Source organism: Camarhynchus parvulus, chromosome 1 (assembly GCF_901933205.1).
Source record: "Camarhynchus parvulus chromosome 1, STF_HiC, whole genome shotgun sequence".
NCBI classification, from domain to species: Eukaryota; Metazoa; Chordata; class Aves; order Passeriformes; family Thraupidae; genus Camarhynchus; species Camarhynchus parvulus.
This window is the reverse complement of record NC_044571.1, coordinates 14,761,772-14,831,734: the sequence shown is the minus strand read 5'-3', so window position 1 is coordinate 14,831,734 and position 69,963 is coordinate 14,761,772. Positions and strand designations below refer to the sequence as shown.

The 69,963-nt window shown below is 41.6% G+C and overlaps 2 protein-coding genes across 5 annotated transcripts; both read right to left on the bottom strand.

Annotated features, from left to right (window-relative positions):
• Positions 1-241: 241 nt before the first annotated feature.
• Positions 242-2,029, bottom strand: KLHL34 (kelch like family member 34). The gene has a single exon (XM_030957738.1). It carries the CDS (start codon positions 2,027-2,029, stop codon positions 242-244), a length of 1,788 nt encoding a protein of 595 aa, XP_030813598.1.
• Positions 2,030-22,213: 20,184 nt separating this feature from the next.
• SMPX (small muscle protein X-linked) lies at positions 22,214-64,419 on the bottom strand. Of its 4 annotated transcripts, none has more exons than XM_030955273.1 (5): positions 64,300-64,419; positions 60,693-60,752; positions 55,715-55,804; positions 51,963-52,116; positions 22,214-22,433 (listed from the first exon to the last, which is right to left on the bottom strand). In XM_030955273.1, exons 2-4 carry the CDS (start codon positions 60,729-60,731, stop codon positions 51,976-51,978), a joined length of 270 nt encoding a protein of 89 aa, XP_030811133.1. In that variant the 5' UTR covers positions 60,732-60,752; positions 64,300-64,419; the 3' UTR covers positions 22,214-22,433; positions 51,963-51,975. The 4 variants fall into 4 exon arrangements, with proteins under 4 accessions (XP_030811133.1, XP_030811152.1, XP_030811160.1 ...); XM_030955292.1 differs by having other exon boundaries at positions 64,280-64,416; XM_030955300.1 differs by lacking the exon at positions 64,300-64,419 and adding an exon at positions 63,259-63,354.
• Positions 64,420-69,963: the final 5,544 nt, after the last annotated feature.

The following is a 69,963-nucleotide window of genomic DNA, read 5'->3' as shown; positions in this document are numbered from 1 at the left end:
ACTCATCACCTCTAAGCAAGCTACTCGCTACAACCTTGCTCAGTGAGATCAGCTTCCAGCTTTATAATTCCTAGATGTGTTTCCTGTGCTGGAGCCAGATTTTCTTGCCTGTTTCCACCAAGCATTTGGCTTATCCAAGCAAAACTGGCACTCTCACATTCAGAGCCACTGCAATTTTCTTCTTCTCCAGGACCGCCCTGCTCGCTCATCTCCTGGGGTGGACATTCCTCAGTATGGGAGCTCAGCAGCTGGGCACCTTCTTCTGGTGGCCGTCACTGTCCTGCTCCTCGGCCACCTCGGAGAGCTGGAGCACAGCACACTGCAGCCCACACCAGGGCAGAGGGGCCTTGCAGATCTCTTCCCAGCCATCGTTGTCAATGTCATAGCCAACCACGTCTTGTGTGGAGACCTCCAGGGAGTTTTGCCATTTCTTTCCCCCAATGAGAAGAGCTGTTTCCTCTACCACTGCCAGGCCGTAGGAGAATCGATCGTAGACCAGGGGTTTCAACCGAGTCCATTGGTTTTGATCTGGGTCATACCTTTCTATTTCAGAGAAAGGTTCATATAATCCCAGAAAGGTGAATATGGATCCCCTGATTGTTGCCATCTGATGCCCAAACCGAGCAATGCTCATTGGGGCACATTTCACCCACTGCCCTTCAAGTGAGCTCAGAGAATAAACGTCATTGCTTGTGCTGGCTGGGGCCGAGTACTTGCCCCCAGAGATGTATATGGTGTTCTTGCAAATAGCACTGGCATGACCATGGATCCTGCATGGCAATTCCCTGGCCTTGGTCCATCTATCCCTGCTGATGTCATAGACTTCCACAGATGAATGCAGCGACCCGTCCTCACCCCTTCCACCAATGGCAAAGATATTCTTGCCTAGGACACAGCAGGAAAACTGGCATCTCTTTTCCAGCATGCCCGTGATTTGGGTCCATGTGTTGAATCTTGGATCATACCGATGGACCTTGTTTGTAACCAATAAAGTCTTTCCAATTTCAGCATCACCCAGGGTACCAGTTTGTATTTCCCCACCCAGGACATAGAGGAAGTTCCCCACCACGCACACGCTGTGGTTCTGCACCCTGTCCTGCAGCTGTGTGAGGGTTCTCCACTTGTGGTTGTAAACATCAAAGGCCACCACATCGGTGACGAGCCCCTCGCTTGCTGTGCCTCCCCCCAGCAGAATGATCCGAGTTTTCTGGTTCCTCAGCGTGGTGGACTTATCCTGCAGGACAGGCTGTTTGTATACAGATGTGTGATAATTTATTGCTTTTATGATCATGCACTTAATACCTGCTGAGAGGGACACTTCTGGCTGTGTGTAGGTTTTTCTCAGCTCTTCCACTGGGATGAGACCATATCTTATGTGCTCTAAAAGGCTGCTTGCATGATCCAGCCTGGATTTATCCTGCTTCAACCACAGCAGGACAAGATTCAACAGACGGCATTCTTCCACCATGGGGAGATCTGCCGATTGAATCACTGCTAGCAAAGACTTGAAGTTCAGCTCAAGAAGTCCTGACAAATCCAAATCCAGCAGCTTCCAGACATTTTTGATAATGTATTTTTCTGCAGCTGCTAGGGCATCTGGCAGGTAGAACTTCCTGGCCACGTTGGCAGAGTAGCAGCAGTTTTCCAGGGCAAGATTATTCACTAAGTACTGATTGCACAAACCGATAGCATCAGTCACTTGCAAGTAGCTTGCAGCTTCCAAGGTATCCTCCAGGCTTTCAAAGGAAAGGGGCAGCAAGGATGTGTAAATGAAATCCAGGATGTGCTGGAGCCCAGTAGGTGAGACAACTTGGAGGTGAATGACACTGGCTTTAGACTCTTGGGTATAACCTTTGAACATGGCTCGGAAGTAGTCGCTGGAGCATGCCAACAAAGACTTGTGTGCAGGAAACTCATTTTCTTTCACTTTCAGCAAAATGTCACAGAGAAAGCCCTCTGATCTCAGGCTCTGGTATTGGGCGAGCACGGCGGTGCAGTGTGCTTTGCAGTAGGACAGGAAGTAGCTCATGGCAGACAATGCAATGCTTTTCCCTTGAGCTATTAGAGCTAAAATGCAATTAGATATTGAAACAGCTGCCTCACTCAACAGCCATTGCTTGAATGCCCAGCAGACCTCCAGCTGTTAGAGAAAGGCACAGCCCAACCCAAAAAAAACCAAGTCAGTCTCTTGCCTGGCATAGGTGCATAGTTAGTAAATTTGCAGTGAATTCAATTCATTCCTTTATAGAGAAAATAGCTGAATGTGTATCAGCTGTAGGATGCTTACTTTTCTTGCCTCCACACGTTGCACAAGGATGAAGGGTCCACAGCTGTGCTGAGCACTTGCTTGGCTGGCCATCAGGTGACAGATGAGGGAGCTCAATGACGGTCCCAATCAATGGCCCTCCGTGTCTGCTCGGCCGTCACCCCCAACCCTTCCTGCTCCACGGGCAGATCCCAGGGATCCTCTCTGGCTGCCAGCGCGTGGCTCTGAGCACACACAGATGAGAAGAGAGCGCCGACTTTGCTCCTCTTGTTTGTATTTTGAACTCCGATCGGTTTAGACGTCACCAGCCTGGGACAGCAGCCCCCTTTCTGTCCCCTTTCCGTCCCCTTTCCGCATGGCCCTGGGAAGCCTCGGCCGAAGATCAAATCAGCACTCAGGGATTATTACGGGAACATTTTCTGAGTCCATAAATCTTTCCCCGGCAGCCACTAAGACAACCAAAATACCGTGATTAGTCACTGGTTCGATTTGACATGCATTTCTGGCTCTTTGCTTCACGTGACACCTCCGTGGCTCACAGCTACCAGAATAGCCACAGGCTCATCCACTCGTCCCCCTCGCCTGGGAGCCACCCCGGGCGGGTGAGAAATGGGGCCAGAGGAGCTTCCAGTGACAGCCACGGCCAAAGCAGCTGACTTGGAATGACCTGGCTGGAAATCACAAGGGTAACACATTCACACAGAGTGGGGACAAAAATAGATTCCCCCAGTTCGGCCATAATAAACCAAATTCTGTTTATAGAGGAGGATTTGCATAATTGTGCTCTCAGTTACCAGCTGGGAACAAACCCAGAGCCCCCAGGGCTGGGCCAGCGCTGTCTCACTCAACTTTCTCACTCTCAGCTTGTCCCAATTAGAAGCACTTATACAGGGATTATCCCTGATTTTCACCTGGGCACTTCAGGGTCTAATTTCTACCAGGAATAGCAGCTCTGGGCAGGCTACACATTCTGACCTCTTAGAGCTTGCTTTTATTTCTTCTTTTTTTCCCTTGTGTAACTCTGGGTGAAGATGTTCAGGAATTTCCTCCAGACACCTTTCTTTCCAAATCAAACACCCTCAGGACTTGCAGACCTTGCCAGGGTTGATAAATGCCTGATCATTTTGCTGCACTGTGAGCCAGCAGACTTGAGAGCAGAGAAGGATCCCACAGGACTGGAAAATTTCACTTTTTGCTTAAGCCCAAGGTAAAGCCTTTTGACTGTATTTATTTATATTTATTTATGTGATGTCATTAAATTCTGGCTTACCCCTGTAGCTGAGCAGTGTTTGGAGCTGACTGGATCCTAATATGGACTGTGCATGCTGTGTGACTGTTCCAGTGAGCTTAAACTGTCTTGCTAAACAGACTGATACCTACACATGCTCTGCTCAGTTTGTGGGGAAGGACTACGAAATATTTTTTTGTTGTTGCTGTATAGCTCTGAAAATTGATTTCCTGCTTGAATCCACTTCCCATTGTGACATTATAGACCACAAATCAGGATCTTGCTAAAAGATCTTACCCTTTGCTAGCAACACAACATGTGTGGGCAGTAAGGATGAATGAGAAAAGGGATGCTTGTTTCTTTTTCCCAGCAGTTTTGCCAATGTCCAAGTTGGGACAACTCTAAGGTATTTCAGGTGTTAGTGAAACTGTGCAGTCAATTCCAAGCTTCAGTTTTGATACTTCTCCTGTTTTGGAAGCAGAGACCAAAGGCCAGGTACCTCTGTCACCCCTCGGCAGTCACGAGTCCTGGTGATGAGGGACCAGGCCTTAAATGCTCCCACTGCTGGAGGTGCTGCTTTCCCCAGTTAAACCCCAGCAGGTACCAGATTTCTCTAACATGAGGTGCAGATAAACCTCCCCTGTTTTGAAATAGCAGGTGGGCACTGCACATCACAATTTCCCTGGGAGCCTGAGGCGAGAAGCAACAGTTCTTGTCCTCCACCAGCCTGTGCTGCCATAACTGCTCTGACACAGCCAGAAGTGATGCACAGGGAGAAATGGGAAAAACCCAAAAACAGAACAGCAGAGAGGCCTCTCTGGCTGAGGGCAGGCTGTCAGCCTCCCTCACTGTGTGACCTCCCAAGCAGATGTGGCCCAGCAGACCTGAGCATGGCTGGCTGGGTGCCTGGGGTGCAGCACCAGGAGGGATCCTGTGCACAGAGCAGGGCTGCTCTGCTGTGGGACCAGGGCCAGCAGCCCCAGGGCACTGCTGAAGGGCCACACATGCTGGTACCACGGAGTACCTGGGGACTGAGGACACATAAATCAATCCACTTACCCTAGATCCAGATTTACCAGAAAGAGGTTAAATGTATGGCTTGGCCAACTGAGGGTATTGCCAGCAGCAGCCAAGGAATGTTTCTGACCCCCATGTGACACTCCTGCCTCCCAGGTGATGCACTCCAGTCAGAGCAATGTGCCTTTTCCTCACCCCCAGCAAGGCACTGCCTGGTCTGGCACCAGTTTGGCTGGAATGTGTAAAGTACCAGCACAGCTCCAGCCACAAGCTCCATAATTTCAGAGGCCAAACGAGGCTCAGTCTGAACATCCCTGCCTGTGCCCAGAGTGACTCCATGTTAACCCAACCAGGGTACCTCACTTGCTTTCCAAATGAATTCCATCCATGGGAGGCTGTTTGTACAGGTCAGCTGCTGGCACTGATTTAACTGAGCTGATTTAACACCAGTGCCAGGTAAGCAGGCCCCATAATTGTATGCAGACTTGCTGTGCTATTCTCTCTCAGACCTACTTCATCTTCATGGCAAGCCAGCTAATGGAAGTAGTAACAATCATGGTCCTTATAAAGCTGTTTATTTGCCTGGAGATTTTTTTTCTTTGGTTTATAATTGAAATAAAACCACATCCTTTCCAGTTCCTTGCTCTGGAGTGATAAAAAAAATAATCATTATCAAAATGAGGTTTTTCCCTGCTTCACTTCCAGGCAGTTAGCCTTGTCTAACTAGGGAGCCTGCTCAGCCAAGACCCTCCTTTGTCAACAAACAAATTACCTTCATGCAGAAGCTCAGGTCTGCAGCAACTTTGGAAGAATATTTAATGTCCATTAGTAAGAGAACAGATGGTGACTAAACAGCTGACTTACAAATCTCAGCACCAGACCTAGCACCAAGTGGGATGCAGTGAAACCAGGATCTTATTTTCCTTGGGCATAATTTGGAAGATCAGCTCCAATGTCTGACTCACTAGATGGTGCTTAAAATTAGGGAAATATTAGTGTTTCAATGATGCTGATTTGTTGGGAGTAGATAATATATTTTTAATCATGTGCATCATTTAGACTTTAAATTAGATTTAGATTTCAGGCTTTCAGCATATTTTCTGTTGAAGTGATTGCTCTATTACAGTAGGCAGCCTGAAACAAAAAAAAAACATTCAGATGTGTGCTGTGAAAAATGCTGGTTTCCACACCTGCAGAGGTTTTTTGCTATACAAAATTGAAAAATAGCCCAAGTTGCAATGCCATGTTCAGTTTAATATTGTAAATAGGCCATCGGTTAATAAACAATTGAATTATTATTTTAAATGTTGCCAATTATTTTTTAAGGGTTAAGATTATAAAAGGAGTTGTACAAGTGATGCGAGGCTCATTACTAACACGTGGCTTACTGTAAAATATTTGTTATAAAATTCCACAGCAGAGGATTACCAGGCTACATTTTGTTCCAAAAGAAATCAATGCAGTCCAGAGGACAACAGAATAAACATCTCAGATGCTTGATAATGTACTGCATGAACAAATAACAGCAAAATGAGCCAAGTAATGAGTATAGCCATACAAGTTTCCTAGAAGTGCTAATCAGAAAGATCATATTGATTTAAGTTGTCTTGCAAAAATCTTTGGACTACAGTCTGTTCTTCATCCTTGAATAATCATTCACAGTAGTATTTGGGTCAGCACATCTATTTAAAGCAAAGGATGTTTAGCCCAGGAAAGCAATCCTTAAGAGCAAAACAGAAAGAGGGAGGAATTTTCTTGCAGCTAAAAGCAAAGTCTGGTGAGATCATGTCTGGTATAAAAGCAAAAGAGAATGTTCCCAGCTTGCATGAGGTGGGCTTAGGCTGTGAGGTTTCCACTGGGGCAGGGGGAGGCTGGGGCTGCCTGTGGCTTTAAGCACTGTCCCAGCGGTGCCCACAGGACACTGTCCCTGGGAGCTGGGGAGCAGTGCCAGGCAGTGCCTCCCCCAGCCTGGCAGAGAAGTTCTGCAAGCCCCCAGCACCCTGTGTCCATGCCTGTGCCACCCCAGAGGGGTCTGTGTCTGGGGACAGCAAAAGCTTTGAGCGCGAGGTTCTGTCTGCCCGTGGGGAGAAGAGAGGTTTGGTAGGGTCAGCAGCCAGAGCAGGGATCCCACCAGAGCTGCTGAGCCATGGCTGTGTGGCACTCGTCTGTGCTCTGTGGAAAAGAGCAGGAAAGGAGGAGATACCCCTGGCACACATGGGCTGGGAGTGGCCATGTCCCAGCTGGGTCACTCCAGCGTAGCTACACCTGTGCAAGAAAGCATCCTGTGTCAAATTGTGAAAGGCAACATGAAATACCAGACTTTCAATCAGACAGTGCCTCATTTATTTCCTCTCCCTGCTTTTTTCAGGTTTTGTTTGCCTCCCATGAAGACAGAAGCTGTTCCAGTTTCCACTGCCATCTCAGTGGGTTAGACATGAGCTTCCCTGGTGAATAAAAAACAAGTTGGAAAATTTTAAACTTGGGTTCCCATTCCAGAGCAACTGCAGTGGGATGAGTCAGGCACTGCAGACACAGGATAATGAAGGAGAATGTGTATTTTAATGAGCCCATTTCAGAGCAGATGCACTAATAGCTTTCACAGCATCTCACAGCTGAGGGTGGAGGGCTGCTTGGGGTTCATCTGTTCCTGTGATGGCCAAGTGGCACCAGGCATGCTCTGCCTTGAGCCCTGGTTTTACCCCTGGGCAAGCAGTGCTGCCTGGGCTGTTGCAGGGGCAGAGAGGGACCTGCAACCCCTGCCCAGGGGCATCTTCCCTCAGCATGCAGCTCAGGGGTGCTCACAGACACCCCTGGCTGCTTACCTTGCACAGCATGGGTATGCACAGCCCTAGCTGAAGCTGTTCTGCTCATGGGTCCCTTCTGCACATATGGAGTTCCTCCTGCTATAAAAGGAGCATTTTTGACCCCCATGTGGCATTCCTGCCTCCCAAAGACCTTGGGGCTGGTTGAACTGTGTTCCCAGCCCTTATCTGCTTGGGTACATGTAGTGGCAGCAGCTGCAGCTCAGGCTGTGTGAGCACTCCTGGCAGGAGAGCTGGGCTCTCCCCTTGCCCTGGCTGGACAGAGCCAGCAGCTCCCTGCACACTGCCCAGCCCACCCTGGCCTGATCTCCAAGGTGATAAACGCATCCAGCACAAAACCCCTACAACTGGGATACACACCTCAGGTCTAAGAAAAGCATAAGGACATGGGGACTGGCCTCCCACAGTTCAATCATCTTTGAATGCATTTACCTGTAATTAGAAGAAGGATGAGTTTTTGTAGGAATAGAGATGTAAGGCACAACCAGTGCTCTGAGACCACAGAGGAGAAAACTGACATTTTCCTGTTTTGGGACACCACAAAGATGAAGTAAAGCTGCAGTGTTGAAGAAAAGCTGCATGTCTCTGAAATCAAGGTGCCTTTCACATAAGCTATTAGGATTCAGCTCTACCATCCTCTTTGATTTCCTAATTCACATGCATGCAAATGTTCTCCAAGACATGGACTGTTGGTGAGCAAAGTAAAGGTGCAATCAGCTGCTGCTACTGCATGGGACAATGAGATCCTGATGTCTACACTCAGCTGATGACTGGAAGTGTTCCTGGAGCTGTACAGTGTTGTCATCACTGCTGTGATCACTGTCAGCAACACCACATCACTCACTGAGCTGGACTTGGTCCCTCCATGTTGTGTAAGTCTCAGGCTTATCCTTGGGACTGAAAGGATTGCACCTGCACATGCTGATCCTTTTTCATTTATTCACAAGGTTTGAGAGTGGGAGAGCACCCATGGGTGAAGTGAAGCTGGAATAAACTGCACATGCCAAAGGATGAAGGATGGGTGACAAACCCCCAGGTGTCTAGAGAGCTTTTTTTCCTCAATGACTCTGACTGAATAAAGCCATCCTGGAGTGTGACAAAGGCAGTGATGGAATGTGTGTCATTTACCCCCTGATCTTCAGGAGTTACTGACTGGTGTGTGACTAGCAAGCCTCTCTGATCACTTGTCAGGCTGATCTCAGAGCCAATCCATAGTGCCACCAAGTACTGGTGGCCCTGCTCATCAAAAAGGGAGAGACAACTCCCTCCACACCAGACCTAGTGTCTAAATTCCACTCCTGAAAGAAATTTCTAGGGTAGCTACAGAAATTGCATATACCAAATTTTCTTCCCCAGGCCAGCGTCCCTGCAGACCATGCAGGATTTCAGTCATCTCCCCTCTTTCCCTGGTATGATCTGGATGCCAGCTGGGCAGGCACATAAACTGTGGATAGCAGTGAGCAAAAAACCCCATCTCCAAGGCACTCTCCAAGAACTAATGTGTTATGAGCTCACTTTTATTAATTTTAATTTGGAGTTCTTATGACAGGAACAATGCAAATATTGACTCCGTCATGGAAGTGCTAAAAAACCCCCACATAGTATGTCTTGCCTGCACAGAAAAAAACCCACAGTATGTCCAAAACAGCTTGAAAGGCTGTTCTATATTCAGCAAGTTTATTTTGGTCTCATCTGTCTAGGATAAGGATTGACATAAGTGACTCTTGAAGGGAGAGACCACTCCTGCCCTGAGCCCCAGCAGTGTGCACCAGCGCAGCAGCATCTCCCTGGTACAAGAGCAGAGTTCCCAGGGGACCTTTGCATTTTGCCTGAAGTGGGAAAATCATTGCTCTGTGTTAGTTCTTCTGTCACACCCAAGAAAGGAAACCATAGACAAGTGAAGAAAAAACAGGTGAAGAGGACAGATGGACCTGAAACTCTTCAGGGGGAAACAAGCTTTGAAATGTCTGAGAGCAAAACTCCTTCTCAATACTGCAAAGACTCACCTGCCCATTGGACATGCAGGTGGCCCATCTCTTCGGGGCAGGAGGTATCTCTCAGCAGAACCACGGGGGTTTCTCTCTGCAGAATCTCAGCAGAATGTCTGACATTGTAAATCAGGACTGCAGCAGTGCCCCCGGGGAAAGCACACACCCTCCCCAGGAATGTGGGGTGGGCTGGCAAAACCCCTCCCAGTGGCCTTGGGGGTGAGGGCGGGGAACACAGTTCAGCAGGATGCCAGAAAATTCTTAGTCCTCACACACAAAAAACCAGTACAAGTTGCACCTTCCTCCTTCATTCAAGAAAGCAGCACTGGTGCCAAGCAACCTCCTGTGATCCCAACAGAGCCATGTCCAAGGGGAGGATGCTAATGAGAGCTGAGGTTCAGTGAGAAATGTGGTTAAATGGAACTACCACAAAATCGTGTCAATTCCATATCCTAGCATTGAAAGGAGGAAGAGAATAAAAGTAAATGTATATGCCTCAATTCTTTTAAAATTACAAGTAATGACATAATTGATATTTTCTGGAGGTCATTCAAGGACAGCGATACAGTGATTTAGGCCAGCTTGACCACATTGAAAGGGTGTAACTATGGCTTCCCTACCTTCATCCTCTGCCAGTCTTCCTCTTTGCTGAACCAAGGTCCAACAAGCAAGTTACCACAAAGAAAATCTCCTGAATTTGCACTGTGAAAATGACAAATGTGGTCCAAAGAAAACTGATTTCAAAAGGTGATTAGGTTTATATATGTAGAGCAGTAGATAATCTCTCTGCCTGCACCTTCATTTAGCTCACAGTAACATATGAATATGCCTACTGCCCTGGCAAAAAAAAAAAAAAAACCAACAAAAAAACCGAAACCAAAACAAAACAAAAAAAAACCCAAAAGAAAAGTCAAAATATTATCTTCACAAATTAGACTGGAGGCAGACTCTCAGCCCATCATTATGCAGGCAGATACTGTGCACTGCTGGTATAGCACTTCATTACAGCAGCTAAGTCAAAACTTCTAAAAAAATGGATTGTATTAGGTAAATTCTCCCATACTTCCCAGCATCAGCACCATAACATAATTTCCAGGGTTTGAAGATTGCACTTTCTGGGAAGAAAACACTCAAATTCAGGACATACCTTAAAATAGCCATATCCACTCACTTTTGACACACACCAGCTGTACATGTAAAATAAACAGTCTGTGCACACAAACTGCACACCCTGATATTTCTACTACTCCTGACTGTGTTTTGGAGGCTGTAAGTTCAAAGTAGAAACAGAATATGAAAGCCATACAAGTCACCTGTCTCTTTTTCCCCAAGCAGGTTATTTGCCTCTGATGATATAAAATTACTCTTACAAATCTAACAGATCTTCTGCTGGGAGCTATATTTTGCAATTTTCTTCAAATGAACCTTGTGGTTGAATAAGTGCTTTTCAGTCCAAAGTTTACAGAGTTATATGGAAATAGAGACTGGTTTTGGTTCCTTCAAAGCCAATAGAAATTTTGCCATCAACTCTGGAACAAGCAGAAACATAACTTTCTTAGCACAGAGAAGGTTGGGAGGTTGTCTCATCTTAATTTTTCAATTATTATTTCAATTATATGCTGTCTTTCTCACCTGATATGCAGGGTATAATCAACTCCCAATGGTCCTGCTAGAATAAAGGTAATTTTAAAGATCGGACCCTTCACAGCTGAGCCCCTTATCTCCTAAGGAAGAGAGTCTGGTGAGTTTCTACCTACAGCACTTTATTTTTAATGGGTTAATTCTTGCTGTGTAGAGATTGCCAGTGGCTTGTGTGGAGTGAGTAAGGATGGGGAAGGGCAGCAATAATCTCTGCTAGGATGTTCCCATTCTGCAGCCTGCACTGATGCTTTAGGGAGCAGAGGCCTCAGGCACCAGTGTTATGGGGGTGTCCTTGCTGATCTCACCTGGGTTACTCCAGAAGCAATATTGTTTCCTACTGCTTCAACTTCTGGAAACGTTTAATTAAATGATTAATAAAAATAATTCATAAAAAAGGTTGCTTTTTTTTTCCCCTGCTAGTCAGATCAGGCATTCTCCTGATCTTCCTCTTGTTTTCAGAAAAGAGTTACTGGAGAAAATACTGCATTTCTACAGCTTCTAGAATTGCAACACATTGCCATAAATCCAGAGAAAAAAAAGCATTGCAGAGAACCTCAGTTCCTATAGGCTGTTTGTGGTTTCCCATGTACTGAAATTCTCAACTGAAAAGACAAGAGGATAAATAGGCATAGCTAAGCATCAGAAACAAAAGTGTTCAGGTCACTTTCAAAGGCAGAAAGAGCAGTTAGAACCCAAGGTCCCATCAGGCAGCTAAACAATCCTAATGGCCACTTATCCTCATGGCAGTGTCCTTCCTACTTACTAAAATGCTGTGATTCTGTTATCAAGGTGACACCAAACTGTTGGATTTGCTCAGGACAGTGCAAGGGGCACTTCTGAAACGCTCAGAAGGTGCTGGAAACTGCCCTCCCATGAGGCCTCTACTGTAAGGCACTGCAGTCAATAAATCCTTTTGCTCTTAATTCTTTGGGTTTCTCTTAGAAACAAATATTTACCAGCTTCTGGTTTGGACAGTCTTCTAAAGGTCACAAATGCTAGCTCCAAGGGGAGCCAGGCTATTCAACCTTCAACTATTTCACCTTGGCTTCCTGTGGCAGCCTGCACTGCCATAAAAGCAGGCATCACTATGGGATGAATGTGCAGGGATAGGGGGTAAGTTCTTCTCCCCTTGGCCCACCTCAGCATGTTATTTTTAAAAGCTTATGTGTTCAGTGATGAAAATAGACATCTTCATTCTGCTTATGCTTTTGGGTGGGTTTGATGTGTTGGGTGCTAATGGTATGCCAGGAAATTAGAATTACTTTCTCATTTAAAAAATATGGATGGAGGGAAGAGAAAAGGATTTTCTTGTGTGTTATTAGTGGTGAAAATTTGTATTAGGAATAAAAAAGGGTTCAGGTTTCCCAAAACACCTTTAGTCCTTCTACATCCCCTACACAACTATAGGTGGGAAGCTGTAGCTCCAGCAAAGCTTCAACTCAGCTATTGATCTCAACTTCCTAAGACTATTCAGACATGAAATGATCTCTATCAGTATTTCTTATACCTACCTTTCATTTCACCATGACCAAAAATTCCAACCAGGAGAATCACTGGGGAAGGTATAATCCAACTTTGGTGCCTTGACTCTTTTCAGCATAATTTCTAATTACACCAATCACTGCACACTCATTTGGGCTCCTTGCTTGGGAAGATAAAAAAATGTGTTCTGAGCTACACCTTCTGCATGGTGAAGTGGTTTGGGGTTTGACTTTTAAACTTGAGTCATCTATCCTTTTCCTTTTTTTCCTTGTTTTGGTTTAGGTCTGTTCTCTAGTGGCATTAGAGAAGGTGGAGCCTCCCAGGACTGGGAACCACTAGCTCTTCTGAGTGTGAGCCTTCTTGCTTGGGTTCAGCAAGAACCAGCTCACTTTCCTTTAAGACTCATTATTTTTGCCATCTGACCTAGAAAAATCACAAGACACCAAGGTTCCCCCTTGCATGTAGGTCAATCATGTATTGGGAAATACAGGGTTTGCTCTCTCACCTCTGGGAGGGAAATTGATATGGTTGTCATAATTTTCCAATTTGCTTGCTGTACTGAGTGTTGTGTGTTTCCTGTAGAGGCATAACATGTAATATCACAGATATATATTATATATATATATATATATGCAGGCCAATCTATGCAGGCCAATAATAACAGCTTTAAATTAGGTAAGAGTTTCTAACAGTAAAGATAACAAAAGGCTAGGACAATATGCCTAGAGAGGTTGTGAGGTTGCCATCGTGCATGGCATAATCTCTAAAGTGTGCTGTAAAAAATATATTCCTTACAAATCTGCCTGGAGGCAAGGAGATGGATTAGATGGCATTTTGAACCCCTCTGAGGGCTGCACTTAAGGATCTTATGCTTCTAATAAGTGTTCAGTCACAAAGTCCTCAGGCTTTGGTGATTCACACAAACGATTTTCTAAATAGAGGCGCTTTACTGAAAAACAAAAGCTTTAAATAGGAGAAAGCCTGGGATGCATGCTGGTGTGTGATGCTTGGGAGGCATCACAATTGCTGTTTGCCAAATTTACTAAGCATGTCAGCAAGCTGAAAATGTACAGGACAGAGGGCATGCAAAGTGTCTGCCTGAAAGCGCCGCCCCTCTTCACAGGAAGAGCCACTGGAAGGCCAGTGCCCAACATCACTGCTCCTTACAAAGCTGCTTCCCAGAGATGTCATGACTTGAGAACTTCTGCTGAGATAGATCCATAAAAATGCATTTTTGACAACTGAATGCAGTAGTGTGGAAATGAACTCCACCATCACTGATGTCAGAGCTAGTTTTTTCTTGTTATTTCTCCTACATGTCATAAAGATGAATAAAACAGGTAATTTTCTTTTTTAGATTGGTAGAGGAGAAATATTTCTTGTTCTGGATATTAGTAATTTGCATTTCTGGATGTCACTTTCTTCTCTCTTTTCTTGAGAAGGAACAAGGTGTGCAAAATATCACTAAGCCAAAAAAAACACAACAAGCAAGACTAACAACAGCCATATGCTCCTGATTCATGCTGTACCACACCAAGCTGAAAGAGGTGCAGCACAGAGACCCCCTTGAAGAACTGGAAGCTGCTCTTGGTAAAGGTTTGCCAGACAATGCAACACCAGTGAGACTGCGGGGATACACCGAGACAGATTCTGGAGGAATTGTGTCTCCACATTGACATACATTGTGTTTCCTGAAATCCTGCAATGCAAATCACTTCCCCATGCGCTGGTTCACTTCTGCTCCAGCAGGACAGAATGACCTCACAGAGGAAATCACAGCCACACTAAAGAAGCTCATGGAGGGATGAGATAGCCCCAGTTTGTGGGAAAGGACTAGAAATCCTGGCACTGGGCTTTTCCCCCACAGGTGTGAGGAGCTCCCTGAGGGACAGCAGGGCAGGAAGCCTCAACCCAGCAGGCCAGATGGGTGCAATCCCAGGAGGGACTAGCAGAGCCTGGGTCTTGCTGAAGGGAAGAGGAGAGAAGGAGAGGAGCCTTCCTGGCCTGCTTCCACCCCAGCAGGAAGGGGTTTTGGTGGCTGTGGTCCCTCCCACCTCATGTCCTTCTGAATCAGGGTCCCCCAGAACTCCTGATCTGCTGGGGCTCTTTTCCAGGTGGAGGCTGGTGGTAAATTCATGGTGCACAGCAGCAGAGCTTCACCTACCCCTGCAGCTGACCTGGCCTTTGGGTTTAGGTCGGAACAACTGATTTCAGCTGCCTGGCTGGATGTGTGGCATAGGCAGAGCATGTTCCTCTCCCCTCAAAGGCAAGGGAAGAACCCACACGTCCCATTTGAGTCATGGCTATATGAATTTGATGTCAAATGAATTTTCTCAACTATGTGGTGCCGTCCAGTGTCATTTTCCTTATCTCCACAGAGCTCTTACCCCTCACACTGCCCCACCTGTTTGCTCTTAGTGTGAAGATGCTCAGTAACATTTTATTGGAGAAACAGCCATAGCAGGGAATTAAGGGGTGGCCTCATTCAGAGGTGTTAGTGGCTGAGTCACTGGGATGTCATTCAGGCATGAGGACAGACTGTGAAGGCCTTCAGATCACATGCGTGCATGACATTTAGAAGAGGTGGGTGACCTCACAGGAGATTATCTGTGAGCTCTAAAATGGCCATAGAAAGTGGCATTGGAGGCCTTCATTTGCCCTCGATAACCTTCAGCAATAAAAACAGAGGATGAGCATATGGATGTGCATGCAGGGAGCGTGCAACGAGTACCGAGAACGCTGTGAAGGCCAGAGGGCTGGTAAACCATACCCCAGCCCCAGGGACACATGTCTGTCATGGAAAGAGGGAGAAGGAGGACACTCTGTGCTTCACAGGGCAGAGGACTTTGTTTGTTTTATTTGATTTTGCGTTTGTGTGCATTGCTACCTGTCTGTGCAATAAGACATTTAGGAATTTGTGGTTTTACCCACTTTCTGAGGAAAGCACAAATCTGGATATTGCCCCGACCCTTGTAATTCTAGGGGTCATTGTAATTCATCAGGTCAGGGTCAGGCTTGTCAGCAACCAGCAGCACTGAGAAGCAGAGCCCTATTCATTCAAACCTTGCCGTTTCCTCCATTGCTCACCAGCATCTCCAAATCAGCACCTCAGCACACACAAGCACTGTTGGGGGGAAGCAAGGAGAAAGATGGTTTTCCTAAGTTCAGTAACAATAATGATCCAAAGGGCCTTAAGATTTGTCCTCAAGTCTTTGGCCTCCTCTAAGTGTTCCTCTCTCGTGGTTCAGTCCAGCACATGGTTCTGTCACCAACCTGCTGGACCTGCTCAGGTGAACCTGCTGCACTATCTGTTCAAAAATTTGGGAAGAAAGAAGTGGTATGGCAGCAGGGATTTCAGAATCACAGAATCATAGAATTGTTTAATTTGGAAAAGACAGGATCACTAAGTCCAATCTTTAACCCAGCACTGCTAAGTTCACCACCAAACAGTGTACATTGCCCTTCCTGGACTCACTTCAGCCCCTCAATGTCCTTCCTGTAGTGAGGGGCCCAAAACTCAACACAGGATTTGAGGTGTGGCCTCACCAGTGCTGAGTACAGGGGGCAATCCCTGCCCTGGTCCTGCTGCCACACTGTTGCTGATCCAGGCCAGGTGCCATTGCCTTTCCTGGCCCCCTGGATGCCTGCTGGTTCATTTTCAGCCACTGTTGACCAACACCCCCAGGCTGACCCTGTTACACTGAACAGCTTTTTTCACTGAACATCCATTTTTCTCCAAGTCTGGAGTGTTGCTTTGGGTTGTTGTGACCCAGGTGAAGGACCTGGCAGTTCCCCTTACTGAACCTCATACAGCTGGCCTCAGCCCATCAATCCAACCTGTCCACATCCCTCTGCAGAGCCTTTTTACCGTCCCACAGATCAACACTCCCACCCAGCTTGACGTCGTCAGCAAATTCTGCTGAACAGGACTGGCTCCATAACTGAGCCCTAGGGAATACCAGTTGTGACCAGCTGTCCTCTCAAAGTCAAAGGTGGCAGTTCTGCTGACCCCCCTCCTTATGTCTCCAAGAGTCAAAAAGTTTTAATGTTTCATGATGGCTTTGCCCAAGACACCCTCCAACCATCACATCACCCACGAGTCCTCTGTCCACAAACAGCAGGTCCATCAGGGCACCTCCCCTGGCAGCTCACTCACCAGCTGTGTCAGGCAATCTTCCACACACTCCAGGAACCTCCTGGACTCTTTCCTCTCTGCTGGAGTGTATTTCCAGGAGACAACTGGAAAGCTGAAGGCCCCCATGAGAAAAAAGGCCAGTGATCATGAGACTTCTCCCAGCTGCTTATAAGAATATTTCATCTGCCTTATAAGGATATTTAATCTGCCTTACCTGAAATAAATCTTCTCCCTGACCTGTTTCTCAAAGCAGAAACGTAACTTAGGCTGTCTTCTGCCTCTCAGCCCCACCTTCCACATCTCGTTTTCTATGAGTTCATCCCACTTGCACTATCCTCCTGCACTTCATGAGTTGATCTACTGTATTGGGTTTGCATTAGCCTGGCTTACCTGGTAGCAGGAAGGCCACAGAAATGGCTGTGAGAAGCTGCTGGAGGCTTCCACTCTGTCTAGCAGAGCCAATCCCTGCTGGGTCCAAAGATGGACGGGCTGCTGGCCAAGGCTGGGCCAATTAGAGATGGTGGGAACATCTCTGTGATAACATATTTAAGAAATCAAAACAAAAGTTGTGGCGCAGTTGTAATTTTTGGCCAGAGAAGAGCAGGGTGAGAGCATGTGAGAGTAGCAACTCTGCAGACACAAGGTCAGTGAAGGAGGGGCAGGAGGGGCTCTGAGTGCTGAGCAGAGATTCCCCTGCAGCCCCTGGTGCAGCCCATGGTGCAGCAGCTGTGCCCCTGCAGCCCATGGAGGATCACAGGGATGCAGAGATCCACCCAGAGCCCGTGGGGGAGCCCCACACCAGAGCAGGAGATGCCTGAGAGGAGGCTGTGACCCTGTGGGAGACCTGTGGAGAGAAGGACCCTGCTCCCATGCTGGAGCAGCCATGTCCTTGGAGGGCTGCACCCCGTGGAAGAGTGGCCCACACCAGAGCAGTTTGAGGGGGGTTGGTGTCCATGAGAGGGATTCATGCTGGAGAAGTTCATGGACAGCTGTCTGTCATGGGAGGGACCCCAGGGTGGAGCAGGGGAATGACTCCTCTCCCTGAGCAGAGGGAGAAGCCACAGGAGATGAACAGATCACAATCCCCATTCCCTGTCGCCCTGCACTGCTGGAGTAGGAGTGGAGCTGAAAGGAAGGAGGGGTGGGGGAAAGGTGTTTTTAAGGGTTTGCTTTACTTCTCATTAACCCACTCTGATTTTGTTAGCAATAAATTATCTTCATATCTCTAAGTTGAGCCTGTTGAGTCCTAGATGATATTTGATGAGTGATCTCTCCTGGTCCTTACCTCAGCTCATGAACCCTTTGTTCTATTTTCTCTCCTCTGTCCAGCTGCAGAGCAGAGTGAGTGAGCTGCTTTGGTGGGTGCCTGGCAGCTGGCCAGTGTCAACCCATGACATCTACTCATATGGATCCTCCTCATGCCCAAAAATGTGTGAATCCTGCCCCTTGTGCCCAGACTTGCCTCGCAGGGTTGATAGCTATGTGCTGAGCATAGAAGATCCAGGGCTTGGATTGTCAGTCTCCTGTTGGAAGGGAGATGTGCTATGCACCACTAAAACCCTGCAATTGCTCAGCTAGGAAAGCATTAGATGGAAGTGAAGTACCACTGTACCAGATGAAGATCATTCTCAACAGAAACTATTGCAGTACCTGTAAAAAACATTCACTGTGGATGCAGCATCTGTAAGAAAGACAAAATTAATTCCAGTTTCCCTAAAGATGCAGTGAAGGATTAAACCCCTTTTCACAGTATGACATCCAGATGGAATCAAATTTAATTAGTAACCAGACAAGATTTACCATCCACCAGTGTTTAAGAAACCCCCAACTCTCACTTCACTTGCACTTGCAGTCAGTCACCAGTCTTCTGCAGGATGCCTTTGAAAGCATCCACATCATGGATTACTGCAAAGTAATGTAGTGGGAAGTACATAGAACATATGGATAGGTGTGCTTATTTTATAAATGGCTTTTAACTTCTTCCAAAGACACAGGAAAACTGGATTTTACCAGGTTTAACTGATCTTATATCCAACCCTCAGATTTTTTGTCTCTACAGAATATTTTACCTTGGGGCTGCAGTATTTTTTGAGGACTAAAAAACTGGCTTTAGGGGAAGTTTTCTTTGTAATTATTTATGCATCAGTAGTACTAGGAAGCCCATATACCAAAATTAGGATCTTTTTTCCAAGTGCGTTATTTAATCTGCAAAAACTCATTCAAATTAAATATGCATACATTAGAGAAACTGGGACTTAGTCACAAGGGCAGGCAAAAGAAAATTGTTTTAATATTTTGCCCCTAAAGCTAAAGAAAAGATACAACAATTTTTCTTGGATCCTCTTCCGTGATTCTCTTCTCTCAACATCAATTTTTTATAATAAAAAATGGTCATACTGACGGATTTTTTAATGCCTTCACATAAATAATTTACAGACTACATAAAATGAGATAAATAAAAGGACCTTCTTTACCACCCTTGTGAGTACACTGAGCACAGTCCTGGTGAGATGCCATTGAACTCAGTGAACTGTGCCTCCAGACTGATTTGGGCAACTCACATCCATAAACACAGCTGCATGTAACTACAGATGTTTTACTGATACAATATGTAAAGCAGTACAGCGGGGAAGTACTGGTTTGTTTGGTTTTTTTAACTGCTTGCTTTTACTACTAGCTTACACCACCACAGAAAAGATAAAACCACCAGTTTAGTTCTATAATTCAAATTAATGCATAAATCTAAGCCTCCAGAGTTTTAAGACAAATAACACTATTTTCCTCAGAAATGCAGAAGCAATATAATCTTTTAACTGAAAGTGATTAAACCAGAGTAACCAACAGAGATACATTCAAACTCCCCAAAATTTTCAAGTAACAGTCATTATTATTTTACCTCTAGCTTTACCTCTAAGCTAAACGTGTTTGAATTTTTCTGTGCAGATAACCAGAAAATCATTAAAGTGTGGTTTTATTCACTAGCCAGTGATTAAAACTCTCTTCCCAGATGTGTTGGGGTCTTGCTGTCTCATTAGACTAAACCCTTTGCTGTGGGCACTGCATGACACCTATTTCTGTTTTTTTCTAACAGAACATGTTGCCACAACATCGTTGAGCAGTTTCTATTAGATTAACAAAATCTCTTTTTTGGCATTAGGAGAAAAAAGAAAATTCAATGCAGAGCTCTGGGTAGGGAGTTAACAAAGGAAACTCTCCCCCACCTTTCACGCCCAGTGCTTGGTGACACAGGGGCAGAACTGTCCTTTGATTTACTCTCACACCAGCACCGCAAGGAGACCAGGGCACAGAGATGACACTGAAATCCAGGTCATCATTTTGCTTTGTGTCATGGGTCCCCTGCTGGAAGGGTCGGGGACAGGGGTGGAGGGGAGCTTGGTAAGTGTTTGCTTTGGTGCAGCCATTCCTCTGGCTCCGCTCTCTAGGGGTGGTCATTAGGGAGGTGTTCACACACTGACCCTGCCAGTGAGTTTGGCTCACACCCAAAAAGACTCCCTTGTGAGCACAGGAAAGGGCATGATTTTAGCATGATCTGTTATTATGTGTGCTCATTCTTCACTGTAAGACCTCAATCCTTCCCTAAACTTGTGCCAGACTCTACCATCTGGGGTATGGAATGTCCCATGCCAGAAGCACTAGGCTGCAGAGCTGTCTGGGACATCTTTCACTGGCCTGTGCACACCCTACAGTCAGACCCTTTAATAAAGCCTAGATGAAAAATAACCTCACTAGCACAAGATGGTTCAGGCCAGCTGTAAACTCTTTTGCTAGCTGAGACAGAGAATTTTCACAGCCACCTTTTTTCCTAGTGCTTGGTTGCTAATGTTCTATTAAGGATTGCTTGTAGTCCTTAGACTTAACTCAGGGTTCTAACTGATCCCTACTCCTCATTAGCTGTCAGTCTCCAGGGAGTGTAAAAAATTTTCGTTTAAAATAAAGACAAAGCTCAGAAAAAGTATTCTTTGCCTCTGACTGGTCCCTTGCCAATCTGAAGATGTTTCAGTGGCCCCTGGTGGTACCCCTCTATTTGGAAGCAAGGATTTTAAATCTGGCAAAAGAACCACACTCCTCTGTCAGGGATGGGTTTTCTTTCTTTCACCTACACATTCAGGTGTGACGACTGGGATGTGGCCACAACTCCCTCCATACTCTGGAATTCCACTGTGAAGTTTCCTAACTATAAAAGGAGGAGGGAAATGGGGCTTTACCTTTCCCCAGTTCTCTGAAATTAGTATTTTTTAAGTGAGTAAAGAAAACAAAAGCCAAGGCCCTGATTCATCTCACCTTCAGCATGCTTTTGGATCAATGTGTTTTCTCCTTTTTATCATTTCCAGACTGGTAAGAACAATGCAGTCCAATATCAGTGACTGATAATGCAGTGTTGGGGAAAACTGTTCATTTTCGATTGAACAGACATGTTAATCTCATTGTGATGTAAATGAAAGCTGCTCCTGATACATTCCATCTCTTGACATTTCCATTTCAACCTTCAGGGATATTCACCTCCAAGAAATGCATTAAGGGAAATCAGAGCATATAAGGATGAACAGGACAGTAAGCAATGTTGATATTGCATATTCAAAGCAAAAAGTACAATAATGTCATTTTAATTGAGCTGCAGAGAGTACAGCTCCTTTCTAATTTCCTGTACAAAGTAATGCAAATATATGGAAACTTAAAATTCAAAAATCATTTCAGTTAGCTCTGGTATTATCTGATGGAGCAAACAAGAATTAGATGGATGCCATTGTAAGTAATATTCAACTTGAAATCTGTTTTCTAACCAGAATAATTATCTTTATTTTATTTGAATAAACAAGAGCCAGGCAGAGAGTTTCAAAGTAGAATAGTTTCAATCAGCATTAGAAGAATATTATTAAAAACAGCTCCTCATATCCCTTTACAGTGAGTAACATAAAAGAGACCATGGAGACAGAGTGTATTAAATTTCTCTTATAATAAGATCTCAGTTCCAAAAATGGAATATGCATCAGTGTTCTTTTATGTACAGTCCATATAATGCAAGCATCAAGGATTAATCACTCTATGTAAGAGGTGCTGTGATCATACATTACTTTAGCCCAGCATCCATATTCCAGTGTCCCCTTTTGATTTGAGCTTTTGAAGATAATGATCCTTCAAGCTGTATTCACAAACATGTTCCATCAAGGCTGCATGACTCTTTATTTGAATAAAGGTTGCAGGTTTTCTGTCAGCTACCTCACATCTTGTATATTCATTGTATAAAGGTGATGCATAAGTATCAGAACAGCAGTGTATTTTAGATTCTGGAGGAAAAGAAATACTTTGTCTCTACAACAAAAGAAGAATTTAGCTCAACTCACCATAAAGACCATTGCTTTTAATATTTTAATTTCCTTTATTACACGATACATGATTCCTCTCCTATAACTAGGAACTCACAGCAGAACATAAGATGTTATATCCCTCATTGATTCTGCACTTTGTGAATTAATTTAAAAACTCTTTTGTATGCATTGACATTTTTCAAAAAGAAATAAACCAAATTAATTGAAAATAATGATGTAATTATTGTAAGTTTTTTTCTATTTTTGCTCAAACTTGAAATTACACTACTTCCCATTCCCAGGTCAAAATCATTCCTGTACATACACATATTCATTGCCTTGTTCTATTTCAGCACTACTTTCCTATGTTAAACAAAATGGATGAGAAAGCATTGATATAAATGTACAAAGAAGATGCTTCTTATGGGGTATTGAAGAGTTGGGAAGTTCATAGTCTTCATACAAATATATAAAATATTTGAAATTTTCTCCATTCTTTGGAATCCATTCGGTTTCACTTGTCAGACCTGTGCAACAAATACAAGACCAGAAATTAATCATTATCAGTGCACTCACAGGTATTTTCAGATCATGCAGAAAAGCTGTGAGAGGGAGGACTCTCCCCACACCTGCAATTTTTCCTTCTCTCACAGCACTTGTTTACAGCCAGGCTTAGGGAATATGAATCTTTGTGATCCAGTAGCTTTTCCCACCTGCTCTTCAGATGTCTGTCTGATAAAATTTCATGATTCTGTCAAGACTTCAGGCCTCTGAAACCTTGAGTTTTGCCCTTGGTACAGGGCGCTGGGTCTCTGCCCCATCCCATCCCATCCCACCCCATCCCATCCCACCCCATCCAGCAGAGCCTGGGGCACGCAGGTGCAGCCCTGCACAGACCCTGAGTGGGGCTCAGCCCCAGGAAAGCCCTGCCACTGCTCCAGCAGGCACAGGAGGCAAATCCTGCCATGTGGCTCAGCAGTGTGGCTGTGCTGCAGGGAGTAGGGATGCATCAATTCATAAAAATCAAAATGGTATTTAATTTTACCATTAAATGCTACTTAATGATATGTACATATATATGTCAGTGCATTTTTAATTTTTTTAACTGCTTTGATTATCCTCTTCTCTTGCCTTTTCTGTTCTGCCCGTTAGAGTCTTCACTGGTGCAGTGAAACTGAATAGTCCTGAGGAAATTTTAGCCTCTCTTCTTTTGGCAGTGTATATCTTCCTGTAACTACTTTTGTCACAGCTCCACTTCTCCCTATTTCTGCTTTAATTCTCATGACTGACCAGCACTAAGGACAGTATTCTAGAAATAGTGGCAAAATATCTTCTGTGTTCTTTCCATAAATCCCACTTATTTATTTATTTAGCTAAAGCAAGGTTCAGGGGGTACTTAGCTTCTGTCTAGGGAGTGATGAGCAATTTCCTTTGACCCATCTACAGACTTTTTCCTGCACAGTCACAGCTAATTTGAATCCCAGCATAGGGTCAATTTCTGTTCTCTTTGAAGTTCAGAAATACCATGGTTGCAATTGATATCAGTGGTTCTAGACAGCTCAATATTGAAAACCTGAAAATGGGTTTTGCAATTAACTCTCAACAGGTGAAGACACTAACTTTCTCAGCACACATGTTTAATCAGCTAAGATATAAGTATTTGAGGTGGAGGAATGTGTCTACCTTTGGTAAATTTTATTGAACTCATGAATGTTTAATAAATGCTTAGAAAAGAGAGAAAAAGTCACAGGAGAGAATAAAAAATGACAACCTTCTATATCTCATGATGAGTTACATGAAGGGAGTTTTTGCTGTGCTCCTGAGCACATGCAGGCTGTGTGCATTTGAGCAAACACTGGAGGGACATTCAGCAGGCTGGGATTGCTTTGCTTTCAGAAAAAACTCCTCCCTGGAGAAGAGAGGTGCTATTAGGAGAAACCCTGCATGGCTTACACAGACTGCTTGAAAGTGATGGCAACCTTTAAACAAAGAAATGAAATGTTAATTAACTTGTCTTGAAAGAGAGTGAGAGGGAGTCATTGCCCAGGTGAAGTGGCCATAACACCACAAGTAGTGCTACCAACACTCTGTGGCCCTTAGCAATCAAACAGCGTGGCCATCTCATAGCTGGGCTCAGTAAGGCAATGCACTGCTCTGTTTCAGCTGAAATTTCCTTCCAGTCAGGTAATTTAAGGTATTTCTCTTTCTGCTCTCAAAAACAAAACCCAGCTTTAGGGCTGTATTTGATGGCTCCCTGGGATACACACGCACAAATAATCCTGTCCTATATAATTACCTCCTGCCTACACACACTCTCCATGGGCTTCAGCATTCAGGATTATACTCCTCTCTCTTTCAAACTCTTCTGTGCCTGCTCCTGAGTATCACAGGGTGGCTGTTTTCAAGTGGTATGTGAATGAAACATTGCTGGCTATGACTGAACTCAAGGGCTCAAGCCTGGGATCAGGAGAAAGAGTGTGCAGGGCACAGCAGGCAAATCTGAGCACAGTGTGGTCCTCAGCATCACAAGTGTTTTCTGATCCTTCTGCTGAAAGAGGCCAGTGACAGATTCTGCCTCCAAACACATTGTGGGCAGATTGTGGCATGATGGACAGCTGTAATTTAGCATTCTGGATTTTAGGATTGCATTATATTTTTTGTACCTTTCTAGCAGACTCAGCATTTTAGATTAAAGGCTGTGTTTTCTGCAGGTATCACTCTGGAGGACACATCTGCCTTGCATGGGAGCTACATGCTGATCTTCCTTAAGTAGTTTAATCTGTCCTTGCTTCCTGAGTTCCTAATGACAGCCATCCTGTGCTGGGCACATCAAGCCCCCAAGGATTGTGGTAATACAAAGAAGGTGGGTACAAAGCCTTTGGGTATAAAAAGGATGGAGACAGACTTTCCTCTGTCTGGCGACAGGAAAGGAGACAACAGGCACAAATCGAAATACAGGGAAATTCATCTAGATAGGAAATAAAACTTTTACCATCAGGGTGGTCAAACACTAGTCCAGGTTGCCCAGGAGGGTTGTGGAATCTCCATTCTTGGAGATACCCAAACCCTGACCCTGAGCAATGACCTGAGCAGGACGTTGGACTGGATGTTTTCCTGAGGTGGTCTTGGGGGTCAGGCAGTCTGTAAGTCTGGCAGAGGCTTTGCTTGTCGCAGGGGAAGCTGTCCTCTGCTCATGAGGGCCAAGGTGGATTCATGGGCCATGTGCAAGGTCCCTTGTGCCCCTGCTGGCTGTGGAGCCATCAGTGAGTTTACAAACTAACACAGCAAGGTACTATAAACTGTATTACTGTGTTGCTAATAAGACAATAATCTGGTTGATGGGATTACTTTTGCTCACATGCTCCATTTTTTCAAATACTTCTTTGTCCTTTCTTTGTTTCCTCATAGTTACCGCACCTTCGACCTTCAGCTCCCACTGAAATCAATATCCCTTAACACCTTCATTACCTCAGGGCTGAAAGGTCCAAACTGGCACTGTATCCCATCCAGCCAACCAATCACCTCTCTGCCTCCCTCCTTCCATGACACAGGTCTCTCACTAGGCAATGGTCCACCCAAAGACCTGCTGTGCCCAGTTCTTCCAGTCCCAGCTGGGACACAGCAGCTCCAAGGAAAGGAAACCCAGCCTTCCATGAGACCACGTGCCTACAAGAGTAGCTAGTTAGCAGGAGGAGCAATAAAAACCAAAAACTAGAGATGCCAGGAATGCTGCCACTTGCCATCTAAAAGAAGGAAAACCCAAATTGCCATGATGATAAATATTTCCATGGGGTTCAGGTGCTGAGGAAAATCAAGCCCACTCTTCTAAAATTTTGTCTAAAGCATGCTGCTTGCAAGTGGTGCTATTTTAACACCTGGTAACTGTATCATCTTTCTCTCAGGTATACTCTCTGCTCTCTGGTTGCTTATAATTACTACCTGAGCTCCCTTTGCAGTCAGTGGACTCTCTATTATCTCCCTGTGATGCTCTAATCCACTCAGACCTCCCACAGGCCAGCTGCAATTCTCCCTGTCCCAGCTCCCAAAGGCACGTTATTTTTAGAGCACAAACTCCTCCAGAGATCCATGGGAGCCTGTAAACTCAAAAATAGGTTGCTTATGGTACATTAGCAATGCTCACAGTTATGTTCTCTGGTGATTCTTTCAGCTGCTGCAGGTTATCACCATCAGACTCCCTCGCTGCTCCAATCAACCTCGCCCCGAACAACCCTCAGCCATTTAAAAAAAGAATATACTTGAGAACAAATGCTTAAATGTTGTCCTGATTAAGGGTGGACATAAGTACATGCTCAGGAACACTCTGAATCTTGGCATTAGAGGAGTTTTCAGCCCTTCTCCATTCCCTGACTGAGAATCTGCAAGGCTATGATTGCAGTCGGTTGGATGCCAGTGTTGTTTTCTGGAATAAAAAAGACTGGATTCCTGAGGTTTCTGACCACAGAAAAAAGCAGTAGCTATTTTTATATAAGAAATTATTTAATGTATGTGCTGTTCAACACAGATACAGCTTCAAAAATAAATGCAAATAAAGAAATTAATTGCAAAAATCTCACATTTTTTCCCTTTTTCAAAATTACAGTTTTTAATGCTGCATCTCCCTCTTATTCTCTGAAAACACCCAAGTAGTTAACTGCAAGCACACAAAATATTTATTCTTAAAAAAACACTAATAGTTACAGTTGTCAGTGTTTTCTGTTCTTAGAGAGCATGCTAGTTGAAAGAACAAGAAATATGAAATCCATCCAGATTTTGGCTGTATCTCCATACATGCAATAAAATGACCACATTTGGTGCTAATATTATATAATTAAAGACTATGCATGAATCACTTGAGCACTGAATATTTTTTTTTTTATTTCAATAGTTCCCAGACCTATATATTTAACCCCAAAATTCTGTTAAGGCATCCTATTTTATAAGAAGTAACTTCACACAGGATGAAAGAGGCATTAGCACTTGGAAAAAGATCAGTGATTACAGCAAGTGCACCAAGGTTCAGTAAATGCCTCCCACTCAACAAGCTTCCAAAGTGAACGACCACATGATGTTTACTCCTCACCAGAACCCATTTATAGATCTCTTACTCACCACTACCTCAGCCATAAATGCAACCCTCAAAAAGAGGCAGCAAGGAGAGCTCTATTTGGGAGCAGACAGGGAGGCCACAGTTGGAGAACTGGCCCTTGTCTTCACAGTACTCTTTAGCCAGGCTGTGGATCATGATTTAAGTCATCCACACTCTAAAGATTCCAAACTACAGAGTGCTTATAACATACCATGTGGATTGCACACAGAGAGCAGGTATGGCTGCTTGGGGAAAATTCTGCACCATTTGGAAAAATTGATAAAAAGGGTTAAAAAATGCCCCTCCAAAAGTGCAAGTGGGAAAAGAAGGAAATTACTTCTTATGGAATTAGGAGTCCTAGGAAAGAGTTTTGTTCCCATTACGTCATTTAAAAGACATCTGGCCATTCCCAGGAGATAGCACACTGGGAATGAAAAGGGTATCAGTTACAGTAAGGTAAGAAGGGGACAGAGGTCGTGAACGTCTGTGAGTCTGGAGCAGAATTAGCCTAGAATTACAAACACACTGCTCTACAAGAGGAAAAACCTGGGCAAAAGGTAAACCCAGGGACATGTCTCTTTTCATTGCTCTAGTGAATTGTCAAGGTGAAATAAAGCCAGACTATCTCCTTAGACTCTCTAATTCTCCTGCACATCTGGTAAAAGCTTTGACCTTTTGCAGACAGTAACCTGGAGTGCCAGGGGATCTGCTTTAATTCCTCTCCCCTCACTTCCCTTTGATGGGCAGCCCTTGCTGCAGTCAGCTTCTCCCATGCAACTCCTTTAATATTTATGTCATATAGAGATCACTGTCCACACAGATGCCAGAGGAAGCAGTAGGAAGTCAAATGTGCTCCAGGTTAACATATTAATACTGTGATGGGATGCCAGAGAGATGTTTTAAGTTGCAAAGGGGAGGGAGTTCATCCCTTGACTCCCTTCCAATGATATCTCGTTGACTAAATGAAAGATCCTACTTTAAACTATTTTAATTTCCTGCATGGTTTTTTAAAAATTATTTCAACGCATTTGTTATATTTCTGTCAGGATAATGAGAGCAACTCTCATATAGCTGAGCATATATCATATGTCTTTTAAAATATATTTTCTCTCATTTATATTTTCTGGGCATTGTCCCTGTGAAATACTGGAAAGATAAACATTTATGCCTTTTTAAAAAATTATTTTTAACTCCTTTTTATTTTTTTTTGCCCTTTACCTACAGTCAATAAAAATATGTAAGAAAGCAGCTGAAAATTGAAATGTAGGTGGCACATACCCGTACATGCAGGGCTTCAAAACAAAAAGAGAAAAGTCAAAATTTTTATCCTTTCAATTTGTCTGACAAAGAACACTAGGCAAAAAATATTTTCTACCAAAACACAAAAATAATGTTTTAAATAACAAACATTGCTACCTTCACTATGAAGAAATTATTGAGAGCCATATGCTCCTTTTGACACGCATATGTTCTTTCTCTAATTTACATCTCAGTTCAGCCAGAGTGACCTGGGGAGTGAAAGACAGCTTTGACCCTTCCACTGTTTGCAGCTCGGTAGTGCACACACAAAGGAGCTGCAGCCAAGTGCTGTGTAACAGCAGGTCTAGCCAGACACAATAAACCCTTTTATTTAACACAGGAAAAGTCAGGTGGAAACATTCCTTGTGTTATACTGTTATCAAAATTTCTTGTTACCTGCACTGACACAAAGCTTCGGCACCAAAGGAACTTGCAAAAGAGACACAATTTCACTCACTGGTTCTGAAATGACAGCTGTCAAATAGAAGTCTTTCAGATCAACTTGAATTCTAAATATTTGCTCTCCAAAAGACCTAATGCCCATAAAGACAGGATACCTGTCATTTATTATATGGCCTTTTTTTTTGTAAGTGGAACCCAGATGCCAATGACCCACAGGTACGTGGCCCAAGATCTTGCAACAAGTAGCAGTTCCAAAAGTGAAAAAAACCCCTCAGATATCAGCATTTTCATATCAGAGAAAAAGAAACAAATATCCCTACCTTTTGACTAGTACTAATTCAAGAGTTTTGGGATTTGTAATGGGCTACAAACACTACAGCCTCTTGAGCATGGAAATATGTTCTGAACTTCCACATCTCTTTAGCCTTACCAATTATAATTTTACTTTTGTTTGGGCATTTCTTGGCTGAGATCAGAAAGCTGTCTAAAACTTTATGCTGGGCTGCCAGTTCTCATTTACATGAAATAGAACCTTAATGAGCATGTTTGGGTTTTTTTTAGCTAATGGATTCACTACAAATGCTGATACAAATACATTGTCTAGAAAGATAAAAAACCAACAGTTTCTTAAAGCTGGTAAAACATATCTTGAAGTTTATAATATCTAAGTAATTAAATAAGAGACTGAATTTTAAAGGACTGATTATGCAGAGCAGTTTGAAATGTTATTACAAAGAAAACCCTATAGAAATTCTAGTATACTCTGTTATTGGTATTATTACTACTTCTGCAATGACTTTTTCAGGAGCTATCCTTTACATTTTCTCTCTATCCTGTACAGGTTTAAAGCACAGTGGCTGTAACAAATGCAAATGAACTTAAATTCAAGTTTTCATTCAATTTTCTGCTTTTCATTAACATTTTTACTACAAATTCTCACAACTTAAAGTGTCACCCCTATAAAATGATTCTGCAGAGATTCTGCAGACCCATCTTCAGTTGCTTTGGGCCTGTATGAGGTAATTTGTAATTCATAATTGCTTGCAAAGATTAAGCAGCATACAGCATATGCTATGATTAAAGTTGTTGATAAGGAGCTGGAGAGGCTTTTTTTACCTCTGTTAATGAGAACTACGCAGCAGCACTTTCTACCTTTTAAATTTGTGTCTTCTGAAGGGGAAAAAAAAAAGCTTTTCCTTTCTAGCACTTCAGTAAGCTCTGCCAAGTCCATGCAGGTGTGTGCCTATAATTATTATTCTTTGCAATTATTTATCAATATAGGGAAAATTGTTCTCTGAGTTTATGTTAAGTGCTTCTCATTCACCTATACAATCTCTGTGTTAAAAAGCATTCGATTTCCAGTGTAAGTATCACTCAACAGCTTGGTCACTGTTGTCAGTGTCATCCTGACCATATTAGCAAGTACACCCAAATAGTCTGTTAATGAAGAAAAATGACTAAAAGAGCTTAAGTAGCAAAAAGTTTATGACAGTGGGATTAGAGGGATTTCTTGGACAGTTTAATTGTTTTCATTTTCATTCCCCATAACAGCCGACAGTGAAACTTCAGTAATTATCATTGTAGCAAATTCATCAGTAAGGAAGCCAAAGCCTAATGGTTGATCCTGCAAAGTGTTTATTACCTCCTTTGAGGTGCAAAAAATCCTGTTGATTTCTCCAATGATAACCAAAACCACCCAGCTGCTTGCAGGCACAGGGTGGAAAATAGCCAGTAGCAATGCATCTGGGTGGTGGAGTAGCATCAAAAAGAAAAGAGGGTGCTAGGAGCCATTATGGACTGGTAATTGTGATGTCTACAAGGCAAAGATCTATACAGAAGGGACCAGACGAAATATTAATACAAATAAAATAATGATTGGTAAAATGTTCGGTACAGAAAAACAATCAATCAAACAAAAACCCCAAAATAAACAATAAAAATATTAAAAGAGGAAGCAAAGAAAAGCTGTGACATTTAAAACAATGGTACATCTTTCTTGTACTGAGAGTGGTGATGCAATGTGAAATGCACCCTCTGAGCGTTAATTGCCTGAGTGGGGTTTTCCAGCCAGGGAATACCTCTGAAAACAAAGTTTCCAGCTAGGAGAAAATGTCCATGGTGCTGAGTGCTCTAGCTGCAGAGGCTCCCTGCAGCCAGCACCTGGCAGCCCACCCAGAGATGATGTGGGGAAATACCTCAGAGGGGTCTGCAGCCTGAGTAAGGGCAGGAACACATCACGGCGCTGTACTCTGCAACCAGATCAAACACTCAGATTGTTACACAGCTACACCACGGGATTCCTGCTGTGAGAGATGAGTAATGCCGTAATTGACTCTCACAATTTACAGACAAATATCATGTACATAGGTTAAGAAAAGTTTGATAGATTTATAGTTATGTTTTACCCCCTTGCGCTGTTATCAAGGGGCAGCCGGGGTTGGGACATCTGGGAGGGCTGGCTTGTCACTGTGATGACATCTGACCTCCAGTCAGGATCTGCGTAAGAGATCTCCACCACTGGACAGAAAAGAAGGGGTTGATGGACAGAACTTTGGGAGGGGTTAAGGGGTTGAAAGGCAAAACCTCCATTGTGCAGGAGGGAGAGCACATGGTGGGGAAAATCCTTTGCTCTCTGTGCTGTAACATTTTCTCTATTCAGTCTTCTGGTTTAATAAACCTTTCTAAAATTACAAAAAGTTAGTAGCTATTTCTCACACTGCATGACTTCAGAAGTGCCTTGTGAGTGTGGGGCCTTCGGGCTGCATGGTGAGGGAACCCACCGGAAGTACTACAGCTCCAAAAATTCAAACCCTCTCACGTCCCACCTAGAACAGCACAATCAGGGGACCAAAGCCATTTTGCTGCTCCCAAGCCCTGGCCAAAGCCATTGTTATAGATGGATAATGAGATGATTGGCTCTCACAATTAAAAGATAACTATTGTGTGAATATTAAGAAAAGCTTTAGTGATGTATAGTTATGTTGTTGTAGTTTAGATGTCCTCTGTTCTCCCCATAGTCCCCTTCCCCCCTGTATTGCTGCCATCAGACGGCCTGGTTTGTCTAGAACAGGTAAAATAAGGCCTGCATGTGTCCTTTGCATGGGGCAGTTGGGAATGGAAAATCTTGGCGCTTAGGGGGTGAGGCATGGCAACACCTGATCTCCAATCAAGTGACAAGAAAGCAGTTTCCACAAATAAATGGCAAAGAAGAGCTGACTGACAGACTTTGAGAGGGGCCAGTGCTGGCTGATGCAACCCCCAGGGCTATAAAAGACTGAGCATCCATCTTGAAGATGAACCAGCCATGTGGCATCTATGAGGGCAGTTCCCAGCAATGCAAATTTTTCCTTATCTAGTCATTTTGTTGTATTTTTGTCAAGGTTTAATAAACCTTTTTAAATTTTCAAAGTGAGCAGTTGTTTCTCACACCTCTCACATCCCACGTAGGAAGGACAGCACAATCAGGGCACCAAAGCCATTTTGCAGCTTCCCAGCCCTGCCCAAAACCATTTTGCAGCTCCCAAGGCCTGGCCCAAAGCAATTTTGCAGCTCTCAAGCCCTGGCTGCCCCTCTCATGGCAGCCCCACTCGCTCAGTGCTGTGGGATCCTGGCCCAGCAGAGCCCAGGCCAGGCTCAGCTCAGACCCAGCAGCCCCAGCCGTGCCTGGCACACATGGGCACCCTTGGTCAGGAACCTCCCAGCCTGATAAACCCTCCAGCAGCCTGGAGTGGAAAACTTCATCATGATGTTAATGCCTGTGTGTGCACCAGACCCACAGCACCCAGCGCTGGAGCTGCTCAACAGTTGTTGCAAGAACTTAGAAATGTTGTTTGGGGTGGACAGAGAACTGGAAATAGAACAAATCAAAGCTTCTTGACAAAAGGGCCTGATTTAGGTTAAATATTTGGATTCATTTTCAGGAAATAGAAAATCCCCAGATGTGGAGAGATAGAATGTAAGAAAATAAAGATAGTGCAGAAGGTAGTCTCACACCTGAGGAGTTGCAGCTGTACTAATCACCAAAGATCAGGAACAGGCCTGCCCTTAACAGGCCACAGCTGTGTCCAATAAGAAGACAAGTGCTATAAAAGAATGGGTTAGCTGACTGAGGAGGGAGTTGGAGTTTGTTGTCTGTGCTGTGAAGAGGACTGAAGTTTGTTGTCTATATGGAGAAGAAGGAGGAGTCAGTCCTGTGAGGAGATGCCCATGAGAAATCAGTGAGAGGGTATGGGAGACTTTTGCAATAAGGTGGCAACACACAGATATTCTGTGCTTTTGTGGGAAAATTCAGGCCACCTGGTTTTGTTTTGCTAGAAAAATATTTAATCTGGGGAGGCTGAAATTTGGAGAAAGATAATGTTATTTTTACTGACATTTTTATGGTAGGGTAAAGACTCTTCCACGTGAATCCTTTTGGCACTCTTGTTGTAGTCCCTCAAAAAGTGCAATAAAAGCCATTCTAGGGGTGGGCTATCACCCTCAAGATTGTTCTGCCTTATGCCATATGAACTCTAAAAGACACAACTCTGTTACATAATTAAATTATGAACAATGATTTTCAAGTTGTTTTGCACAAAAGAGATTCTGGAGGAAGGCACTGGCCTTGGACTTCTTTTACACTGGCACTTCATTTGTGCTGGCTCTCCAATCAAATATTAAAGCTTTACCCGAAATTATGTATGAAGCATTCTCACAAATCCAAATGCAACCTATCACACAGCAAAATGCAGCTGCTGGAAAGGTTGTATGATTTCACACCTGAATGCTCATGGCTTTTGCTATTGTCATGCTGGCTGCCACTTCAAACTCGTGATAAGCTGGCATTTTCTCCAGAGACACACGCCCTGTGCTGAGCAGCACTGCTTTGTGTCTGCATGGTTTTCACATACAGAGAAGGCTTTAAATATTGTCTGTATTTTTTTAATTAAAAAATAGTAAGCAAGAGGTTAAGAATTTTTTTTTCTGGAGATATTAGAGCTGCAGGGACAAAGACTGTGGAAAGTGAAATATTTGGCATGCTGCTGATTCCTGTGGAGTCCCTCACTAATGGCATTTCTAAGGTGCCATTGGTCTTTGTTGACAGCTGACTTTTGTGGCTTTTTCTTTTTCACAAGAAATTGAGGAACTTAATGATAAAATGCACATATTAAAATAATATTGAGTTGATAAGTGATTCAGGTAAGCATCAGTTAATCAGTCAAGATTGAACATGAGGCCTAATAGTGATTCTTAATATACAAATATTAAGAGATCACTTCAAAGTTTTTTTCCCCTATACTTAAAGTGAGGTAGGCTACTTCAGAGGCTTACTGGTATGTAGAGAGGATGATTCAGCATTGCTGTGCTTGTTTTGCAACCACACATAATTTTGTAGCTATGAGACGGTAAGAAGAAAATTGTTATGAATCATTAAACTCAGGCAACACAATATAAGGCAGACTGTACAATATGTTAATTCACATGCAATGGCAAACACATAAACACCCACCCTTAGCTTCCATACTGCCTGATTTTTCTCTTCCTATCAGACTCTTTAATATTGTCCAAAGATTTTTATTTCATTATCCATAGGAATTCACACATTGTCCAGGATCCTAGCTCTGCCACTCCTTTTTTATTGCAAATGCTTTCCATTTTCATACAACTTTAATGGTTGAGAAGAAAGGTCTAAGCACTGGGTGTTGACTGGTTGGATTTTCAAAAGCCATGTGTTCAAACTTTGGCAAGGCAGACTGTTTACTTATGTGTGTGACTAAAAAATAAGCACATTTTATGTTGATTTTAGAAATAACTATATTTTAAAAAAGGTTTTATAAAACAAAGTCTAATCATGTGTATCCTGAAGGTAATTGATTTTTGGGGTTGTTAGTGTATGCTTACTTTGGGATTAAAATTATATATACATATTTAGATCATGACTTTTTATGAATTTCAAGTTCCAGGGAAATGGAAATAGAAGCAAACAGCATCTTGGTGTGCTGCAAACATGCCCTTTCTTCCTTCAGTGAAGCAAAAGGGTGAAATGACAAGAGAATTATCAGGTTAGATAATTACTGGAGAAAAAGCCTAGTTTGCTTGATTTGTTGCTTGAGAGTTGGCATGGGCTGAGGCTGCTGAAATTTATTTAAAATGCAATGAGTTTTTGTACCTTAGAGTATGCCAAGAGCCAAAATGGTCCAACATTTTTCTGATGGAACATTTCTCCACTGGGAAAGTTTTGTGATTTGAAAATACAACTTTTTATGGAAAGATTTTGCATTCAGCAATTCTCCTGATGCAACGTGGAACACTGAGCATGACTGCTCTGGCCAGGTTTTTATCCCAGCAGCTGCCCAGGAGGCTGGTGCTGCTCTTTGACTTTGGAGGCTTCCAAGGGTCAGCAGTTTCAGGTCTGACAGACTCAAAAACCTCAATCCCTGCTCAACATTCAGAAGCTGCTGGACATAGCTTCCCAAATCAGAGGAGAAATATCCTAATTTTTTTAAACTGTAAATAGTATAATTTAACCCCAGCTATTCCTACTCCCTTGTGGTTCAGCTGAGGGCAGGGGCTAAATCTGCAGTATAACATAAACTTGGCATTCCCAAACTGGTTCCACAGCCTCTGCCTCATCTCAGCCTCCTGCTGCATTGAGCTGCACCTTCATTCAGGTGTGTGATGCCAAACACTTTAATGCTGCCCTTCAAGATTAATTTTGACAGCTACAAGCTCTAAAAATAAGCTGTATACCCAGTTTCCCCCAGACTCAGACTGACCCATAGGAAGTGAAAAATTATTTTTATGAATGGGTCAGAAGCCAAGCCCCATGTGGATGCTAAGCAGTGCTCACACGTACAACAATAATGATAACAGCAATAATAATAAACCCCTATTTGGCCCACAGTGATTTCTAGTACACAATAAGACACAATTCATGGCACAAAAATTTGAGACAAATGGAGGGATAGGCAAAAGACAGCTCAGTTATATTTGGTATAATCATCAGCAGACTTACAATAGGAGCTGCTTGACTGCTGACACACAGCAATGACTATTATTTTTATGCAGCAGGCTTCCTGAGCCCTCCCAGGACAGTATTTTGAAAGCATTTAGCTGATTAACCATGCCAGCCCTTAGGAGTGAGGCACTTAGCGTTTCTTTGGGAAGCTGAGGAGATACCTAATTGCAGGTTTACAGAGCTCTAAGTACTTTAGAAGTTTGCCCTCTAGTTTCCCTGAAGAGTTACTGCCACAATGCAGTATTTACCGATATGTTTTGACTGGGATTTATCTCACTGTAACAGTTATTTCCCTTTTTTTTTCCCCACCAAAAAAGAAAAATAAATCCCAAACCACATCCTACCAACAATCAACGGTGTAAATAAACTAGATTCACCATTAACCCTTTGGGCAATGTTCTGTACTAAATCATTATATCAGTAGAGCTGACAAAACCACAGTTTATTTGAAAATTAGTGCTTGGGAAAAAAGTAGTCTTTATTAATGGCAAACCCAGAAGCATAAGAAGAAAAAAGACTGTCAGAAAAGAGTCTTTTGCATTCTTAGCACTTCAGATTGCTGAAGCAGCTGAAGGACACACTGTTCTTTCACATTACTACTGAGAAGAGGCTGGGGAAAGTAAAACAACTACATTTCTGTGGTAGCCAGGGAAACACAGAAGAGCAGCAGCACAGCCTATCTGCTTCTGCTATTGCATTTAAAGGGAAAAAATGCAGCAGTGTAACCTCTACAGACCCTTTTTGAACAGAGGGCTGCTGGCCCTTGACCCGCCACCCTGGGGAGGAGGGATCATCCTGCAGATGCTCCCCTGCTGCTGCCTGATGTGCTCCCCACCTTAAAACTAAACTGCAATTAAAGTTACAAAGAGAATCCACTTCAGAAGCTTCCTAGAGGTGAACACTAGTGAGGGCTTTGCCAGGATCTGTTTGTTTGGAAGCCTCAGGAAAGGAACACAGCTGTGCTGTAATTTTGGCTCTTTCAGGACTTTGCAGGGGTCTCGTGGGCACTTGGACAGGCTGCAGCTCTGTGAGAGTAACACCCAGTGTTGTGTGCTGCTCTGCTACTGAAAGAGAAGATGTGCCCAGAGATCCCAGCCAGCTGAAGTGACGTTTAGTGGTCCTTGCTGGGCTCTGAAGGCAGGGGAATTTACTTCTTCTTGACTGTGAGGCTGGTGTGGAGCCAGGTGCCTCCTCAGTACAGCTGCACTGCAGGAACAGGGATGGGCAGTGTGGGGCTGGGACCAGCCAAGAGCTGCCAAACCTGAAGCAATCCCTATCCCTAAGCTCTCTCAGTCTGATTTCTTTGCTCTCAGTGCATTAGCAGCAAGCTCTGTAATCTTGAAGATGCTGAGAAGAGGCTCCTCTCCAAGAAAGACAAAAGAAATCTCAGGTACCTCTATTTGAGTAGCAATACCCAATTTATTCATCATGAATTCTGCCTCTTCTGCCACCTTACCCAGTCTGTACTGCAAATAACACACATTTGGCTCTCTGTGCTAGTTACAGTTTCTAAAAATGCTGCTTTCTCCTGGTCATATGGCTTCTTCTCACAGAATTCATAATGTGTGAGTGAGTGTTGTTCCCAATAAATATAGTGTGTGTCTGATATGCCCACAGATAATATCACAGCACGACTGAGCTATGATTAATTGTGGTACTAATCACCCACCTGTTTTCTTTCAACATAACTTTGGCACGTGCAATAAAAAGAGTGGGCCTGAGGCAATGGTCACATCCCTGCAAATACACTCACAGATGAGATAGAAGCTGGCTCTGGTTTTATTTTCAATACATTTAAATCAAGACTTATGGTCTCTGGGCACTTTGCGAGAGAAGTGCACTTTGCACTTTTCCTGAAATTCTTAGCACTTTGTATGAAGCAAAATATATTGAAAAACACAGCAAATGAGAGGAAAAGGAAAGGGTGATAAGAAAATGATTGCCAACTCAAAACCCAACATAGTTTTTACATAACCCACATTCTCTGCAGCCTCTTCTGCATATCTAAGTCTCATTCTAGGTTTTATGGCTCCTTTGCCATGGAAAAGTGAGAGTTCTTAATCAGCTTGGGAGATTTGACAGCCGTCTTGCACCTAACCTGGAGGATCACCTCAGAGATGGAAAAGCATGAAGCCAAGACATCACATACAGGCTGTTAATTTAACTTGACATCTTACTGACTGCATCAGAAAACTGTGCATTCTGACATCTGGTCTGTACAGGCTATGCTCAATTCTTCACATTATCTCGCTTCTTCAAAGCTGCTGCACGTATTGGGGCAGTTTGTCTATGGACAAGTAGCTTAATATTTGATATTAAATCCACAGTACATGTGGTGTGTTTTCACATCAGTAAGGAGTGTGTGTGTGTGTATATATGTATGTATGTTGTGTTTATAGAATTTTGTAATTTTTTAGGGTTTCAAAGGTAAGCCCATCTTTTTCCAAGGAATAGACAGGTTTCTTCAAAACATAAATGAAAATGTTACAACATGTTGCCTGTCGTGTTAATACTTGATTTGCAATCTGTGACAAGTGAGCATTTAGAAATGAGTTATTAGGATTGACTGGAAGACATATGGGAGAACTAACCTTTCTCATGGCACTGTGTTTCAAAATAGAAAATTGTTTTTTGACTAAACAAATTGAAAAGGAAAAGAATATGTTTCCACAGAGAAATAGAAGGAAAAGCTGAGAGGAATCACCTGCTGTTAAAACACAGGCACCAGAGACCCGTTATATTTTGGTTTTGAATTTGCATGGCCATGATCTACAGTTTCTGTCTAAAATATTTCTTTTGCTCAGCTTGGCAGAAAGGCTCCTCAGAAGGTGAGCAGCAGCTCCTGCTGGAGCACTCACACAGCTGTACCAGCACAGCTGCTGGGTCTGACTGCAGAGACACAGAGCCCCATTCACTCTCAGCAGTGAGCAATATGCAGTTTGAAGATTCAGATTTGGAGTGTGATTTTGACATGCACTTAAGTGATTTATGAGCACAGTTCACACTGAATGACCTTGGGGTTGAGCTCCTTACCGCTGGAGGACAGTCCCAGCAATCTGGAGGCCTCGGGTGCAAATGGGATGCAGGTACTTAAATCCAAAATTGTGGTCCTCAAAACCATGAACCAGCTACACCATAACCTCAAACTGTGCTCATGCCCATCTAAAATGACCTGAGTTTAAATAACCCTGCTCATCTGAGTGCCAGGGAGACATGTAAACCTGAGCAGCACCCAGAAGCTTGGTGGCTTTCCAGAGAGACTGTCCTCCTCAGCACCTGCATGATTGCATCAGACTGCACAAAAACACAGCAGCAGCCACCCTGGTTTCTTTCAAATCATAGCTTGAGGAGACTGTTGCTACACAAATTACCCTTTAGACATGGTACACAGCAATCCACAGGCTAAGGCACATGGAGGCAAGTTTCCTCAGTGCCAGTTGAGCTCCACATTGCTCAGCTGCCATCAGGCTGACTTATCTACAGATTAATTCATTTCTGCACAGAAGGCGAGCTTTAGCTTGAAGTCTAGAAGGGGCCCCCCTGCCAAGCTACCCTGCAGTCTCCAGGGAAGGAAGAACTGTGGGTTTTAATCCTTTTGAGGCAAAGAAAGACCTGACCTGGTTTATTCATGCTTCCTGGCTGTGTATGTGTGATAACCACTGAGCCAAGGCAGAAGGGAGGGGCCATCAGCACATCCCTTCTCTTGCATGTTTGAAAATTTTTCTACTTGCTTTTTTAAAAATTTGGAGCATATCTGGAGGAGACAGTTCACACTTTATTCAGGGTGACGGGAAATGTCTCCTGGCTTTACTGAGAACATTGCTGAAGCTCCAGGGGAAAAAATCTGATTGTTTTCCATTTTTTTCTGTTAGCTATGTCTAAACAGCTTTCCACACAAGCTTCACCATGCTGCTTGCAGAAGTGTCTCAAGGGCTCATGACAGCACATGCAAAACCATCTTCTCAAGATGGCAGAAGTGTGAGTTTCTGCAGGGCAGAACGTTTCGGAAGGGACCTGTGTGATCAGAGGCACTGAGGACTGTGGGTGAGACAGGACTCTCTGCCTCCATTTTCCTCTCTCTGTGAACTTGCACATCTCTTTACAGCCAGTTTCCTGTTGGGAGGAGCTGGGACTTATCCCTGAGCAATGCTAGAGCACCCTGCCAGGGGAAGACAATTCTGTCTTCATCCATCCCTTGGGATACAGCAGCTGAGGCAGAAGGCAGAGCCACAATGTGGGCCAGCTGCTCTCCACTCCTGCCCGCCGGCTTTCAGGGTCTGAGGCACTCAGCTCCTCTCTTTAGTGATGGATCCAGTGAGCCAGTGGGTGTTTACAGAAGCTGGAGCTCAGGCAGCTGCTCCCCTGGTAGATCCTGCAGAGGATCACCTCCCTGGCAAAGAGAGCACTGGGGGACACGGAGATGAAGGGTCTCCCTGAGGCAGGTCAGAACACAGCAGTGCAAGGTGCTCTCTGCCATCCTGGGTGGCCATCTGGAGCTGCCTGCATCATTCTGTCCAACATGGATCTGGTCCCTGTGCTGCTTATAAAATTCCAGACACTGCTGAGGGATATGAACAAATGCTCCATTTGCTGAAGGAATTCTTCTCCCATTGCACATGATTTTCATACCATGGGCTTGTCTTGATGAAAATGCTTAAGATGCCAAAAATCTCACTGGAGATGGAGCCTCAAGGACATGACTTTGCTGAAGGATGGTCAATCTTTAGCTCAAAATGAGGCTTTTAGCTGCAGGTCAGCACAAGGTTCTCTGAGAGCCAGCCTCCACTCACCTCTATGGTGTCTATTAAAGCAAGGCATTGAAGCTGATCACCCTATTTGTCATCCTGCCTTAGGTGTTCTTAATTTCAACCCAACTTTAGATAACTTCACACCTGGACATGGCCCATGACTGCTTGTCAAGTGAGTTGTGGTGTTCTGTGGCCAGGATTAACACAGGTTTGGCCAGGTTCTTGTTCTCTACACATGTAAGGCAGAACACAAACATGGTTTGTGACAGACTTTGAAGCATTCACGAGCTCAGCAGTGGCTCAGGTGTTGTCTGCCAATGTGTTAAACTGTAGTAACTGGAGACAGGCAACACTTAGCTGCAGAATTAATTTGCCCTAGAGTAATTATTCACATATATGATAGCACATAGATTCTGTTCCAGAATAAAAAATTTAGAAGCATATTAAAAGCACAAAGAGATGCACTACTACACTCTTCGTTGCTGTTTTAATGAAGGGCTTAAACTAAAAAAAGGGTACATGTGTGATATACCCATCTGCACTCACTTTACTTTCAGCAAAATGGACTGAAAAACTGAAAGTATGCCTCGTCTTCACAGAGAGAGCTCTTTTTTTCTTGAGAGCTAAAAGAGAGAAATATTACATATTTTTCAAAAATAAATGCTTCTATTCAAAGCCTGAAGAGACAGATCAATTCAAATGTTTTCAGACAAAACCACAAAACCAAGGAAATTGAGAAATTCAAAATTAAAAGGTTTGAGATCCTTCATTAAGTATTTAATGGAGGTCTGAGATCATTAATTTTAGCAGAGGACATACTGTATCCCATCTTTAACAATCTTTGGGAAGGATACTGCACTCAAGAGCAGTGTGATTTGCAAACATAGAAAAACTGAAGGTGTTCTTTTCCCTATTTTAGCTCAAATATTTGGTTTCAAGTCTTTGCATATGCATTTTCTTCCATTTCAGTACATACTTCATGTTGGTTTCATCTTCTGTACAAAGGCAGCACATTTCAAAGCTTTGAAACAGCAATATCCAGTTATTGTCATCATCCTCCCCTCAGAACAGGAGCAGTTTGGCTCTGGGGGAAGCCTTTTGTTCTTTGCTGTTTCCTCAGTAAAAGCCATTGCTGTCCCTTTGTCCCATCCCCGTTCTGTCCCTTTGTCCCAGCCCCGTTCCTGCATCGATGGCAGCGGGGCAATCCCGGCCAGCGCCTCCCTCCCGAGTGCATCCCTGGCCACTGCCACCACTGCTCCGAGATTGCTCTGCTGTGCCCTGAAAAGCTCTGCAAATTCTCGTAGGAGGAACAGCAATTTTAAGGCAAGGTGTGCTCCAAGGCAATAAATGAGAACAAAGACCCAGGAGAGCTAAAAGCTGAAGGACTTGATTTATTTCTTTTATCCATTGAATAGCTGAGTTATTAAATTAAAAGCAATGCTACATCAACTTTACCAAGGTGGGGGAGTGCGTTCTGAAGAGCAGGACTGAGGGCTTTATTCTGCTTTGATGGAACCCATATCTGTACATGAACCCCAGTCAATTGCAGTCAGAAGCAAATGCAGCCCTACTCTTATGACCAGTAAACGGCAAGACAGAAAACCAGGCATTATACTTGTTCCCAAGGTGAAGTAAAGGTTAGTTCAGCTGAGTCTCCCTTCAGCTAGCTACAGCCCATAGCAAATCAAATTTGAAAAATAAGTTATGACCAACAGTGAGAGTAAAACTAATACATATTTCTGCAGGGAAATGCTCATTTATGCTGTGTCATTTGTTCACATGGAAATACAGCGTATTTGAGACTCCTCTGGCAAATCAAAGGGAAATTAGGAGATTAAACCAGAAGCAGATAGGGTCAGCAAAACTAAACTACATTGGAAGCTTAGCATTTCCTCAGTCCTGTTGACAGTGGGGCAATGGATCTTGGGATCAGTGTCATGGTGAGCTCTACCTACATAGAATGTTCTACCTGCACAGTGAGCTCAAACTACAAAATATTATTCTCTGAATAAATTTGCAAACAAGTGTGAAACAGAGGTAGCCTTGGCACTAAAAGAGCTACATTTTTTAAAAGAAGGCACACCAGGAACAATATGGTGGCTGAAGCAGGCGTAGTCCTGAGTACAAATCAGGGCTTGGGACACTTGTAGATGGCCTGCTCCTGGACAGGGGTGACAAGGCTCATGCCACATGGAGCCAGTTCTGCAAGAGATGACAAAGTACAGTAATGCAGTAATTTATGTGGTTTTTAAGCACAAGGCTGTGAGAACATAATTAGGTAGTCTTCTATCAAATGAAATGAATAAAATCTATAAAACAAAATGATGAGGCACTAAATTTAGAAGAAAATTCGTTTGATTATCACATCAGAGCTGAGATATTTCAGATCATACTGTCAACTTAATTGGCTACAATTTATGTAGATTTGATAAAACTATCTGAGCTGTTACTAATGTGGGAAGTCACACTTCATGTATTCCAAAGCAGTTAGCCTTTTCACTCTAATGTAGCACTTGAAAACCTTGTGTTGAACACATTTTGAACTGTATAAGGTGGGAATGACTGGAATTGCTTATTATTTTGTGTTTCAGATGATTTCTGTCATTACAGTGTCTGATTGCTCCAGGCATACCTAACACTGGCAGGACAGTTCCCAGGAAGAGATAAACAGCATTGCTCTCATCTCACAGATACCTCTCTAGCAGTGATCAGTATGATCTTTTTCCTGCTCTCCAGTTTCTAATGTCCACAGTTCCCTGGTCACAACTAGTTCTGCATGGATTTATATGAATATGACTTGGGATAGGTGCCTTTCAACTCACAGGACCTTCATCTAAATACTTGGATGGGTTCACACAGCAAATAACTGAAGTTTTAGGGATCCCTGATATCCTGTTCTGAGATTTCCAAGAGGAGCACATTCCAGTAGTACCTGTTGTTAGATGCTGTAGTTCCTGGGCTAAATCTTAAAACATCTAGCAGAGATAAGCAAAAAAAAAGACTATTGACTGTATTCCTTCTTCACATTTCACTGATCCCTTAACATCTAATAACTCATGAGACCTCCTGCCTTTCTGAGCTTCTTTTGAGGGATGTCAACCCAGAAATTGCATCTCACTCAGGGAACTGAGTGTAAAGTTTATTTTTATTAAAATCTGTCATGAACAGCACCAATGGAAAGAGAGGGGTTATTTTATAAAAGAGTTCAGGACTAAGTAATCAACAGAATGACTACAGGGAAGCAGTTATTAAATAGCAGTGACCTATGAAAATTTTCAGCTTTCAAACAAAATTCTTGGGCCATTCTTCCAGAAATGGTTCTCACTTGAGAACAGAGCAGGGATTTGTGGGTCCACATTGCTAGCATTGGAAGTATTTTGTTACTTTAACTGCATTAATGTTTCAAAGGAGAGGCTCAATGAAGACATTTCTCCTGTCCCTGTGTAGAAGCCTGTTCATCTCCACATGTCTGCAAACTCTCCTGTGTATGGTGTGGATAGAGCAGTAAATAACATGCTCATCTTCTAAAACTTAAGACAGACTTCTCCAAGTTCTTACTTTGTGCTTGTCTCTTCCAGTAATAATGATTAAAAAACTCTGCTTGAATATAGTTTAAAAATAAAAGACTTTATTTTTTTCATATTTTTTGTTTTGAAAAAATACAAGCATCTATTCTTGTAGTTTACTTTGAAGCAAAATGTTTTCTGATTCCTCAGTGTTTGTTTTGAAGTTATTAGTCAGCTTCCAAAACCACAAAGCAGAATCTTTTCCTAACTAGTTTATGTAGAAGCATTTGTAGCTTATAAGAATATGCCCTGTTCTTTACTTGGCAAAATTAACCTCCTAACACATACCTCCAAGCTTTCTTAGGCCTCTAGAAAGCAGACTCTCTCCAGCCTGTTCTCCCCCTCCTCTTCCACAATTCAGCTAGTGAATGAGAAGGAAATCTCTCCTTCACTTGCAAAGGACTGATGTGTGCTGGGCTAGAGACTCAATCCAGGACAGACAGCTGCAAACCACATTGGAGGAAATTGGGCTGGTTTGGCCGGGGTGGAGGTAATTCCCTTCACAGTGGCTGCTATGGGGCTAAATCTTGATTTTATGCTGAACACAGGGCTGATAATATGGAGATGTTTTTGTTATTGCTGAGCAGGGCTTACACAGAGCCAGGGCCTTTTCTGCTTTTGCTACAGCCACGCTGGTGAGGGGCTGGGAGTGTGTGGGAAGAGACACAGCTGGGACAGGTAACCCCAGTTGTCCAAAGGGATATTCCAGATCATATAGCACCATGATCAGTATATAGTGGGGGAAAAAAGGAGGAAGAGGACATGTTTGGAGTGCTGGTGTTTATCTTTCCAAGTCACTGATATGTGCATTGGGGCTCTGCTCTCCAGGAGAAGGCCGAGTTCCTGCCTGCCCTTGGGAAGCTGTGAATTAATTCTTTGTTTTTTTGCTTTGCTTGCTTGCATGACTCTTGTTTTACCTGTTAATCTGTTGTTATCTCAACCCACAAGTTTTCTCACTTTTACCCTTCCAATTCTCTTCCCCCCAAAACTGGTGGAGGGGTGAGTGAGTTCCTGTGTGGTACCTGGTGGCTGGCTGGGGTTAAACCATGACAACTAAATTTTTTCTTCTAATCACAGAAATTCTGGGAAACAAAAACATGAATAATGTTTTAGGGTGGGTTTTTTTTTGCTTGAGGAGGTAACAGGATTACAAAGATTCCTCTGATACTAAATGATGTCCTGGACATTGCATTTTTGTCTTTGAAAAGAAATTTCTAGCTCTTCCATTTTAAAATCTGAAAGCACATCTTAAGTACACAAAAAACCTGGAAGGCAAACCAAAAGAACTTTAAATATGCTATTAAAAATCCTACAAGCCTTCAGCTACCTAGTTTCTTAGGACAATTTTACAAGAAGAAGAGACCTGACAAAATTGATGGCTGGCCCTGAAACCCTCGAGTGCTGCTGGTCTGGGAGTTCTGAATCAAAAACAGCAGGATCGTGGGAAAACCATAGATAGGAGAAGACAAGAAGCACTTTGAAATTAACACAGGCCACACAGTGAGTGTGTTGGGGGATGCCCAGTCACTGGCCACTGAGACAGAGTGGAAATTTTCCAGAGTAGAAATTCATTTCAGATTTAGGTGAAATGTACCTCTTTGAATTAAGTCTGTAGCTTGCAAACATAGCTATTTGGTCTGCCTGTTCTAACAAAAAACCTATGCTCAAAGAAACTGCTTCAGCCGAAGCACGGAGATAATAGGGGGGCCCCTTGAACTCTTAAAACAGACAGAGAGACAGCAGGAGACAGGGCAGAGTGACCCAAGAGTTCTTCCTGTACTTTCTGATAAAAAACTAGCTGCAAGGGTAATGCAAAAATCAGTAAAATTAATATGTATGAATGTAGGGGAATAGAATGTAGGTAAATAAAGGTAGTATAGAAAGCAATCTTATCCCCTAAAGAGTCACAGCTGAGCCAATTACTAAAGATTAGGAGCAGGCCTGATGTTAAGAGGCCACACCTGTAGCCAATAAGAAGAGTGTTATAAAAGAGTGCATTGAGAGGAACTGGACTCAGTTGGCTACTGTGAGGACAAGGAGGAGTCAGTGCCTAGAGGAGCTGCCTGCAAGAAGCATCAAGGAGGTACAAAACTCTAGCAATATGGGACTCTTGCAATGTAATGACAACAAATCGTGACCCCGATGTGATTCAGGACTAAACTATATGACCCTGTGGACTTGGGATGACCCTGTGGATTCAGGACTAGACTATATGACCCCATGGATTCAGGGAAATAGGATTTGACTATATGACCCCGTGGATTTGGGGAAAAGGACTAAACTATTGGTAAAATATATCAATTGCAGCTATTAGTGTTTGTTAAATATGAGTATAAAAGACTTTGAAAAGAAGTGCTTTGTAAACTGAGAAAAGCTGCAAAACTGAACCAACACTCAGGAATATATATATTCATACTGTAATATGTTGTCTGAACATCTGTATAGCTATTGGTTCTGAATGAACTATATGAATATGTCATAATGTTAATTTATTTGAATATGTACTTCTAGAAATGCTGCAACTCTGTAATTAAAAAAAGGGGGAATTGTAGGGGAGTAGAATATACGTAAATAAAGGTAGTATAGAAAGTAATCTTATCCCCTAAAGAGTTGCAGCTGAGCCAATTACTACAGATGAGGAGCCGGCCTGATGTTAACAGGCCGCAGTTGTAGCCAATAAGAAGAGTGTTATAAAAGAGTGGATTGAGAGGAACTGGAGTCAGTTGGCTATTACGAGGACAAGGAAGAGTCAGTGCCTAGAGGAGATGCCTGCAAGAAGCATCAAGGAGGTATGAAACTCTGGTAATATGGAACCTTCGCAATGTAATGACAATAGAACTCTTACAATATAATCACAGCATATGAACCTATTGTGAAATTCCGTGCATATGGATTAGTAAGGGAGGATCAGGAGTTCTAGGGTTACCCATGTGTTTTAAGGGGAGCGATCCCCACATGCGTCCCGTGCTGTATTCAACATACTGGCTTTACAGCTTTCGCCAAGTTGTGGAGTGTTTTTCTTTCCACAATTCAGCACCACCAAGAGCCTGGCTCTGTCCTCTTTGCACCCTGCCTTTAGGTACTTGCGCACACCAAGGAGATCTCCCCATGACCCCTCTCACTTTGGCAGGAGGGTCCTGCAGAAATTGATGTACACCCTCCTTCTTCACTCCCTAGTTCCCACTCCAGGAGATCTTATCTCCTGATCTACCTTGGCATCCTCTGGATGCAGGATTCCCTTCTCTCACAGAAGCTTTGGCTGCTGGGACTCAATTAAATGAACACATATTCCTAAAACTGCAGTGCTCTTTCAAGAGCTCACAGCAGGTCAGAGTTCCTCTACTAGCAAAGCACTGCTGTGTTTCTGGAGAAAAAAGCAATAACCTTGCTTGTAACTGTCCTGCAGTTTAAGTGTACCCCTCTGATCCACGTGAGTACAGGGATAAGATGCAAACGCTAAATTGTGTGTAAGAGCAGGCACACCAGGAGAGGTAAATCGCTGGGGCTAACTGAAGGGCAGCTTTAGAGCAAATATAGCAGGAAACTGTAATTAAATCTTTAGTGGGCAAAGTTATAATGTGTATTTTTTGCCTGGGGTGATCGACAAATTTTTTTCATGTAAATAATTAATAGCAACACCAAGGAACATCTTGTGTGTATGGATATAAGACTTTTTTTCTCTGAGGGACTTCTGTTAGGGTTTTTCTCCCTTTCTTTTCTCCCCAAGTGATGCCAATCTCAGAGGCTGCTCTGCTGACAAGATTTCTCATTTTATGTAGGGCAGAATTCTCTGCATAGTGCAAAGGCTAAGCTGCCCTAGGAAGCTTTTGCTAGCTCTTCAGACTTCACAATACAGTTCCCTTGCTTCTGTAACCTGACAACAGAACTACCTTCTGCAATCAAACCACCCTCTCCAGTTGAGCTCCAGGTAAAGACAACAATTTGTCTGCAAGTACTGCATCAAATGGTGAGAAACCATCTTATCAACAGTGTGATGGGGATCCTGACAATCCCTTTCTCCAAACACAATCAGAATACAGTGCTGGGAGTGCTGCCCCTATGTCCATGACAGACTGTTTTGTAACTTAAAGATAGTAAATTTCCCTTTTTGCCTTTTGAGAAGTTCTGCTAAGAACGCTTTCTTCAAGAGGAAAGGACTAGACCACTTTAGCTGAAGGTTTAGGTCCTCTGAAACCAAAGTCCAGCATTTAGACTCCATGGCCCTTCACCACAAAAAGACTTGTCACACAGCCCTCCACACTTCAGGACACAAAAGGTGAAGGGGTATAGAATGAAGAATGAACATGAGCTGCCGAAGTAACTGGCTGCCATTATCTATATTCTCAGGGGAAATGCCAGTTTGTGCTCAGGCCCATTTTCAAGTACAAGCACCGTACTAGTTATCACATGAGATATCACAACAATTGGCAATAAATCTCAGCCACAGCAGGCTCCATTTGTCACAAACTAAATGCTTCCTACCATTACTTATTCAATAGGGCATATATTTTTAGTGTTTGATATTTTGCTACTATTTTATTTTGCATATGTATGTGCATGTAGAAATGTCCAGGTGTGAAGAGAGCAGAAAAAAAATTGTCAATGGAGAAAAGGGAAATTAATCATAATTCATATTGTATATTAAAACTAGCTGCAAGTAACACATCATCCACAGGTATGGAAGAAAAAATCTTTATGACAGATTATGCTAATTAGCTAATTATAGATGATAGACCAGATCCCCATAAGGGATGACTACAGTAATGTCTTAACTGAGGAGCACTTGATGACCTTCAGTGGATCCAGCTTCATGACATCTCCCTAATTACATTCCTCCCACAAACTGTTGTAGTCACCACTATGATCTTAGCAAGTCTATTCATGTTTCCTAATTTGGAGAAGAGCAAGACCAAAGACATTTAACAGAAGTTACTCTAAAGTGAAAATTATGTAGGAATGGGTTTGCAAATAATGAACCAACCTAATGCTTTATAGGTTTCTTATTTTTGCTGCTTGGTTTGCATGCTAAACTGAGCAAGAAAATATGGAGCAAAATTAATCATGTTGGCTTACAATTTATTGAAACTAACCATGAAATACGACAATACAGGAGGTAAAGTTGGAAATACTGCTGTGGTTCTAAAATCTTTGATATCTGTGGCATGTTAAAAGTGTACTTATGATTGTTTTTATTATATCATATTATAGGATCACAGAATAATGGAAATTATCCAGAGTATTTGGAGTTATTCTAACTGTTTCAAGTAGAAACAGAGTTTCCTACAGAGTACCACAAGAAAGGAAAAAATAATAACAAAGGGAAATCCCTCAATAGTGAATATCTGAGAATATTATAGTACTGATATAAGAGAGAATTAATTTCCAAACTGTGAAAACTAAAGAACACCCTCATCTATCTGTACACACTCTGCACAGGCATAGTCTATTGACCAGTCAGCTCACCATTCTTTTGAGATCATCACATCCGAAGGATGATCTCTAACCCTTTCTTGTAGATGGAGCAAAGTATCAGGTATATGTGATTGTGAATTTCTTGCAGACTGATATAATCTTCTCTAGATTTGCACAATCAATCATAAACCAGCTCTCTGACAATATCACATTTTATACAAGGCTGCAGGCCACAACTTAAGCACCGGATCTGATGAATTTCCTCTTACAGGGGACAGTCCTTACATTTAGTATCACTCAAGGCTGCTGGATGTGGCACCTGATTAATTTACATCTCAATTTTATGTGGAATTCAGGCACATGCTTAGTTCTGCACAACATCCAAACCCACAGGCTCCAGTGAGTCCTGTGCCTGCAACTCCTGTGAACACTGAGTTTTCAGATCTGATCTGTGACTGCACTACCCTAAATCTAGAAATCTGTATCCCTGTCAGAACCTGATAACCAATACATCAAAAGAAGGGCAGAGACAGAAATTGCTTCTTAATAACCTCACTGCTTTCAAGATGCCCTTTACTTTGCTCATGTTTCTGTAGAAAACTATAGACTGAACATCTGAGCATGCCCGAAATGTTTCTGTCAGATTCTCAGTAAGGTAATTACTAAAAAACTTTTAAATGTTAAAAATAGCAATCATCTGAGAATAAATATGGGGCTAAATTTGTGTTGGAATATCTCTTATAGGAAAAAACCTCTTTAAAGCCTCACATTAAAAATTCATATTTCTCAGGGCAGTGTTTTAGTGAAATGACTAAAATTTAACATTTTACAAAATGTTCCCCCCCCCCAGTTTCCTGAAGAGAAAGACTCTGTTGCATCTTTAAAATATCAGGAACATTATGACACAGCAGAGTAAAAGCAAGAAAAGACTCAACACTCTTTCCTTCCAAATGGCATATTTATGCTGTACATAAAAAATAATGATGTTAATGATGCAGAGTGCACTGGGGTAATGCACTCAAATTATACACAATTTCTTTTAAGATTCCTGGTTCTTAGCATTTCTGCATTCCCAGAACCCCTTTTGCATTGCTTTCTGTTTTCCTCTGTTTTTCATTTATGTTTCTGTGCAGTAAATTCCAGATGATTTTCTCCTGCTCAACTCGTCTGCCTTTCTTCAGGATAAAGAGGATTTATCAGTCAATATGCACAACAAGCAATTCAGGTGAATATTACGTGACACAACCATTTTTTTCTTACTGTAGCCAGGGTGGGCATTTTTTGGAATTAAAACTTCTCTGTACATCTGGGTTTTCATTGTAAGTGCCTGACACATCTTTACTGACTCAGGCTTTTCAAAGGAAATCAGAGGATAATTTCATGGACAGAAGTTATTAATTTCTGTAAGGTTCAGAATGTAGAACAACAAAGGCTTATGGGTCTTGTTTGAAATCAGATATAAATTTTTCTGAAGTTGGCACTGAAGTGCTGAATATTTCCTTTTAAATAAAATTATCATAGAGTGGTTTGGGCTGGAAGGGATCTTTAAAGGCCATCTAGTCCAACCCCTCTGCAATAAGCAGAGTCATCTTCACTAGACCAGGTTGCTCAGAGCCTCATCCAGCCTGATCTTAAATGTTTATGGAGATGGGGCATTTACCACCTCTCTGGGCAACCTGGTCCAGTGTTTCATCACCCTCACTGTAAAAAACTTCTTCTTTATAGTCTGAATCCAACACCCTCAAGATTAAAACCATTAGTCATTATCCTATGATAAGAAGACCTACTAGAAATTCTGTCCCACTTTTTTCTATGAGCCCTCTTTGAGTACTGAAAGGCCACAGTGAGATCTGCCCAGAGCCTCCTCTTCTCCAGGCAGAACAACCTCACTCTCTCAGTCTGTCTTTCACAGACATGCTCCTGCCCTCCCTTCACCTCTGTGACCCTCCTCTGGACTTACTCCAACAGGTCCATGTCCTTCCTGCGCTGCACTACAGCAAGTCCTGGAGTGCCACAAACAGCATTGGCTATTTGTGTCATAGCATTGGTTTGTGTGACCAAATACATGGAACCATTAGTATGTCAATTTTGAATTACATAAATAAAAATATCAAATAACTAATGTTCCAAAGGAGCTTTTTAAAAATACTGACCTACTTATCCATCACTGCAGTCAATTTATTTGCATTGTAAAACATTAATTTCTAGTTATATTGTAAAAATACAAGTTCAAAACTGGAACTTATGCTTATGAAGCAATATGTTATTTTGAAAGTGGCTTTGATAGTCCAAATGCACTGAATTCTTAGTATGCTGAACAGACTACTTCAGGCTAGTTGATGGGTGCCATATATCACTGGATATAGTCTCCAACATGTTTGAAATAACAGCAAATCCCAATTATGAACTCTAATATTTTTTCTTTGAATTATGGAGTGTGACTCCACATCCACTGGAGTAATTGAAAAGCCATCTTTTTACTTAAAGAGCTTTCTGGATCAGCTTGCTTCTCCCAGAGCCATGCAGAGAACCTCTCTTCTACTCACCTGCTTCTTCCAGCTACTGTTCAGCTTTGGGGACATATTTCAGCTCACTCTTTATGTTCTGAATCTCTGACAAGTTGACAGCAAGACCTGGAAGTTCCTTAGCTCCTGGGAGCAGTTTCTTCTCTTTCTCCTCCTCTGTTGAAGCAGGAGCATTCTGCACAAAAGGACACCAGTGACCTTCCTGCTGCAATAGCAATCTCTTGAACATGAGCATAGATCAGTTATTTGAAAAACAGGAAATTATGTTTTTATACTAAAGGCAATCCCAGTGGAAAAAGGGGTGGAGTCATGAAGAGATAAGTTATTTTGTTGGTTGTCTAAAATGTCTAAAACCATTCTGAAAAGAAGATGCTCAGTGTAGAGGAATGTGGATTAGAATGGGTAAGAGTTTACAATGCCAGGCAATCACTAGAAAGTAACTGACTGGAGAATCAAAGGCAACTCCAAATCCTTCATATTTTAGATGACAAAAAAGTAGAAGAACCATTTTGATCATCTAATTCCTTTGAGAGTTTCACAGTTGCCAGATACTTGGAGAGGGCGATCATCATGCACTTCTGCAGCTCTAGAGAAAAGCTATGATAGTGGGTTATGGACCCAAAAGCTCCATGCAAGATCAACATGAGTCAAAATTTCACTTTTCATAACCTCAGCTGCAAGACCAGAAGGGGTTTTTATCATTTTATATTTGAATTAGGGTAGTGCTGCGTGGCTATTTTGCTGTCACTGTAAAAATGCCAGTTAAATAACAGCAATTACACAATAGTGAGCAACTCAGCTAATTTCCCAATGGACCACAGTATTTCAGCCCTTGGTACTTCCTCAGCTGTACTATTGCTTCTGGATGAGTAGAGCAGCTATTTTAGACCATTTCTACCCTAGACTGGGTAATATTTTGAAGGAGTAGATTTCCAGGTATGAGTTTACTGTTGTTCCAGCCTGGTGTGTATTTTATAAAGGTGACATAAAGGAGGAATCAAGTACACATAGAGATTAATTTATATTTTACTATAAATAATTTCATGATGAAATTATTTTTTTCATTTTTGATTACTCTGTGAATGTTCTCTTGTGATGGGCTTTTTAGAGTTCAATCATGATTTAGATTTATTAGACGCCCTTTGTCAAAAGGTGCATTAACTGTGAACACTCAATTCTTAATATTTAACTTAATTTTTAAAATTCTAACATTACTAGTCAAATATTATTGGCCAGTAAACCCCTCTTTTTTTTTCTCTGTTGACTAATGGATTACATGCTAATCAGGAAGAAGACTGCAATGTCAACTAGCAAACAAACAAGGTATTGGAGAAAACTGTCATTTTCTTCCTATCTGATCTTTAAGGACTTTCCTAAGATCACCAGATATAAGAAAATGGAATTGATAATTCCATTTCTTGGCTTGTTACATTTATATTATCTTTTCTCATATTTTAGCCAATACATTATTAATTATTCCAAGATAATACTAATAATATTTGACTATTTTTTGTCAGATGATTTCAAATCCCAGCCAGTAATTCATCCCCAGGAATTGCATGTACTGCCTGATACATGGTTTAATGATCTAATATCCTGAAACAGAAGCAAAGCACAGCAGGAGAATAAGTAAATTGATACAAAAGCTGCTTGGAAGGATGCACAAAATTGTATCAGTAGTCAAAGATGTCATAAACTTGTATTTTTTCCTTTGACAGTTTTCCTAGCTAATCTGAATAATCAGGGGAAACAAGCATTCCCTGAACCCTGCAGTACTTATTAGTACATAGCAGAAACTATGTAAAAAATACCATTTCAAGTCATGTGCAATACCATTCCTCTTGTAGAACAAGTGGTGCAAGCTTTGCCCACATTTTGGAGACTTTGTGCTCCATAAATTGTTGTCAGCTTTCTCTTCCAGCCTCAGGTGTTTGCTGTTTATGACCTCACTGCTCTGTGTATCACTCCCTCCATGTGCAACACACAGCTGAGGTTAGACTAAAGCCTTCAGTTTTATAGAAGGAAGCCTGAAGAGACTCTTACATATACAGTAAGGGTTAAAAAATACAGGCATGGGAATTCTCTGACTGAAGAAGAGCTATTTTCTGTAATTCCCACCCTCCATTTCTTTTCATGTTAACATGTCTGCTCCACTGACCATCAAAAATATACATTCCTATCTGACTCCACCACCCCTTTAAGTAAGATCCACATTCCCCTCATCTCCTATGTCAAGGCTTTAAAATACAGTGGAAAATGCACTGTTAGCAGTGATTATGCGCTGTTAACAAAAGTTGCATTTGTCTAAAACTGCTCTGAAAAATCATGAGCTGTATGACAAAACTTAACAAGATGAGAAAATTGAAATGACAAGTTCACTGGTAGCATTTTTATTCTATTCCTATAACAAGATCTTTTTCTGTAGTGTTTAATCCCAATTGGTTTGGTTGAGTATTGCCCATAAAACCTGGGCCAAGATCTTCCATAATATCTGTCTCCTATAGAGTATTCATGCAGCTGAGAAACAAAGCAACATTCAATTACCCAAACAAATGTAATTATCAGCACCAGTCATTTATTTTATTTCTCAAACACTACTAGAACTCACACATGCTATATTACTTTCTGCTTAATAAGATCAACTCCTTCACCAGTTTAATTACTGCAGAGACAGGGAGAAAGCCACAATATCTATCCAAGGTCATTTTGTATGTTTGTTTTCTAAATCTTCTGAAAAGCCAAGTCAGCCTAGGTTTGATTATTTCAGGAAAGTTCTCTGTAAACAGAGCACTGTTTATATCAAAATATGGCAAAATTCAGAAAAAAACCTGACTGATACAGGAAAGGAAGAATTGGCTCTTACACAGCCTGTCCTGCCCTTGGCTGTGAGGAGCAGTGGGAGCTCTGGCCCAGCAGGATGAGTTCTCATATGGGGATTGTGAATCAAACTAAGTAAACTGGCCAGGAAACCAGGAGCACCCATCTTTTTTATCTTGCTTGGGGTATCTACCATAACCTTTTCTTCCACTGTGGGTGTTAGGGTCTCATTTATTATTGAAGTTAATGGTAATTAAGATGCTTTAATATGATTCAGAAATATTATATCTGTGTTTAATCATAACCTTTGTGATCCATGTTAGTTAAGGTATAAATTGGATTGTATATTCAAAACTCAGTGATAAACATTTCCTGTAAAATACAAGCATGAAAATAAAGAATTCAGTCTAAAATGGAGTATTTTCACCCCTGGGCAGGTAAATGGGTTTGGAATTCCTGTTTTAACTTGCAAGTGTCTTCACATTCAATTTCTTCTTGTTGATAAACCTTCCAAAAAGTGTTTTGTTTGACAACCTGTTCCAATATTGTTAAGCTGTAACAATAAATCACACCACAGGGTGACAGATAGCAGCAAAGTCTTCCAAAGTCTTGCTATAACTTTTCCTGCTGTATCTCATCAGCTCCCATCTAGAGAAATACTGCTGGTGAAATCCTGGCTCTTTCTCCTGACAGCAGATATCATCCTGCTGGGCAAGCAGAGCTACACACCTTTAAAACTGTTTATATTCCTATAGGTGCCTTGGCACCAAAAGCAGAACTATTTATACATGAAGTGTTAGTAAGTGGCCATTTATTTCCATGAATAATCAGTGCATGTTCAACTATGATACCTAAGATGGGTATGTGGAACTATAAGATCACTTTAAAGGCTTTTCCAATTTTATGGCACAGTTTCTCCTTGGAAAAAAACAAATCAAAAAACCTTTTTTGCTTACCTCCTCCACTTCTTCAGGTGTAACTTCTTTTCTTTTATGAGGGTGGCCTGCACCAGGTCGAAATGCTCCCATTGGGATGTTAATATTAGCCTGTGAGAAGGAAATTCGATGCATTTAATAGTGACTGATAAATGAAGATACAGTGGGTAAATGGCAAAACTCGAAAGGAGTGGGATAAGCATATAGACATTATTATGGTTTCCAAGCACTTATGCCTTCAATGTGTGCATCATCACACCACTCCTGTGGAAAGAGAAGTGCTTTCATCTCCATTTGAAAGAGAGAAAGTGAAAAAACAAACTAGAAAGTTTTTGAATTTCTGCATTTTAGACTAAAGCTTTTTGATTTCATTGCACAAAATAAATGAGTACTGAACACTAAAGTGTCTTTAGGTACCTAGGTCTGCTTCAGTTTGGTCAAGGTCAAACAGAAAGTGAGTGCCAAAAGCAATGTTTAAGTGTAAATCATGCAAATCCTTCAGTAACACCCAATCACTGGACCACTCTCCATTCTCTAATGACACCAGTTTTCACTTCACTTAATCACAAGTATCTTAGAAGGGAAGCCTGCCCTGAGTCATCTTAAGCCATAGGTATTTAAAATGTGATTTTACCAATAAAATGTACCCACAGTTGCCACAAACTGCAAATACTTGAACCAGCTCCAACACTAGTCAGACCACTGACCCTTGGCTTCTGCAAACTCCCTCCAGAATGACACCCACACAACTGCATCAATCTCATCTTTTATCTGGGGCAGAAAGCCAGTAGCCATAACATAATTGGAGCTGATAATAGATATCTTAAAAGTAAAGATTTTGGGGAATAGAATAGCGCAAAACACTGCTTAGGAAAGAGCAGCTGAAAAGTATCCATTTCCCAATGTGACCCAGCCAAGTCTGTTTTAAAAGTCAAATGGCATGATCAACTAAATGCACAATTTATACTTATTCTTATCTCGTGATCTCAGAAGAGAAGCTGCTCCTAGGAAATGTCATCAAAATACCACGACTCCCACTGGTAAAACCAGGGGTTGAATCAATAATGTTACGGAGCAGAAGCAGAGAACCTTCTAACAGAGAGCTCTGTTCTTGTCCTTTACCACCTGACTGATCTGCACTAAATGAAGACAAATAATCCCGTCCTTCGGCTCAAGTTATGGTCTTGCAGATCATGACCCACTTGGGCAACCACAGGAAAACAGCTCACAGTTTTCAGCAACAACAACTGTTCCGACAGCTGTAATCAAATGACAAGCAAATTAAAAATCCATCTGCCAAGAAATGAATGCTTTTCCCTGTGATTCTGCTTACCTGTTTCCCATTATCTTATTCATGCAAGATGATGCTGTCATTTCAGTGGGGTTGCCAAATATCTGCAGGATCACAGACAACCAGATATTTGTTTCATAAAGGTCTTCCACTGGGCATGAGTTTAGATACTGTGAAACTTTTTACCTGCACTTTGTAAGTTCCCCAGGGGACAGGGTATTTTCAGCCTCACAGTTCCTAACTCTCTATTTCATTTATGGGTGGAAAAAACCCAGCTTTGTTGTTTCTAGTTTTAAGTAACTTCCCCGCCAAGCTCTGGTATCTCCAGACAGCTTCGATTTTTAGAATGGGAAACTTCTCTGCAAGGTTTGCAGAGTTGAAACTTTAAGAGATATCTCTCCTTGTGGTGCACATCCTGAACTTGGACATTCCTTCCCCTTAGAGGCAGCCAAAGCAGAAGCCAGACTCCCACAGAACATTACAGCCCTTGCATTTCCCACTCTGATTGACAGACCAACTGCGACTAAAAGTGGTTCAGAAAGCAAAAGTCCCAGGCTGCTAATTAAATTGAATAAAGCACTCTTTGGTCTGCTTCAGCACTTTCCCAGTAATCTGTGTCACATCAAAGCAGTTTGTACTTTTTTGTCTGCAGTAGGGACATTCATGTCAGAGTTGGAGCAAGTATGCAGTTGTGACAAAATAACTTAGTTAAATGAACATCCTTTAAGATATAGTTAAAAACAGTTTGGATCTGATAATACATACTGTAAATTAAAATATTTCCAGTATGAAATGCAAATATGACATTTCCAAACAATTCCTGACCATAGGTACCAAAGTCCTGAGCTGTAAATCTCTCTTAATCCAGAGCTGATTCTCTCTTGCAGATGAGCAGCTGTGTAATGGGTGGGCCAAATTCTGTACACCAGCATAGCTCTACAAGGACTTGTGCTGTGTTGCCTAACAACTTTTGTCGTTTAACAAAAAGACAATTTTGTTTTAAAAATGTGTTTCAAGACTTTTGTCACCTGTGTGTTGAGATGGAGCTATGACCCTAGAGGATCTCCATCCAGTAAAATGCTAAAAAGGAAATTTTCTGTTCTAGACTCTGGAAATCCTAAATGATAAGTGCTTTAGACAGACTTTCTAGGTGTGATTGTTATGTTTAACCATACTAATTATGAAAACGACTGAGTTTGCCTTTTCCTTTGTTTAAAAGGCCTATCATATTTAGTGCCATGCAGTTTTTGCAATGACTGGGTAGGTGTGTGCACTGATGTACTCTAGCAGGCTCCTTCTGAACAGACCAAAGGAAAAATACCTGTACAAATGACATACTAATACACTGCTGGATTGACTCAATGGAACTGGTACTTTGCGATTTTTTTTTTGTCTTTTCTTCTTTCTGTTTATTAGAGAGAGGGTATTAAGGTTAGGATACAGCTGCTGCAGCTGTGCATGAGTTTAGGACTGTTATGGATAAGTCCTTCACAACATCACAGCCATTCCTGACTGTCCAGATGGATGACTGAGTAATCTGGAAAGAAATTTTTGTATGAATGTATTTAATTTTAAAAAGGAAGGAAGGAAGGAAGGAAGGAAGGAAGGAAGGAAGGAAGGAAGGAAGGAAGGAAGGAAGGAAGGAAGGAAGGAAGGAAGGAAGGAAGGAAGGAAGGAAGGAAGGAAGGAAGGAAGGAAGGAAGGAAGGAAGGAAGGAAGGAAGGAAGGAAGGAAATGGAATGAAATCCAGAAACAAACGAACAACAACAAAAAACCCTAGAAACCTCCTCATCCTTACCTCTGGGCAAAGCCAAGAGTGTTTCAAGATAGAATAATTTTTAGTCAGAGCTGTTCACAGCCTTCAACACAGTGAGAAGGCGAGGTCAGCAATTGTTTCCAGAAATTAATATCCTTTGGTCCTCTATTGCCCCAAACTACTCTTGGGAATCAGTTGCTGCCTTTAACTCTCACACATCTGTATTTAGTAGCTATTGGGAAGTGAACATTTTTGTATATATCTAGTACAATCAGAAATAAGCCATTTCAGAGACAGAACACCACGAAATACTTCAGTTAGTGAGGTGCCATTACATTCCCTTTGCTGCAGCATGATGCACATTCCCCAGGGCACGTCAGTCCTATTATACCAGCACACAATAGCAAAGGATCATAAGATATGAATCATAATGTATAAAAGTAATGTGACATTTTGAGTCATAGTTCTTAGACTGCTCAAAGTGTAACAAGCATCAATTCAGGTGCAAGTCTCCCTACTAGAACCACCTTTGACCCAATGCTTAATAGAGATATTTTAAATTTTTCTCATTATTCAAATTACCTTTGCAAAAAATTAAAGTTTCTTAAAATATAACACTTAGTGCTTAAATTTAATCCATTTTTAAATGAACAACCTAGAAGCATTGTTTATATGTAGAAGTTGGAAGCCATCCTAGAAATAAAATGCAGCCTATCATTACATCTCTAAGAAAAAAAATGTAAATCAATTAATTCCTTAGAAATGTTTGTATGTACCTGTGGAGTTTAAATGAAAAATGTAAATAAATACTTTTCAGCTATTAAAGATCCATATTTTTCATTCATCCTACAAACATTTCTGTAGTCACTGTAAAAGAGGGATTTAAATTTGAACTGAGTGAAATCAAAAGTCTGGCAAAATAGCAATTTTTTTTCTAATTTCAACAGAATTAGTGTACAGTATTTTGCATGCCTGTTTCGGTAAAATTGATGATGATGATAAAGAGAATATGCATTTTCACAGCGCCTTGCATCTTCAGTATGTTGCCTAGCCGCTTCAGTATGTTGCTAATTAATTTTGATGCTCCAATCCATTGCATTAGTATTATCTCAAGAAAACAGAGAACAAAGAAGACTTCAGAAATTCCATTTTCTGTTTCTTAGGTAAGGCAACTTGAACTCATAGTAAAATTTCATTGGAAGTGCATTTTACAAAATACATGATATTTCTGTAAGCTTCTTCAGTTCAGAAGATATTCTGGCCTTTTGACATGAACCATTGATAACATGAACTAAACACGTTCTCCATGAACACATTCTTCCTTACTTCATGATGATGTTGGGATAATCTCCAGCTGTTTCTTTTACAAGTATGCAACAATCAACTCCATCATCCTTCACTATATCATTGAAGAGGTTATGTGGCAAACAAAAATATTTCAAATTAAAAGATCTATGTTTCTCTCATTTTCCTTTGGCTCTTAAATAAAATGCTTCTTAAACAATTATTTGAACTTGAAGGTTTTCCTCCTTAAGAATGGAGACATTAAAAACTTCTCAACACCCATGCTATCTTTTTAGCCTATAATTCTCCCAGCATTATATTGGCTTTGTGAAAAATCTAATGGTTGCAGGAATTATTTTTACTTAACAGTTATGCAGATGCATTACCATATTTTGCTTAGATGATCCTCCAATAGGCATAACCTAACACTGCAAAGACCATGCAAACAAGTGATTAATGAACCTATCTGATCCAGTTTTTTTATCAGCTCAGATCAAAAGATGATCTCCAGGTCATGCTTTTTCAGTGCTTTCATATCTAAGCTTTTCACTTTAACAGAATAACCCCAGCTAGCACTCCTATGGTGCTTTGTCTGAGTAAAAATGCAGTCTGCCAAGCAATGATATTTATTATTTTATTATATTAAAAACATAAATGCTATCTCTTACCTGAATGGCTTTGACATGTGATGCAGGTTGTTTTGACATTTTTACGACAGAGGCTTATCCCTGCAAGCAAAATTGGAAAGTGTTACAGGCTCTGACATTCTGATAGCTGTGGAAGATAAGCTAGAACTTAACCCATGCTGGCTCTTGACAGGCATCCATTTCATCTGCCCAGCTCCTGTTTCCATCTCAGTTTCCAAGCTGCTTAGTTATTCCTTCTGATATCAGGAGGAGACAGAACACCTGAGCTTCACCAATTAATCTTTCATAGCCACAAATGAAGCTATCTCTTTCACATTAAAAACAATAATGAGTAGAGATAAAGAATCTCTCAAACCTTAACAGCACTGTAAAATGAGTAAGAATTAAAGGAAGCTTTTGAGGATAAACAGTGTATGATTAGCCCAGTCACAGTATGTATGTGGGAATTATTAGAACTTTCAGTTTAAGCCTTCTCTCAAATAAAACATAACTTGTTAGAAAATATTGATAAATGTAAACATAACCATTTTCTGACTCAATCCTTGCAAAACTTTAATCCCTGTGGACTGAAAGTTATCAAGATGGTCAAGCAGAAAAGTTCTTCTTGACAATTGCTAGAGCACAAAGTAGCCTCCCTTCAAAGTTTTAGATCATATAGATTCATCAATTTTCTTTAGCAATAAGATCAAAAAGAACATATTTTTCCATATAATTTTATGCAGGTGGAGAAATACAGACTGATACACTATTAATATACAGTAGCAAAGGGAAATACACCAAAGTAAAATGGAAGAAATTTTATTAGCAGATTATTTGAAACACTATCTCAGCCTTTCATTCTCTCACTGAGAAATTACATTTTTACTGGACTAGACTTTCATCAAAGTCTTGTTATATAACTATTACAATATAAAGTAAGGCAGCAATTCTAAAAGCTGAGAAATTAATTCACCAGAAAAGTCACTGATCACCACTGAACTACTGCACATTTTTGATACTGTATTTAATCTTAGACAGGAAGGGGAAGAATGAGAACAGAAATAAATGACATAGGAGTGAACAGCAGAAATACACTGAGAAATTAAAAGTGTGTGAAGACTTGGGTACCTCAAAGACTATAACTGCTACATGAGGCAGTCCCCAAAAAACCATACAGATAAGTTGTAGGTTGGCTTCAAGTTGGAATATCAGCAATATCACCCTGAAATTGTTTTGCTGGGACTGACTAGAAGACTTCCTCCTGCATATTCTCACATCACTTTTAAATCTGTGTACGATGCTGAGCAGAATTAAAAATACACATGACCTGCCATTAGAGGTCCCCCTCTGGTCACACTCTCAGCTGCAAAAAGTGGTGTCCAAACCAACACAGCATTCAGTCAGAGGTCAGTCATGTTGACAAATTGTTCGGGTTTAAATTGCTTTCACTAAATTAATAAAGCAGAAAAAATCCCACTGTGCAAAATAAAACCAGCATTCTTTTAATGAGCTTTATATTGTGGTTTTATATATACAATCTTCAAATGAGAGGGAGTTTTAAAAACTTTAGAATTCACTGTAGGGGATGCAATCTCAGCCACTGACATTCGTGACAAAATTCAAACACATTTCAAAAACACAAAAGGATTTATTACACTCTATCTCCTTTATTTTTGAAAATCTTTATTAGGTGTATAAATAACTGTTCCATTGATCAGTGACTGTGTTCCAAAATAAACACAAAACAATTCCCCAACTGACTGGGAAGATAGGAGTCATAATACAGAATGTTTAATTAATTTTTTAATCAAATTCTCATCTTTCTAATCAGAATGAAAAATGGAAACAAAAGCACATTTAAAAATGTTTAAATAACATTAAACATTTTGAAGCACAGTGGAACTACTTCCCAAACACTGTCACAAAGAAATTCTTGCTAAGATGTACTTCATCTTGCATGCCTGTACATTGCAAAAACACCCATACACACCTCTTGGGCCACTTAGAGAGAAATGGCAAGGATTTACTCTGAACCTCAGCTCTGAAACAAGCCCAGCATTACTGCTCCTCAGCGAGGTGCTCTGGGTTCACAAGCAGTCAGTGTTGGAACTTACTGCAATCAGACACCGGTGCCTAAAGAGGGATGCATGATACAATTGTGTAGGACTGCTTTTGGAGGAGGTGATTTTCCTAGCAGACCGTGCTGTCCTCATTACCGCCAGAGAAATCAGGACAACAGCACACTACTGAGTAAAAATAGATCTCTGGCTCTTTCCCCTTCCCTCCCTTCCCTGAATTTCCTTACAGAGCAATACTGACCATCAATCACAGGAAAATAAACCTTAGATTACAGAAGCATCCATTACAGAAGTGATAAGTTAATTTTTATCAATTCCTTTGTTCTTTCACCATGTGTCTCAGAGAGAGAGTCAAGAGTGCTGCACTGATTGTATTAAGTTATTTCTGGTATTCCAATCAGCTCTGCAAACTTGAAAAAATCCCACTTCACCCTCATTTCCACAGCAGGATTTCACATCTCTGGCAGGCAGAGAAATGCAGACACGCAGCCTGTATTCCCTGGTGTCTTTTTGGCCTCCCCACACCTTACCTTTTACCTTTTATGGGTTGCATGCTGAGCCAAACTTAGAAAGCAGTGGCAGCATTAGTTCAATTTGGAGCTGGTTTATGGCAACCTTCCCTTGCAAATTCCCTCGCTTTGCAGTGAAAGTACTCACGAGCAGGACTACTTGTGAAATACAGGACTACTGCAGGGGAATAAATGAGTGTTTTGAAGCAAAACTTTGTAAAACAAAGGAACCTATCTTCTGTCTCTCTGCTGAAAATAATTTCTGACAGAGCTGCAGCAAGATAATATGCTGATTTATTCAGTTTGCTTTAAATACTATGAGATATCATAATGCCATCTTTTGTAATGCACACAAGAGATGTACAGTAGCACAGAGACAACAGCAAGAGCCCTCCCCCTACCCCAGCTGGAAGCTGTCCTCTCCCCCCACTGCATGCACAGCATCAAGCACAACGGGCATTCTGGAGACAGAACTGCAGTGTATTATCTTATTAAAAGACTTTGACAGGAACTACATGACTGTGAGACCCAAGCAGTACAATGAAAGGAGAGAAACCCCTACTCTGCAGCTTTCAGCCTGTTACACAAAAACTTACTACAAGCTCTAGGCAAAAGTGGTCACATTTTCCATAACACATACACAGTAATCTGTGTTACAGCTGCCTGTTAAGCTTAGTGAAAGAAACCTCTCTTATATCAAAACCATAATGTAATATTTCACTAACGATGATAAACATACAGAAAACAATAGCCTTCTGCCTATGTACTACAATATTCAAACTCATACACACTTCTTATGAGTCATGAGGTATTCAAGTGACTTTTATTTTAAATTTTTAGATCCCCACAGACTATGAAGTAAAAGCGATCTGCTCTGAATACTCTGATACACTGCATGAGACATTAAAATAGGCAGAAAACCACAGCTATTGTAGTAAAGTCACAGCAATTCCTAAAGAGTTTTCATGAGGGTCTTTCAAGATTTTAATTGACCCATTCAAGAGTAGCTAACTTATTTACTTATATAAAAAAAGTTCCAAACCGTCAAGTGAGTAGGCACACCTCCTTTTGATGCTGAAAGAGGTACCTTCTTCTACCAGCTGAGGTATTGACTGTGGCCCTTTTAATGTGTCTGAAATAGCTCCGATGCTTTCAGCCTGGACGGCACTGAGTGCTGCTCCAGGCTGGAGTGGGACTCGGCAGAGAAGCAAAGTGTAAAAGGGAATTCCTGTCATAGCTTCCAGTTGTTCTTCCTAAATATAGAATTTGATTCACCCTGTAACTTGGTCCCCTGTGACACTTGACCATGGTAAAAGCAGGGCTCAACTGTCAAGCAGGAGGTGTTGAAGGAACACACCTTTAGGTCCTTTTTCTGCCCTCCCTCCCCCTGTCATTCCAGGCTTTTCCCAAGTGCCAGGCATACAGCAGTAGCAGGTAACACAGAACTCCTCCCATGGCATTTGGGGCAGTATGTGCCTCCCTACGCTACACCAGAGAAGGAAATAATTATGGAGACATAATTATGAAGAAGTCACCTCAGAGGAACTATCTAGGGGAGGTGAATGACACACCAACGTGACCATATTGCTGCTGCTTTGGGAGCAAACTCACCCAGCAGCTGCCCTGGGGTGTCAGCAGAGCCTTCCCCCCTGCAGGACAGCCCTGCTCACCAGGGAGGGCTCCTGAGCCTGTGAGGCCATAGTGACCAGCTGCTGAGCCTGCGGGCGTGGGCATGAAGAATAGCCAAAGGAGGAGTGTGTGTGAGAGAGAGAGAGTTTTTATAGCTCATGAAGGAAGTAAAACATTACATAACTATGCTCATGCTGGCTGGAGTATTGTCTTAGTGAGGGCTACTGATGGAGCTCTCACAACAAGTCGTGCGTGGGGCATATCCTTTCCACTTGCAGAAGTGCAAATTCCTGTCATCTGTGCATCTTCTCAAGAATGAACTTCCCTCTTCCTCACTCCGCTGCTGCACCTGATCTCCACTGGACCACAAGCAGTAAGGGTGACAAGAGCAGTGTCATTATGGGCAATAACTGTCAAGGACCTCCCTTGAGTGTAACTCATTTGACCAATGACCCCTTTAATTTCAAGTACCTGAAATAGGAAGGTTACCAAGCAAGCTGCTTCATTAAACCTGTGACTCACTCTCCACTGCCCTCTTTCCCAAAAATGTTGTCATCTGGAAGCTGATAAAGCTGATGACTTGCTCTGGGAGATTGCTGACTACCTACAGCCACCCCCTTCCCAAGCAGCCGCGAGAAGAAGGATGACACAGAAACAGCCACACAACCAGGACACGCATTTGTGCAGGTCAGGACTGATGGATGTACACACAGCCATCAGCTCAATCCAAGGAGACCTCCATTCCTCAGACAGGCAGATTATGCCTGTTGCCAAAGATTCTGAGGCAGGAGAGAACTACTGCACTTGAACATGGTGGAGTTCCCAAGAGGGCTCACAAAGCTTTCCTTGGCTAGAACAGAGCAGTCTGCAGTCAGTTGAAAGCCCTGCCTCCCAGGTGGTTGAGACCACATTAAAACAAAGCCAGACTTTACATACCTCTTCTGAAGGTTCATATTTACAACAAAAGTACCAGAAGGCAATGGAAGAGGCAATATATGTTTGTAATATGGTCCTGTACATTAACTTATTTCAATTTATATTACAATAGTAATATTACAAACTAGGTCTTGAATACACAGTTCTTTCTTTCATGTGTCATTAATTAAGCCAAGGTAGGCCATTGTTTAGATCTTATAATCTCTTCATCTTGCAAATATGCCTAAGAAATATCAGCTCTACACTATTCTCTTCAACAAATTTTCATAGCAGTGACAAGTAATTTAGTAGTCTTAGTGATGTGTAAACAAGAAAAGTCTGTCACCTACCCAACACCCACTATCACTACACCTGAATTGTATTAAATTGTGAGGATAAAAGGAGTAAACTTAAATCTTATCACTAAATATCAAAAAATGCAGATCTGAGTAGATTTTGAAGGGGAAAATAGTCACTCAGCATTATTTTGCAGCATACCATTGCCTTTGAATAACTTCTGGGATGCACAGCCCCATGACTTGCAGAGTCATCTGGTAAATGCATGCAGCAGAGGAATTAGTAAGTAAATAAGGAGGCATATGTGCATTTCACATAATGGATTCAGTGTCTGGCAAGTTAGGGCCCTGTACATTGACACACATGGCATAAAATTATTATGTCTTGTGTATAGAGATCCAAAAGATATAGTAGAAATGCATTTATTTGAAGTGTAAAATCCCAATATAGTTAAAAATAGACTTTTGTGGCATTGCTAGAAGCTTGTCTAATTAATATGCTTCCTGGCACAACTTACTAGTTTTGAAAGTGAAGCTGATGGTTAACAGAAATGTGTATGTGTCTTACTTCTCCACTGAGATATTTCACTGCATAATGTCAGAACTGTTTTTTAAAGCTGTCGCTACTTAATACATTTACGTAAATGTTTTGCTTTTTGAGAAACCTCATGAGCATAGATAAAACTTCCTGAGCGTGCCAAAAGAACTTATTTTTCTATTGTAGTCCACAATGTTTCAGTGTAACGCAAACAGTGTAATACAGTTGAAAATGCAAGTCCACACATAAGAAGTCCCAACCTCAGCTCACTTGAAATAAGACCTCTTCAAAGTAAAAAGTTAAGAAATACATTTCTGGAGTTTTGCTTCAAATTACCATGTAGTAGCAAAATATAATAGATCTTTAGAAATGCAAACTTGGCTTCTCTGTCTTAATCTTACCTCCATAAATTACAGTTTATTATCAGGGAAGAATAGTGGGCCCATGATATTATGTATTTGTTTAATTAATTCCTATCTTTATGTTCACTTGAATTTTTTTATGAAGAATATGCAAACTAAAGTTGCAGTATAACTAGTATAACTATTCTCCTCAGTCAACACACCAAAATTACTGGCCAAGATGTAAAAATAAGAAACCTGCTATGAGACAGATTTATCAGAGGACTTATGCAGAGGATTCTGAAAAAACACCCAGATTCACCATCCATTTTGTAAGTCACTCAGGTTTTATTTGTATTTTTGGGCTCTTTCCCCTTAGTAAAGATACATCCATGTAATAATGACTTGGGACATAGACTTGATTGAAGGCAGAGACTTTTAGCAATGGTACCCAGTCACATGTGGTCAGACAGAATTACAGAAATTTAAAATATGTGGAACTATCAATTTTACCAGGCATCACAAACGATTCCTATGCTTGATTTTAACAGAAAGTAACTTTGAATCATAGATTGCAGAAAGAGTATCAAACCTCAATGATTTTGTCAGAAAAAATATTGTTTGAGGAAGCATCATCTACTGGTTGTATATGTCTTCCCATTTCGCCCAATCTCTATTTCTTAATATCAAGACAAAAATCAAGCACTTGGTCTTGAGTTTCTACTTGTATAGTTATGCCAACAACAATAACATCAAATTATTTAAATAATGAATGACATAAAATAGCATGCAAAAATGTTTGCTGTTATCTAGCAGGCAAGAAATCAATACAAAACATATCTAAATTAGCTGATTTTGTTTCTGTGGCATTTCTGGGCTACTAAATATTAATTCAACTCCTGCACTCTCTTTCTTTTCCATAGAAAAGCATGATGATTATTATCACAGACTGTTCCATAGAGAAATAATTAGTCTTGTATTAAGGAGCAGATCTCATTAAAGGCTCGCCATGACCTTGTTCTGAATTCCAGAGTTACAGCATCATTAATAGTGTTGTTAGCATCATCTACCAATTTGTATTAAGTTCTAAAAACTACCTTATGAATACAATCCATACAAATTCTAGAACATCATAGCTTTGACCACTATTACCCAAAAGCCATGTCCTCTGTTGCTCGGTATTGTGTAAAATTTCTAGTTATCCAAATGTTTTCAGTAACCAAAAGACGATGATAATGATGATGTACAAGCAACAATTTTTTTTTTCCACTTTTCCCCTGGTAAATTTTAACCAGTATATCTGGCAAAGCTGATAGCATAAGAAAGAGCAAGGCTAATGTCAGATTTTGAATATGAAATTTAAATTACATGCTGATTTTTGTAAACATCCTGTCTACTATAATGATTCAGAATTATTTGGAAAAGAAACAAAAAACATGACACTGCACCATCAGATACTGTTCTCAGCAAGCAATTTTGACAAAACAGGAACTGACTAAATCACTGTTGAAACTTTCAACAGGGAGACTACTAATTGTTTTCACAAATCAGGATGATTCAAGTAAGCATGTACTTTTTTTTTCAATCCCATCAAACAAGTATTTGATGATGCCCATCCCCATCAGCTGATCATATCAGCTGTGCACTATTACATCTTGACCTCAGATTAAGACCTTCCCTGACTGCAACAGGGAATTTTGCTGTTGACTCAGTACAGAGATATATACGAGAACTAGGTACAGGTGTACCAGAGGACTCGGGGCTCAGCACCACAGAAAGTACCTTATTTATCTGTTGTGATAAATCATGACAAACAATTGCAGCTATGGTCCCTCTGTGAGCGCAATCATCTACAGTCCAACAAAGAGAACAATGACTAAATTCTCCTGATTTCTCATCTGAATGGCATGTTGAGAGGAAAGAAATACATATTTGAGACATTAAAAATCTATCTGGTAGAAAGATGCACCCAGAACAAGTAAGATGAGGAAATGGGCTGGAGGAAACAGAATTTCGAGGACAGTATAAATAAATTAATGCCTTTAGATAAAAAGTTACCAAACTCAAGTACAACTGCACCAACCTGCTGAATTATATGTGATTTATCAGTTGCTATCTTTGGTTTGTACCTGTTGGACAGAAAATAAAAGATGAAAACAGTTAAATCGTCGGTATGAAGATTTTTAAAGTTTGAATCAATATCAGGACACTAAGCTTAGTTCTCAAGAGTTATAAGGAAAAAATCCTTACCTTGTCACACCTCCAATGTTCTGAAAAACTAGAGCCATTAAGAATGATTGCTTTCCATGGTGAAGATATGAATAAATCTACTAGTCATACCTATCTATGAAGTAGTCAAACATGATCTCTATTTAACCCTAATTTTATTGAATCAAATCTGGTACAGAAACATTTTCAATTATCTGTGGCCTCCTGCCATACAAATATTGCAATGTTCAGAGAGAAATTGCCAAAAGAATTCAGTGTTGGCACAGAAAGACAAGTCCTCCAGCTGCTCCACTGGGCAATGATGTTTTCAAATACAATATCAAATCTCTAGGATCAAAAAGTGGAAATTACACAAAGTAGTTTAGAAAATCTTCACATTTTACTTTACACGCACATGAATTAGAGTTGTAGACAGGCAGTATCTTCTATACAAGGATTAGAAAAAAGCCTGGAAAAAGAAACTATGCTACGCTGTTTCACGCCATCTCCTGTGACTGCACAACACAGCTCTTTAAAGTACAGTTCAGTTCTCAAGATCTGGAGCTAAATGTGATGCTTGAAATCGTTTGTCTTGGCAATTACTTTTGAGAACTACAGGCTGCTCTGTGTTTCCTGTGCTCACCAGCTCCTGGTGAGGTACTGACTATACTCTGACTAGAGTACCCATGAAGATGTTCCCTGTTTTATTGCAGCCAACTCTCAAACTATTTATCTTTATTAGTAAGAAAGGAAATGCTCTTAGCTTAGGCTCCTAACACAAAGGGGTCTGTGTAAGGCA

Bases quoted from the DNA above. Each gene is read 5' to 3' on its own strand.
- KLHL34 (XM_030957738.1), bottom strand. From the start codon at position 2,029: ATGAGCTACTTCCTGTCCTACTGCAAAGCACACTGCACCGCCGTGCTC.
- SMPX (XM_030955273.1), bottom strand. From the start codon at position 60,731: ATGTCAAAACAACCTGCATCACATGTCAAAGCCATTCAG. The intron at 55,805-60,692 runs GTAAGAGATAGC...TCCTTCTCACAG, and splicing joins CACATGTCAAAGCCATTCAG to GCTAATATTAACATCCCAAT. The intron at 52,117-55,714 runs GTAAGCAAAAAA...CCTTTTGTGCAG, and splicing joins CACCTGAAGAAGTGGAGGAG to AATGCTCCTGCTTCAACAGA.